Source organism: Haliotis rubra, unplaced genomic scaffold (genome assembly GCF_003918875.1).
Source record: "Haliotis rubra isolate DU_JTF1 unplaced genomic scaffold, ASM391887v1 Scf608, whole genome shotgun sequence".
In the NCBI taxonomy this organism is placed as follows: domain Eukaryota; kingdom Metazoa; phylum Mollusca; class Gastropoda; order Lepetellida; family Haliotidae; genus Haliotis; species Haliotis rubra.
Window position 1 is genome coordinate 370,789 of NW_025767311.1, and position 72,089 is coordinate 442,877.

Below are 72,089 nucleotides of genomic sequence, written 5' to 3' on the forward strand. Positions count from 1 at the left end.
TGTTTGTAGTGTGAGATGTGTGATAGTGTCCAGTGAACACTGGTGTTGTTTGTAGTGTGAGATGTGTGATAGTGTCCAGTGAACACTGGTGTTGTTTTTATAGTGTGAGATGTGTGATGAGTGTCCAGTGAACACTGGTGTTGTTGTAGTGTGAGATGTGTGATAGTGTCCAGTGAACACTGGTGTTGTTTGTAGTGTGAGATGTGTGATAGTGTCCAGTGAACACTGGTGTTGTTTATGTAGTGTGAGATGTGTGATAGTGTCCAGTGAACACTGGTGTTGTTTGTAGTGTGAGATGTGTGATAGTGTCCAGTGAACACTGGTGTTGTTTGTAGTGTGAGATGTGTGATAGTGTCCAGTGAACACTGGTGTTGTTTGTAGTGTGAGATGTGTGATAGTGTCCAGTGAACACTGGTGTTGTTTGTAGTGTGAGATGTGTGATAGTGTCCAGTGAACACTGGTGTTGTTTTGTAGTGTGAGATGTGTGATAGTGTCCAGTGAACACTGGTGTTGTTTGTAGTGTGAGATGTGTGATAGTGTCCAGTGAACACTGGTGTTGTTTGTAGTGTGAGATGTGTGATAGTGTCCAGTGAACACTGGTGTTGTTTGTAGTGTGAGATGTGTGATAGTGTCCAGTGAACACTGGTGTTGTTTACTGTAGTGTGAGATGTGTGATAGTGTCCAGTGAACACTGGTGTTGTTTTATAGTGTGAGATGTGTGATAGTGTCCAGTGAACACTGGTGTTGTTGTAGTGTGAGATGTGTGATAGTGTCCAGTGAACACTGGTGTTGTTTGTAGTGTGAGATGTGTGATAGTGTCCAGTGAACACTGGTGTTGTTTTGTAGTGTGAGATGTGTGATAGTGTCCAGTGAACACTGGTGTTGTTTTGTAGTGTGAGATGTGTGATAGTGTCCAGTGAACACTGGTGTTGTTTGTAGTGTGAGATGTGTGATAGTGTCCAGTGAACACTGGTGTTGTTTTGTAGTGTGAGATGTGTGATAGTGTCCAGTGAACACTGGTGTTGTTTGTAGTGTGTGATGTGTGTGATAGTGTCCAGTGAACACTGGTGTTGTTTGTAGTGTGAGATGTGTGATAGTGTCCAGTGAACACTGGTGTTGTTTGTAGTGTGAGATGTGTGATAGTGTCCAGTGAACACTGGTGTTGTTTGTAGTGTGATGTGTGATAGTGTCCAGTGAACACTGGTGTTGTTTGTAGTGTGATGTGTGTGATAGTGTCCAGTGAACACTGGTGTTGTTTTGTAGTGTGAGATGTGTGATAGTGTCCAGTGAACACTGGTGTTGTTTTGTAGTGTGAGATGTGTGATAGTGTCCAGTGAACACTGGTGTTGTTTGTAGTGTGAGATGTGTGATAGTGTCCAGTGAACACTGGTGTTGTTGTTTGTAGTGTGAGATGTGTGATAGTGTCCAGTGAACACTGGTGTTGTTTGTGAGTGTGAGATGTGTGATAGTGTCCAGTGAACACTGGTGTTGTTTGTAGTGTGAGATGTGTGATAGTGTCCAGTGAACACTGGTGTTGTTTGTAGTGTGAGATGTGTGATAGTGTCCAGTGAACACTGGTGTTGTTTTGTAGTGTGAGATGTGTGATAGTGTCCAGTGAACACTGGTGTTGTTTTGTTTGTAGTGTGAGATGTGTGATAGTGTCCAGTGAACACTGGTGTTGTTTGTAGTGTGAGATGTGTGATAGTGTCCAGTGAACACTGGTGTTGTTTGTAGTGTGAGATGTGTGATAGTGTCCAGTGAACACTGGTGGTGTTGTTTTGTAGTGTGAGATGTGTGATAGTGTCCAGTGAACACTGGTGTTGTTTGTAGTGTGAGATGTGTGATAGTGTCCAGTGAACACTGGTGTTGTTTGTAGTGTGAGATGTGTGATAGTGTCCAGTGAACACTGGTGTTGTTTTGTAGTGTGAGATGTGTGATAGTGTCCAGTGAACACTGGTGTTGTTTGTAGTGTGAGAGATGTGTGATAGTGTCCAGTGAACACTGGTGTTGTTTGTAGTGTGAGATGTGTGATAGTGTCCAGTGAACACTGGTGTTGTTTCTGTAGTGTGAGATGTGTGATAGTGTCCAGTGAACACTGGTGTTGTTTGTAGTGTGAGATGTGTGATAGTGTCCAGTGAACACTGGTGTTGTTTGTGTGTGTGAGATGTGTGATAGTGTCCAGTGAACACTGGTGTTGTTTGTTGTAGTGTGAGATGTGTGATAGTGTCCAGTGAACACTGGTGTTGTTGTAGTGTGAGATGTGTGATAGTGTCCAGTGAACACTGGTGTTGTTGTTGTAGTGAGATGTGTGATAGTGTCCAGTGAACACTGGTGTTGTTTTGTAGTGTGAGATGTGATATTAGTGTCCAGTGAACACTGGTGTTGTTTGTAGTGTGAGATGTGTGATAGTGTCCAGTGAACACTGGTGGTGTTGTTTGTGAGATGTGATAGTGTCCATGTGTGATAGTGTCCAGTGAACTGTGGTGATAGTGTGTTGTTTGTTTGTAGTGTGAGATGTGTGATAGTGTCCAGTGAACACTGGTGTTGTTTGTAGTGTGAGATGTGTGATAGTGTCCAGTGAACACTGGTGTTGTTCTGTAGTGTGAGATGTGTGATAAGGTGTCCAGTGAACACTGGTGTTGTTTGTAGTGTGATGTGTGTGATAGTGTCCAGTGAACACTGGTGTTGTTTGTAGTGTGAGATGTGTGATAGTGTCCAGTGAACACCTGGTGTTGTTTTGGTAGTGTGAGATGTGTGATAGTGTCCAGTGAACACTGGTGTTGTTTATGTAGTGTGAGATGTGTGATGGATAGTGTCCAGTGAACACTGGTGTTGTTGTAGTGTGAGTGTCCATGTGTGTTGATGAGATGTGTGGATAGCGTCCAGTGAACACTGGGTGTTGTTTGTAGTGTGAGATGTGTGATGAGTGTCCAGTGAACACTGGTGTTGTTTGTAGTGTGAGATGTGTGATAGTGTCCAGTGAACACTGGTGTTGTTTGTAGTGTGATGTGTGTGATAGTGTCCAGTGAACACTGGTGTTGTTTGTAGTGTGATGTGTGTGATAGTGTCCAGTGAACACTGGTGTTGTTTGTAGTGTGAGATGTGTGATGAGTGTCCAGTGAACACTGGTGTTGTTTAGTAGTGTGAGATGTGTGATAGTGTCCAGTGAACACTGGTGTTGTTTGTAGTGTGAGATGTGTGATAGTGTCCAGTGAACACTGGTGTTGTTTGTAGTGTGAGATGTGTGATAGTGTCCAGTGAACACTGGTGTTGTTTGTAGTGTGAGATGTGATAGTGTCCAGTGAACACTGGTGTTGTTTGTAGTGTGAGATGTGTGATAGTGTCCAGTGAACACTGGTGTTGTTTGTAGTGTGAGATGTGTGATAGTGTCCAGTGAACACCGGTGTTGTTTCTGTAGTGTGAGATGTGTGATAGTGTCCAGTGAACACTGGTGTTGTTTGTAGTGTGAGATGTGTGATAGTGTCCAGTGAACACTGGTGTTGTTTGTAGTGTGATGTGTGTGATAGTGTCCAGTGAACACTGGTGTTGTTTGTAGTGTGAGATGTGTGATAGTGTCCAGTGAACACTGGTGTTGTTTGTAGTGTGAGATGTGTGATAGTGTCCAGTGAACACTGGTGTTGTTGTAGTGTGATGTGTGTGATAGTGTCCAGTGAACACTGGTGTTGTTTGTAGTGTGAGATGTGTGATAGTGTCCAGTGAACACTGGTGTTGTTTGTAGTGTGATGTGTGTGTGATAGTGTCCAGTGAACACTGGTGTTGTTTGTGGTGTGAGATGTGTGATAGTGTCCAGTGAACACTGGTGTTGTTTGTAGTGTGATGTGTGTGATAGTGTCCAGTAACACTGGTGTTGTTTTGTAGTGTGAGATGTGTGATAGTGTCCAGTGAACACTGGTGTTGTTTGTAGTGTGAGATGTGTGATAGTGTCCAGTGAACACTGGTGTTGTTTGTAGTGTGAGATGTGTGATAGTGTCCAGTGAACACTGGTGTTGTTTGTAGTGTGAGATTGTGTGATAGTGTCCAGTGAACACTGGTGTTGTTTGTAGTGTGAGATGTGTGATAGTGTCCAGTGAACACTGGTGTTGTTTGTAGTGTGAGATGTGTGATAGTGTCCAGTGAACACTGGTGTTGTTTGTAGTGTGAGATGTGTGATAGTGTCCAGTGAACACTGGTGTTGTTTAATAGTGTGAGATGTGTGATAGTGTCCAGTGAACACTGGTGTTGTTTTGTAGTGTGAGATGTGTGATAGTGTCCAGTGAACACTGGTGTTGTTTGTAGTGTGAGATGTGTGATAGTGTCCAGTGAACACTGGTGTTGTTGTGTAGTGTGAGATGTGTGTGATAAAGTGTCCAGTGAACACCGGTGTTGTTTGTAGTGTGCAGGATAGTGTCCAGTGAACACTGTGTGATAGTGTCAGAGTGAACCACTGGTGTTGTTTGTAGTGTGAGATGTGTGATAGTGTCCAGTGAACACTGGTGTTGTTTGTAGTGTGAGATGTGTGATAGTGTCCAGTGAACACTGGTGTTGTTCTGTAGTGTGATGTGTGCGGATAGTGTCCCAGTTTGTTGTGTGAGATGTGTGATAGTGTCCAGTGAACACTGGTGTTGTTTATAGTGTGAGATGTGTGATAGTGTCCAGTGAACACACTGGTGTTGTTTGTAGTGTGAGATGTGTGATAGTGTCCAGTGAACACTGGTGTTGTTGTAGTGTGAGATGTGTGATAGTGTCCAGTGAACACTGGTGTTGTTGTAGTGTGAGATGTGTGATAGTGTCCAGTGAACACTGGTGTTGTTTGTAGTGTGAGATGTGTGATAGTGTCCAGTGAACACTGGTGTTGTTTGTGTAGTGTGAGATGTGTGATAGTGTCCAGTGAACACTGGTGTTGTTTGTAGTGTGAGATGTGTGATAGTGTCCAGTGAACACTGGTGTTGTTTGTAGTGTGAGATGTGTGATAGTGTCCAGTGAACACTGGTGTTGTTGTAGTGTGAGATGTGTGATAGTGTCCAGTGAACACTGGTGTTGTTTGGTAGTGTGATGATGTGTGATAGTGTCCAGTGAACACTGGTGTTGTTTTGTAGTGTGAGATGTGTGATAGTGTCCAGTGAACACTGGTGTTGTTTGTAGTGTGAGATGTGTGATAGTGTCCAGTGAACACCTGGTGTTGTTTTGTGAGTGTGAGATGTGTGATAGTGTCCAGTGAACACTGGTGTTGTTGAAGTGTGATGTGTGTGATAGTGTCCAGTGAACACTGGTGTTGTTTGTAGTGTGAGATGTGTGATGATAGTGTCCAGTGAACACTGGTGTTGTTTGTAGTGTGAGATGTGTGATAGTGTCCAGTGAACACTGGTGTTGTTTACATAGTGTGAGAGATGTGTGATAGTGTCCAGTGAACACTGGTGTTGTTTGTAGTGTGAGATGTGTGATAGTGTCCAGTGAACACTGGTGTTGTTTGTAGTGTGATGTGTGTGATAGTGTCCAGTGAACACTGGTGTTGTTTTGTAGTGTGAGATGTGTGATAGTGTCCAGTGAACACTGGTGTTGTTTATGTAGTGTGAGATGTGTGATAGTGTCCAGTGAACACTGGTGTTGTTTGTAGTGTGAGATGTGTGATAGTGTCCAGTGAACACTGGTGTTGTTTGTAGTGTGATGTGTGTGATAGTGTCCAGTGAACACTGGTGTTGTTTGTAGTGTGAGATGTGTGATAGTGTCCAGTGAACACTGGTGTTGTTTGTAGTGTGAGATGTGTGATAGTGTCCAGTGAACACTGGTGTTGTTTGTAGTGTGAGATGTGTGATAGTGTCCAGTGAACACTGGTGTTGTTTGTAGTGAGATGTGTGATAGTGTCCAGTGAACACTGGTGTTGTTTGTAGTGTGAGATGTGTGATAGTGTCCAGTGAACACTGGTGTTGTTTGTAGTGTGAGATGTGTGATAGTGTCCAGTGAACACTGGTGTTGTTTGTAGTGTGAGATGTGTGTGATAGTGTCCAGTGAACACTGGTGTTGTTTGTAGTGTGAGATGTGTGATAGTGTCCAGTGAACACTGGTGTTGTTTTGTAGTGTGAGATGTGTGATAGTGTCCAGTGAACACTGGGTGTTGTTTGTAGTGTGAGATGTGTGATAGTGTCCAGTGAACACTGGTGTTGTTTGTAGTGTGAGATGTGTGATAGTGTCCAGTGAACACTGGTGTTGTTTTTGTAGTGTGAGATGTGTGATAGTGTCCAGTGAACACTGGTGTTGTTTGTAGTGTGAGATGTGTGATAGTGTCCAGTGAACACTGGTGTTGTTTGTAGTGTGAGATGTGTGATAGTGTCCAGTGAACACTGGTGTTGTTTGTAGTGTGAGATGTGTGATAGTGTCCAGTGAACACTGGTGTTGTTTCTGTAGTGTGAGATGTGTGATAGTGTCCAGTGAACACTGGTGGTGTTGTTTGTAGTGTGAGATGTGTGATAGTGTCCAGTGAACACTGGTGTTGTTTGTAGTGTGAGATGTGTGATAGTGTCCAGTGAACACTGGTGTTGTTTTGTGGTGTGAGATGTGGCTGATAGTGTCCAGTGAACACCGGTGCTGTTCTGTAGTTGTCCGATAGTGTCCAGAAAGTGATAGACTTTATGACGAAGTGTTAGTAGGAGATGTGTGATAGATGTCCAGTGAACACTGTGTTGGTTTGTAGTGTGAGATGTGTGATAGTGTCCAGTGAACACTGGTGTTGTTTGTAGTGTGAGATGTGTGATAGTGTCCAGTGAACACTGGTGTTGTTTGTAGTGTGATGTGTGTTGTTGGACATGTTCGAGCGTTTCTGATTTGTTGTCCCCCGAACTCTTTCGAAAAAGGCGTAAGAACGTCTCTATTACGCGCTTGTCGTTCTCTTCCACAGAAGTTTTGAAATATGATCGAAACGAACACAAAACAGCAGCATTATTGCACTGATTGCTCAAATTATAGAGGAAAGCAGATAGAGGGACGGGTACTGACAGTGCACATAGGTTGCCAGGTACAATCTACATTAACTTTTACACACACATCATCATCATCATCATCATGTTATGTGTTTTCTGTCACTTGATAAGCATTTTACTTATAATGACATGAACGACCATAAACGATCTCACAAAAGTTTTAAAAGATAACCTCATCCATAACACAAGCTATCTTTCAGGAATTTACGATGTCCGCGTGACTCGATATAGCCCCTTCGGAAACGAAGGAGTCCCAGAAAACCTATAATCCTAAGATATATAATTAATAATTTAGTAATTTTAGGAAGTAGCATATTATTTTTGAATAATTCTTACTGTCGATATTCAGAGAATATAAATGATTGCAATGATCACGTCTGATCGTAAAATTAGATCCGTCACAATTTCCTTGTCAATCTTCATAATGGACACCATTCTCACAAGTCAAAACATTGATGACACAACAGTCTCGTTTCATGTTGACTGGGTCCCGTCCTGTTGCGCAACTTAGTACAATAACCAGTCCAGAATTTTGAGACCAATTCATGTAAGTGGATACATAATTATTAATCAATATTATTTATTGGGTTATCTCCCATTTGACAGACACCCATTTGACAGACACCCAATTGACAGACACTGAACTAGAAGGTTAATTAGGGTTACACCTATGGGTATAATGGAACAGTCCACTGTCGTAATTAAGTGCACTCGTCATATATCTTAATATTGTGTGCAAAACATACAACTTATTTATTCCATATGAATAATATTTAGGTCCACATTTGTCTTTATTTGATTTATATGATACAACAGTGTCGCGATTTCTAATAGCTAAGCTAATGTTTTCAATATGATGATGCCGACTCCCGTTAGACTAGAAGGTTAACCCGAAATGTTTATGAAAATAACCTGTTTTTATATTACAGCAATAAAAATTCAAGTTACTTTCTCTTTCTTTTCGTCCATCTTTCAAAATAAATAATATAGCTTCAGGTTGTTCCTGTGTTTTTATTTGGACTATTCCATTATAATGTGTAGGTAACAGGTAGTAGATAATCTGTTCACTGAACCGTAAATATTGTTTGTTTAAGGTGTCTGCGAACTGGCTGTCTGCGTAATGGGAGGACACCATTTATTGCATTTAAGCATTTGTATATTGGACCACTACGCACCTTCTAATCCTTGCAAACACGTCGCGCAGCGTGCTCTGTCGTACAGCGAGCTCTGACAAACGGAAACCTTGAAATCGTGGAAACCTCAAAACGAGGCTCTCTCGCTAGAAAAGTTTGGCGGTCTGGTACGGACTTGATATTATATCAATCACACTGTGCGTTACAGAACTACACTGAATAAGCGCACAAAACACAAAACAGGTGTAACCAGTCAGCCTGATGCATTGTGAATCATTTTACGACGTCATTAAACAGGGGCAGTCTGTGACGTCTCAGTTAAGGTCATGCTGCCTACACCTCGCCATAAAACGATGTTCAAATTCATTTGTAAATAGCATTTTCCTATGACACAAGGAATTGGAATTCAGTGTAACCATAGTTGTTTGTTATGTCTATTTTCACTTTCACTCGAGAAAATTCGGATCGGCTGAAAAGTAGGTCATTGTCTGAATAGGTTAATGAGAATCATGTTTCGGTTTGAGATGTAAGCGACTCATTCTGTTTTATTTTTTAAAATTCAGTTTGAACACAACACTGATGAGAGTACCATACAAAAGAAGCCATAAGAACAATAACTGAGTAATCAAAAGACAGTGGAAAGTGAAATACCATTCTGTTTCAGACCATCAGCAGATTCGTATGAAGTCCTCAGGAACAAGTGTGGAAGCTTCAGTTATCATGTAGGACTTTTGGATCTACATGCACTTGAAACAAAACCTAAAGTATTATTTAACTATTTCTATTTAATTCCAGTTGTAATGCATATTACACTTGCACATTGCTGGGTTTTTTAAGAATTAAATCTCTTTGACACAATACAGTTTGCAGAGAAAAGGCATCTGATGATAAGAGCAAAACACCCAAGAAAACTCGATTTAATGAAACTAGAAGAATCTTTCCTGGATTGAGCAGCGCCTTCAAATAAAATCGTCAGGGGACCCAATGTCTGAAAGGCAAAAGTCAGTTTGGAGGTTCCTCATGAATGGATTCTGTCTACTTCCCGATTTGTGAGAACTCCCAATTGTGTAGACTCCTGCTCCCAGTTGTGAGACAGTGGAGTAGGTAATTAACAAAGAAAACACCCCATACTCCCCTATCTGATAGAATGGATTAACCCTAGCTAATTAGGGATAGCTATGTAACTGAACCTTGTGAACAGAACAAAACAGACATTTTATTCTCACATATCATTTTATAATCACATTTTATGATCACATATAGTGATACAGACAACATTCAGCATATTCATACATATTAAAACATTGAACAAAGTCCAGTTTTGATCAATTTTGCATCTTTAGATTCTATTACATCTTTTGATGCCGTACCAACGTCATGTTTCAATGGGCAACCTGTGGTTTGAAGTTCTAAATTGTGGTTTGAATTAGGTATCTACCTAATTCACCGTAAATCATAAAATCTGATTGCTTCACATTCTTCAAACTGGCTACAGATCATTCATGCGCTCCTCTGGAGTTAACTTAATGAAACTTTAAATAATAAATTAATTAACCTACTCAAGTAAATGTCTCTAAAAGATAAACGTCGGAAACGTGATCATTTGAAAGAGAAACAAATATACCTACTCAGATTTACGTGTTTAAATAATGTAACAATAACTGTTTTTAACTTAATAACTTAATTATAATTAATATAAATGTATTTATTAACCTTTGTCTGCTCTTTTCGATCAGCAAGTACCGATGTCGACCTACCTGCTTCCTATCTTTTATAATCTATTTCATTGTTTCTGTATCTATCGATGTTTTTTATTGAAAACAATAAATGCTCTTTAACCTTTAACAAACAATGTCTTCTGTGTTAATTAACTCATTAATGAACCATGTCTCCTGTGGGTACTATTCAACAACAGGGTTGTTCCCACTTTCATTGTAGGGATGTGGAAACACTACCCAGGTGCACTCAACCATTAATTAATGTGTCTCACAACTGGGAGTTCTCACAAATGGGAGGACACCCAAGCCTGCAATCCTTCCTCTCTCTCTCTCTCTCTCTCTGTGTGTGTGTGTGTGTGTGTGTGTGTGTGTGTGTGTGTGTCCATCGGTGTAGTAAACCAGACATACCTCCCAAAGACAGCCGTCTAACCAACTCATCCACCGTGGCTTCCACTAAAATGCAAGTCGGACAACTGGTTGTCTAGACCGGTGCTGGCGATTAGGTGCCTGACTCTGAGGGCGTGGGTTCGAATCTCGGATGGGACTCAACCCCAAAAAAGAACTAGAACCTGAGAAAGTGTAATCCCAAATACATTGTATAACAAATGTTACATTTGACCACTTTCTAAATGACATTGTGTATTAATGGAAAGTGACAATTTTAAACTTCTTTGGAATAACTCCATATACAGTCTAAGACAGATTCCTTCCAACAAACCTGATCTTGTCCTTTTTGATAAAGCCAATGAAGTTATTTATATCATTGAATATTCTGACCCTTTTGACAGCAACGTGATTAACAAGATTCAGGAAAAACGTGGAAAATAATTATGCGGACCTCGCCTTTGAAATGTCTCGCTTGCATCCCAAGTACACTTTCGTCAAGCTCCCCGTTGTTCTCGGTGCCCTTTGTTTGGTACCTCTTGATCTCTTGGCACAGATCAGGAGAGTGCCCGGTGTTCTCCACCGGGCGCACAGCCCTTCTGACGCTCTGGTTAATGCAGATGGCTGCAGTGTTGGGGAGTCTACTTATTCTCCGAAAAGATTCTAAGTGGGTTCGACTAAGCAGCGCTTCCTGGGAAAAGTCCCATTAAGCTGTCAAGGCTGCGTGTTGAGGGGCAAGGGCCCTGAGCTGATAATGAGCCTTACCAGCCTGACTGTGCCAGGATCACCCGAACCCTCTCTGCTGCAATATCATCTTTAATCTGTAAAACATAAATGATAAGAATTAGAAGTGTGATAAGGATATATATTGTTTTCAAACTCGTAGCTATTTCAGTTTCTTCAAAATATTTATCACGATTTAGTACAAAGCAAAATGGACATTACAGTGGAATAAATTTGAAAGGCCAAAACAATTGTCGGAGAAAACATTCATTGGGAAACATTGGAGCCGTTATGTAAACAAACTCAAGTGAGAAGATTGGAATCTCTCGCATGGCCCTGTCTCTACCAATTACTACAATTCATGTAACATGTTCTATAGCGCGGTACTTGGTAATTAAATATAGACTGTATGTATTTTTCATGATTTCTTTAACGATCACATACTGCCATAACCAACTACATGGAATTACTATTACCAAAGTACCCCAACCTGTACAGGCATTCTGATTGGTGTGTCGTATTTTGTAACATTCATCGCTGGGGCGAGTCTTCTGAATACGGAGGGAACGAGAGTGGTGATGATCGAGAAGGGAATGATCCTCCGCGTAGATCAGGGAGAGATGTGAGTAATGGCGAATGGATTAACAGCCATCGTGTAGATACTGTATTTGTTGTTCAAAGGCTGTTCTCAGAATACCGCCTGTATGAGGGCGGTATGCAAAATCATCCACTCTGGACCAAACAATCCAGTGTTTAACATCTGGAACATCGATCAATCAAATCAATAATCTTGACCACTGAATCCCGTCAGGTGCCTTTTACGACCAGCATGGGTTCCTAAAGATCACATTCTTGACCAACGCAGTCGTGTTAGGACATAGAGACAGTTTGAATGACCACCGCTTTCATTTTATATCCTTGCACGATAACCATTGTTGATCAACCAGCCCATTTCTGGTGTCTCCCGTCGTGATATTGCTGGAATATTGCTAAAGCGGCGTAAAACCTAACTCACTTATTCACTCTGATCAACTGAGTGATGATCAGTGTCCCTTGTTTCCATCTGACGAGCACTGAATTCGCCCGGTAGAACCATTACAAAATACAAACCCACGTGGACTACTTGCGACGATTTGGTGAGAAAATAACTTTCTCATCTGGCGGAACCTTGACCAGAAACACATCTAAGGGCGACATCTGGAAATAGATACGCAACCCAGAATCGGCAGTCCATGATGGGTAAATGAAACTTTTTGCACCCGGTGCAACCTATATAGGTCATAACCTTGTTGCACCAGACAAAAACAGTTGCACCTCCTCATTACAAAATATTATACAACTTTGGGTTTTGGTATAGATGAGTTATATTTTCATTACAACAAAATTATTCATGACATAAACTGTCACGGTCACTCATTCAATCACTGTCCTTGTGACTGGTCATCAGTGCCATTGCTGCCTACCCACTTCCTCATCATGTTGGAGCGGTGTGGTAGCCTAGTGGTTAAAGCGTTCGCTCGTCACGCCGAAGACCTGGGTTCGATTCCCCACATGGGTACAATGTGAAGCCGACTTCTGGTGTCCCCCGCCCTGATATTGCTGGAATATTGCCAAAAGGGGCGTAAAACTATCCTCACACACTAAACATGCACCAGGTGCAGATTGGTATAAATATGAGGTTGCAATTCGCAGTTTCAGTTCGTTGCATCAGTGCAAGTTCACAATATCCATACATTTTGTCAATTGAGGGTTTTTTCTATTTAAAAATGGACGTTGTCACGTCAAACGATGTGAAATACCTTTGAGTATAATTAAAACTTTGAAAGCAATAATCTCCGAGGCATCCAAATTGTTTCAATTTTGCTCTTACTTGTAGAAGAAAAGATGTGCTGTTAACCTATTGTAATGTCTAAAATAGATACAGATTTGACTGCAATGAATTCATATAGAGTATTTCTTGATCCCATAATTCCAATAACCATAAATCTATTTACACTAGATCTGGTTCCGATTTCTCGAAACATCCATATCTGTGCACAAGTCCTCCACTAAAAAACGTTTCAATCATGCACTGACATCTTCGATTATCAGAATTGCCATATTATATATACTTGTAACGATAGACACAGTACAATAATGTGTTATTGTTATGACATATTGACATGTTATGTATCTCCCTGTTGTGGAAAATAATATTCGAAATGCACAGACCGCTAACTCCATTACGACTTCGGATTCGTTAAAATTATATTATTTAACACACAGGCGGCAATATTGCGAACAAACGTAAACCAAAGAAAACAAGACAATTACAATTGATACTAAGATTCATTAACCGTAAACAGTTGAAGGGGCTTAAAAGTTAATCATACAATCAAATTTTGCATTTCGCGGGAATTTCAATATATTCAGAAAATTTATCGATGGTAGTTGCATATTTTGTCTAGATGTGTGCGATGCCGTACCCGCTTCCGGTTTCAGCCGAGTCGTTTTGTTAGGGTGTATGTAAGTTCAGATTTTGCTTGTGAGCGTGTATTTTTAAATTTTAATCTTGTCCAGTTGCCCTCACATGTCATCTACAGCTGCTGTTAACAGTGTCAATGTCGAAGGTTTACTGACCGAAAGCATAAAAAAATCGACAAATAGGAGATATTTAAAGGAAGACTTTCCAAGTTATGTACATGTAATCGGTTCATGTAATCAGTTCCGGCAATTTTGGTAAGATATATCAAACGGATTTCAATACTTTTGTCAGCATCACGATGTGGAGTCGTTTGTTCCGATTCATCCGCTCGGTGAGGTAACATTCAGATATTGTTCATAACAATTTCAGCAAAAGTTGCTAATTTTTAGACAATGATGAACTTCTTAGGAAAGACCAAAAATATTGATCAAATGAAAACAATGATTTCATTATGAAGAGGCCAACAGACTGGCCACCACTCGACGTGAAATCCTGAAGTCAACAATGATCGTTGCTGTGGCTAGATGTGTGCCCAGAAATGTGGCAAATATGTTTTTAATTCTCGGGACTTTCCTTTTGAGGTACATAACTACTGATAGTTTGTATAATTTGGAAAGCTGATCATTTATGCATACCACGGATAATTCAATAATACTGTAATCCCACTTGGGAAATAGTTATTGCAAGTTGTATTAGGTGGTGTAATTATGCTACCATCCTTTCGAATGGGTTCGACAACAGCAATGAGAGGAATAACCAACATGGACAGATAGTCATCGTTTTATGTCTTTATTCACATCAATATCGCATCATGAAATATGTCGAGTGGCTAGGTATATGTCAGAATTAGATAAATCTCTGTATGAGGACAAACATATGGGTATAGTACTAAGATCCCGTCAGTCACAGTATAAGGGTGAGTGAGTGAGTTTAGTTTTACGCCGCACTCAGCAATATTCCATGATATGGCGGCGGTCTGTAAATAATCGAGTCTGGACCAAACAAGCCAGTGATCAACACCATTAGCATTGATCTACGCAATTGGGATACGATGACATGTATCAACCATGTCAGCGAGCCTGACCACCCGATCCCGTTAGTCGCCTCTTACGACAAGCATGGGTTACTGAAGATCAGTATTCTAACCCGGACCTTCACGGGTCCCGAGAGGGAGGACACGGATATTGAGATGCATATCTTAGTGCCTCTCATGCACTCGACCCCATACACATACCAAGTATATCTACGTAAGTCCCGAAACTTTCAAAGTAAGATGTAAATTTACCACATTTTAATCGTGTACAACACAACATGTACAAATGCATAATGCGCTGACAGGTGTCTGGTCTATGTTGCGGTTGGTGATAAAATACTGATGAAAAGGAATATATCAACGGATAAAACAAGGTAAAAAAATAATCTCGAGGGTGATGGTTTGTCCCTCTACAAATGTTTTTATACGTTTAACCGAAGCCAACGGAAAGAGTTTTATGGGTTATAAACCAAAATAGAAATCTGAAACAAATTTCAACAAGTTTATCAAGCCAGTTTACCGACATAATGGTAAATGGCTCGTCACGCCGAAACGGACGAATCCCACATGGGTAAAGCCCTCCCACGTCATATTGCTGGAATATTGCTAAAAGCGGCGTAAAACCAAACTCAGTGATCAATCAGTGCATCTGTAGCATGGTGACCCACTCACTGGGCTATCCAAATACACATTTCGAACCTGCTCAGGTAACACTTCGTTATTTTCCAGTCTCTTCTGCTCAGGTAACACGTCCATTATTTTCCCGTCTCATCTGCCGGCTGAGCAGATTAGGAAACTACATTATTGCCACAGCCGCATGTGGTATCTGGTCCGATATATGTTCATCGTTCTGTGTCGGAATATCTTAGCGGGAACCATGATCATTTGGACACTGTGCGTCTACTTCAGAGAAGCGGTTTGGTCTCAGCCACATATAGTATCCGGGCCGATATATGTTCAATGTTCTGTCTCGTAATATCTTAGCGGGAACTACCTGGTCACACACTGCACGCACACGCGAGAAGCGCACGAAGGAACGGGAACGAACGAACACAGAGAAGCGCTTTGGTTCCCAAATTCCATCACTTTACCACCTTCCAGGGGCGTAGCTATAATTATAAAAAAGCCCGGGCTTTCACATTATTGCTGCTAAAAAAGTTCGGCAAGTCCTCAATACTATGTAACTTTGCAACCTATGGGGCTTAAACGAAAAATTGGCTGTTTCAACTTTCGGATATTTTACTTAAAAGATCGGCAACTTTACTATTTAAAAACAAGTCATCAGAATAAAAACAGTGAAGCGAAAGGGACAAAATGAAATTTATAACAAATGTAGCAACAGATCAAATACTACTGGGGAGTCTAACTACTTTCATAATATGACCTCAATGATACTATGGAAATGTGCAACAAGGGAGGTAACTCAAAAAGAAACGTGATATTTAATTCAGTTTCAATGAGCCAATGGTGTTTGAAAAGCAGGTTACTAATTAGTACTGTATATAGGCAAGTCTAAACAGTACCCCTCACTCATTAGCTCTATACCCACAAATGACTAACCATTACACTCATCACCAAACACACAGTTCATCATAACTGCAGACGCTACTTTCAGTGAATCCAAATAATACAGAAAGACTTGTAACTGAGCATAATAGGCTGCCATGTGTCTACCAAGCTTCCAGCAAACCTGGTCATGCTGGTACAGATAAAACCCAAGGTAATGTTGTGAAGTGTATATGTGTGTTGCAAGCTATCACATCTGTGACCCACTCCTCTACAATGCACTCCAATCACCTATCTGGAAAGATAAAACAAGTATTTATTGAAATTCAGTTGAAACTAAAAAGTAAAGACGTTTTGATTTGATCCTTTTCACAAATTATGAGCAGAACAATGATAATACAACACTATGACATGGAGTGTTACTGATAAAAAACGTCTTGTTTTTCTACACACGGTAGCTTTCATATTAAATATATATTCACATGCCAACTCATTTAGTGTGTTGCATAAATATACCATAATACTCCTCGCTATGATCATATCCAACAACAAATACCTTGGACTCCAAATTTTGAAATAATGCACATAAATTAATAAAAGGCTGCAGAAACTATATCACTTCAAAGGAGAATGTTACACAAGTTTAACTTCACTGAATGTTTGAAAAGCATGCTCAGAGGTTTTGTGAAAATTCTTAAAAATGCTCAAGATTCGAAGCTTACACTCAACATCCTCCTTAGGATTTTTCCACATAACAAACGGGAAAAGCCACAACAAAAAAAACAAAAACACAAAAAAAGCTTTACCTGATGTTAAGGTGTCCAGTAGTCCCTTGGTGAAATTACTTCTGTTAATGCCTCTTTGATGTTTAAGGGTTAAATATCTCCCCAGCAACTGGTTGTAAGACGGTAAATACCAGAGTGTCAAGGTGTGCCCCAGACAATATGAATGACCTTCTGGTTGATTATCAAAAGCCGCCGTTATATAGCTGGAACATTGCGGAATACGACGTTATATAATTGGTGAAATTCTTACATGTTTGTCAGATTCAAGTAGTGCATGAAGAGTTCATGGTAAGCAGACAGAAGACAGGTCTGAAATAAGCAGGGTCAGGTTGGGGACAACATTGAGAGGATACCAGAGTGAACCTAGATCAAGCCAGCATAATATCTCATAAACCCTAGGAAAATGCAATAAACAATTGAACTTAAACAATGCTTGCACAGGTCTTCCCTGATTCGGAACATGCCAGAGAAGTGGAAAAATATATTACATTTTATATATTTTTGAATCATGTAATAAAGGGTATTGTTGAGATCTTGAACAAGTTAAAAATTCTACCTGCATTATTACCTCATTAACTGTGAAGGTTGCATACAAAATGGGAAACAGGTTCATCTGAGCCTTTCACTTGGATGTTACGGAGCTATACACATTGGCTTGCTTCAAAAAGAGTTGACGTCAGACCACAAGCAGGAAGCAATGTCATAATAAAGCCTTTGAATGTTACGGAGCTATACACAGTGGCTTACTTCAAAAAGAGTTGATGTCAGACCAAAAGCAGGAAGCAGTTTCAATGAAGCCTTTTAATGCTACAGAGCTATACACAGTGGCTTGCTTCAAAAGAGTTGACCTCAGACCACAAGCAGGAGGCAGTTTCAATGAAGCCTTTTAATGCTACAGGTATATACACAGCAAAGCTATTAAGAACAGGAATAGAATTTGACAGACAGAGAATATCACCAATTATTACCATATTCTGTGTAACAGTGAGGTATGTCAACTTCCTTTATGATAAACAAGACAACAACAGGTTACTGATGTATACAACATATTACAAATGCTCTATTTAAAGTGTTTGTGTATTCACGTGAGCAGCAGCAATGTCAAACAGCTTGTGTACTGTGTAATGCACAAGGGCTGATATTGCCAAATTTAGCAAGAACAACATGTATGCTCACAACCGTTGTCAGTTCTGTCCTTTTACTCATAACTGACACTGGTTCTGACCATAATCATCTAGCAGCAATTGTATTGTGTTACAAGCCCTTGTTGAGTAATGTATATACAGAGTTGACCAAGCTTCACTATCACACAGAATATGGTCATTGTAGGCCTTCATCACGACATGAAGGTACGGACGGTGCCCCGGATGTTTGCCCTGCAAATGGGGCACTTCCTCAAGGCAGGGGCACATGTGGCACAGCAGACTAAGTGCCCGCACGGGAGGAACACTACGTTCACTTCTTCATCCATGCATATTTTGCATTGACGTTGTTCTTTCAATTGACGATTTTCCTCCATGAGCGATTGTGAATCTGCAACAAAGATGGTTCTTAGAAAATACATTGCATTTTCACATCTTAAGACAATGACTATACACACGAACAGGAGTCATCACAACATGACTAATTCCCTGGGTGCTACAAAATGCAAAAGAAAAATCATCTGATATTTCAGCAAGTCAAACAAAAGTGATATGTTCAGAAGTTTGACAGCATTCCTATCTTATCTGTCTTTCTGCAAACAAAAAAAGTTTCTGAGATATCAAAACAATGTTATGGAAACTGGTTATTCTGTGCGTACTGGAGAAATCCAGCAGTCCTAGATTTATGCCCTTGAAAATCATATCCTGATAATTAAGTCAAACTTGTTGCCATGAAAATGTTAAAAAAGGAAATTCTAAAATCCCTATCAAGCAAAAGCACAAGTTGCCAACCTGGTCTTTTGCATGTGCAAAATTTCATGAAAGAATACCTATAAGTACATATGTTATGCAGACAAAATATTACAGATGAACAGACAGACATGAATGGACAGGTGGACAGAAAAATGAAATAATGAGTAATGAAATCCACAAAAGTTCAGTGTCTCAATATAACTCACTGATCAAGTTATCCACCTAAATAGGAATTACATTGAATATTGATTTCTTTTAGTGTTTGATTGCAATTAAACATCTCTTTATGACCTGACTGCCACATTGAAGACAGTATTCAGTCTAGGCCTATTTAAGATCATATTAACACCAAATATTACCCTACAGTAAATACCCTTCTGCCACCTTCTCTCCATTCATAATGCAGAGTTTTATCTCATAATTTTGGATATATATTTCTAGCCTCTATGAGGGGCTGTGGGGTAGCCTAGTGGTTAAAGCATTCGCTTGTCGTGCCAAATAACCGTGTTCGATTCCCCACATGGGTATATGATATTGCTAGAATATTGCTTAAAACAGCATAAAACTAAACTCACTCAATCACTCACGGCTTTAAAAACTGTCAACACTTCCTGATGTTAGCCATGTGAATTGTAAGCAGATATAACCTGGTGCTTAAATCAACAGCATATTTTGAGGAAGTACACAGAGGGAGTGTTACATATCTGATTTCTACAGTTAACCAGCCATGATTAGATCAAGTTAATACAAGTATCAGTGTACATTGGGACTGCCTGTTGGACCACAACTTCCTTGTCACACAACTCATAGGAAACTGAATCCTGTCGGTTTATGGTGGGATTTTCTATATGTTCTTCCTGGTTGCCTTTGCACATATATGTTCTTCCTGGTTGCCTTTGCACATAATATGAGCCGTGGGGTAGCCTAGTGGCCTAGCTCGTCACTCCTACGGCCTGGGTTAGATTCCCCACATGGGTACAATGTGTGAAGCTCATTTCTGGTGTCCCCACCATGATATTGCTGGAATATCGCTAAAAGTGGCGTAAAACCATACTCACTCAACTCACTCACTTTGCACAGATATGGGAAGAAGATTGTAAGCACCATGAGCAAACCACCAACTACACTCGTATGTAGTTAAGTATAATATAAAACCATTATCGACTGCTAAGTTTTCTGGAGTCTTCAGAGATGATGGTTTTAAGCTCAACATGCTTATTTGAATAATGGTGGCATCACTAACCCATGCCAACATCATCTCACATTCAAACAGAACCATACATAAATACTACAAATGCACACACAGTGGTGACTCTGTAACCAAGTTTAGTCAAATTGGGTTGATATCTATACAAATCCATTGTACAAGTGTTCCACTGACCTCAATATCGTCAAGTCAAACACAAAGGAAATGAAAATGTAGAGACAATGACCGCACAGCATATTTAAAGATGATATGAATTATACTTCCTGGAAGTAACTTGTTACATGTGTCCTCCTATAATTTAACTTCAAATCAAAATGTTTTGAACAAAATCATATACTTCAACATTTACTTTGAGCGGCACAGATCTTTTGGAAATTCAAGAATCTTAGACAATAAAACATCCAACTGTAGTTGCCATATTTAATATTAATTGGTGATACCATTTATAACCGACTCAATCAGTCATTCACATCTGAAGATGTTACAAAAACATATGCCACCAAGGCCGCCAAACCTCTCTTCCATCTCCAGTGGCCCTTTCGGGCTTCTGAGGTGGCCGTGCTAAATTGAAAATAATACCTACAACTGTTAACTCTAATCATTTGCAATGGCCTTGGAACAACGGTGAAACTGCTCAGAATTTCCTGCCAGCATATTTGTTTCATATTATAGCTTCTACAGAATATATCTGTAAATTATAAAACATCTGTCTAGAGTGGTGCCTACCTTCATCACTGGAGTCGTCCATAGCTCTCTCCTCAGAGTCTTCTCCCTTCTCACCTGCAACATACACATCCGGTCAGGTACTGACAACATGGAGGACCTCACAGCAACTGAACTCTAGCAATGACAGACTATCTATAGTAACATGAAAGAATCATGTGTTCTTTTAACTTCTTTTGAGTAGTCACCTATGACGAAAATAGGTTTCACAGTGTTGCATAGCTATTGATAAGGACCTGTGTTAGCCGTTGACCGATGGTATGTACTTGCCTTGCGTTAGTTCATAACTGTAGTAATACACCCCAGGTAGAGGTGCATTCTCAAATGTAGTCATACACCCCAGGTAGTGGTGCATTCCCAACTGTAGCAATACACCCAAGGTACTGGTGCATTCTCAACTGTAGTCATACACTCCAGGTAGTGGTGCATTCCCAACTGTAGCAATACACCCAAGGTACTGGTGCATTCTCAACTGTAGTCATACACCCCAGGTAGTGGTGCATTCCCAACTGTATCAATACACCCCAGGTAGAGGTGCATTCTCAAATGTAGTCATACACCCCAGGTAGTGGTGCATTCACAACTGTAGTTACACACCCCAGGTAGAGGTGCATTCTCAACTGTAGTCATACACCCAAGGCAGAGGTGCATTCTCAACTGTAGTCATACACCCAAGGTAGAGGTGTATTCTCAACTGTAGTCATACACCCCAGGTAATGGCAGATTCCCAACTGTATCAATACACCCCAGGTAGTGGTGCATTCCCGAATGTAGCAATACACCCCAGGTACTGGTGCATTCACAACTGTAGCCATACACCCCAGGTTGAGGTGCATTCACAACTGTAGCAATACACCCCAGGTACTGGTGCATTCCCAACTGTAGGAATACACCCCAGGTACTGGTGCATTCCCAACTGTAGGAATACACCCCAGGTACTGGTGCATTCTCAACTGTAGTCATACACCCCAGGTAGAGGTGCATTCTCAACTGTAGTCATACACCCCAGGTAGTGGCAGATTCCCAACTGTATCAATACACCCCAGGTAGTGGTGCATTCACAACTGTAGCCATACACCCCAGGTAGAGGTGCATTCACAACTGTAGGAATACACCCCAGGTAGAGGTGCATTCACAACTGTAGCATCTGTTTTTGTCTTCTTAAGAGTGGGCAACACTCCCTGGGGACTTGGACCCTAGTTCATTCACAACTGTTGCAATACAACATGGTACTTAATATAATGTTTACCAATATCAAGATCTTTGTCTGCCATCTGTTTGTCTCCTTGAGAGCGGGCAACACTCCCTGCAGACTTGGAAGCTGTTTGTGCTGCCATATCCGTCGGAGCTGGGTCTGTGTCCGGCAGAGCAAATATGGCCTCCATCAGGTTCTCCACACTGGTGAAGTCATCACCTGTCACCAGAGAGAGAATTTAGAAAGATCTGCTTCTCACTCACATGACACCCTGATAAAGGCATTAGATAGCAAATGGGTATTATTATCAGGGCAACATTCACAAGTAGTGAGTGAGTTTAGGTTTACATCGCTTTTAGCAATATTCCTGCAATATCACAGCGGGGGACACCAGAAATGGGCTTTACAGATGAACCTGGCACAAGTTAGGGAGACAATTATACACACTGTGCCATTTATGACCCGCTCTTCCAAAACTTGTGACACTAGATATCTCCTACTGTCTGAGAACAAATAACCCTTTATGCCATCTTTCCCACAACATGTATGGTACAGCCACCAAAGTCTACTTAATATGTTTACAGCAGTTTGACACTTATATCATCAGTGTAAAGTCAAATAGACTCACACTTTACCACATGTCTGGCCTTTCCTGGCTCTTGCCAATGCACGTCACTCGGTCAAGTCCGAAGTCCGTCCTGTCACTTGTCAACTGCCCTCAGCACGTTTTTCTCACGCATGCGTCACCAAATATCACACAGTCACTTCCGTAAGTACGAGACTCAATACTGTAATCATAGTTATTTTCGCGTGGGATTAATTTTCAGCTTTTAGCGCAAAATGATTGTGCGCCAATAATCATACCAAGCGAAATATTCATGGAGAAGTCATGACAAATACTCAAGTAGGAACAACATGTAATTTTGTCTTTCAGTGGCATTTAGAAGTTGTACATTGATGTCCAAGATATTTTTATGGATTAAACTTCTTTTTAATTTCTCTCATGACGTTTCGAGACCATTCCAGGTCCCTTCATCAGGTAATTTGTCTATTCTCTCAGATAACAACATCAAAGTAATTATTCCCGGTCCATGTTTACAAATTACGTGATCAAACAATGTCAAGAACTCCAGATGTTCGCCTACCGGTTATTCCTTAACACAATGTAGCTTTGATCATTGCATGACTATCGGTTGTGAAAACGTTGTCATGAATACCATCACTCAGGCGTTTGAAATGCGCGAAAAAACAACTGCGCTAACAGGCCTTTTGTGAACTTTCCGCCAAAATTACACCCCGTGAAAATATATAACGATTACAGTAGTTAACAATCAGTTCACATCTTATCAGCAATCTGCTTCTTTTTGTACCAAGATATCCTTCTGATGACACAACAGATGATCAGCCTTATGATAAACAACACTAACATTTGAAAACCTTTGTGCTCCATGCATTTATAGTTGGTTATCGAATATCAAAATCCTATTGTCGCTGGAAAGCTATGTACCTGTCTCTTGTAGTCTGTCCTGCATGAACATGCATCAGCTTTTGCTGGACATTCAGGATCACCTTCCATCATCAGTAACTAACCACAAGTGTGGACATTGATGTTGACTGTCACCATGGAGACAAAACTGGAGTATATTACAATATGTGGCTTTACCTGTCTCCTGCAGTCTGTTCTGTATGGCTTTGGCCACTCTGTCTCGGGGAATGTCCATCTTCAGCACTGCCTGCACCATGGGACTGTCCATCCGGGCAGACAACTCTCGCGGGTCTAAGGTCCGCACAGCTGTGCTGCTGTCCATTTTATTGTCTCTGCCTGAGATAGCAAATGAGTACAGAGATATTAATAAGGGACAAAAGAGGGACATATGGAAAAGTGAACCAATATGTCTTCCACAGAGCCAAACATGATTGTTTGATCAGCATTCTCAAAGTTGCAGAGTCCACAGCCTCTTTTAGCTTGAAAACTATAACTATAAGAATCTACACCGAAACATCACTCTATGCAGTAAACAAGACGTTGTTTTCCATACAATATTATTCGTTAGAACCAAACCTATTCAGGAGGCTGCAAGTTATACCTATTCACAAACTGATGTTCCTACCTGTATTCGAGGCAGTGTTGTCCCCTGCAGAACCAGCTGATGGCTGAAACAGCGAATTCAGAAATATAAACCAGTGCATCTTAATCATATATCTCATGAAAGCACATACACCACAATCATCAACAAAAAGGACACATACATCACAACAAGAGGATAGGAATTAAAGATGAGACATACCTCTCGTCCACCTAGAGCTGTCTGGATGAAGCTCTCGCCCTTGACCTGTCGCACGTATGGACAGCGAGGAAACCATCTGGCATGCTCAGCCCAGGGGTCATCGCCTCGTTCCCAGGTGCGCAAACCACCATCACAGAAGAAGCATTTCACGCTGTCACCAAAACCTGTGAACATAAACATAAAATGTATTTCCAATAGCCTTTTCCCTGAAACTAAAGATGAAACAGCTAGCAATGTCTTGGCATCATGAGCATGGCTTACAAATTGGATTATCTCCACCTATGTCGACCCAAATATATCCATCCTAAAGAAGGTATCATATTATTGCAAGTTTGGTGGTAACTAAGTTTTACATTTTGGATAATGGAAAACCACAAATTGTTTTCGTTAATAACTTGTGACCTTGATCTTTGACCTTTTCATCACATTTATCTTTGAGGACCATACAAAAATCAAATCTACTGAAATTTATATCAGAAGTTTAAGCGCAAATAGACCTACCTGCATAAAAGAAGCCAGCCTTTGCCAACATCTCGGGAGTCTGTTCCTTTCCACTGGGCCAGTTTCGGAAGGAGCTGACTCGGGAAGCTTCCACTGCATATTGTGGATGTCTGGGACGATCAGTGACAATCCCCAAGCTGGCATCACTGACAACAGCAGCTGGCTGGGTCACGTTCATGAACTCAGATGATCTATTGGCAGATATGATAGACGCAGGGTCTGGGACATTTCCAACATTCAAACCCATGACAAATGGGCACATAGGAAAGTGTCTCCGATGTTCCTCCATTGGGACATCGTCCTCATCCCAGTTGCGAAGGATTCCTCTACAGAACACACATTGTACGCGATCAACGGTCCCTGTAAAGTAGAATCCAGCTCGGGCCAGATCTCTGGGGTCTGGGGTGTTCTGTCTTGGCCAGTTGGCATCAAAGCTGGAGAAACGGTTGGTTTCCTCCTTCATGGGTGCAAATTCCTCTCTGGTCGGAGTAGCTTCGGAATCATGTCCAAGCCCAAGTCCTCCAGCCGTCCCAATAGCCTGGCGACTCGTTTCTGCTGCACCAGAGTCTGTAGCAACAACAGGGAAGTTCGTCTGAGTTGATGTTGGCTGATTCTGCCTGAAGGTGGCGCTGGAAAAATCTGGATTGTCTTGGAGTTGATGAGAGATGTTGCTGCTGGTGATCGCTGTCGAGTTGGTGCCACAGAATTGTCTGTGGAGGGTGCTCAGGATCTCCTGATAGACAGCTGGTTCTGGGACATAGACTGGAACATTAACTCCAGCCAGGCCTTGACAAAAGCTACATGCTGGGCTCAGCTCTCTGTGTATTATCAACGGATCCATGTTCTTGTTCCAGTCTCCTTTAACCAGATCACAAGAAAAACATTTCACAACATCTTCATTCCCAGTGAAAATGAACCCAGCTCTGGCCAACCTGATTGGACTAGCACGGTCATTTGCCAACCAGTGTTCATATGTTTTAAGACGCGAGTGCCTCAAACCTCATGTCTTCACCTGGCGTGAAAGCAGGACCCCTGATGAGACGAGGGAAATAGTCTTGCTCTAACGACATTGCAATTGCCATCGCCAGTGTAGGTTATACTAAAATAGCTTTTTAGTTAACAATCATCAGTTGCAGTATATACTTCAACGCAGAACAGTCTTGACAATTTCAGCTTGTGTTGACTGACCAAAATATGATCCCTTCAGTCGAACCTTTCTATGTTTGCCACAAGTTCGGAGCAAATCTGTATTGGTAGCTGTTAAATTATGCTTATAACTCACAGCTTTCAATCGAACCTTACTATAATTGCCACAAGTACGATGCAAATCCGTACTGGTAGCTGTTAAATTAGGCTTATAAGTCAAAGGTATAAGTCGAACCTTACTATGTTTAGTACAACTATGCAAATCCGTACTGGTAGTTGTTGAATTAGGTTGATAATTCCAAGACAGCTGTGGCACAATGACCAAAGGGCCTATGCAAGTAATCCACTTGTGTCCATGGGTGTGCATACAGTTGCCATCTCAAGCAAATATATAAATGTAAAAAGTTTAGTAATTTATCCTTCGTGAAGTTCTAGGAAACTCTGACTTTTAGTGAAGTACCAAGGTAGTGCTTCTTCAGCAGTCAATAAAGTGTACCCTCTTCTAAGTCAGTGACTGAAAGGCTACATACAGCCGATGTTGATCATCTGTTAAAAATTAAAAACATGTTAAGCAAATTCATTTTGACCAACATGACATGGTCGTCTATCCAGTCATGATGTACCAGTGTATAAAATATAAGTAGTTTTAAAATGTGGCCTGTCCAAGGAATGACTGTCCAAACAAGTCATCAGAAGACGACAAATCCCCCCGGCCCAGTCCAACTTGATTTTTTGGACTAAGTCCAAATCGTTTCCATGGAAATCAGGAAAAGTATAAATGCCAAAACTCTGCAAATAGCAAAAGGCACCACTTCAAGATCTGTTTGATATATCTGCCAAGTCTTGAAGAAAGACATTGAAAATGGAAACTGAGGAAAATAAAAATGACAAAAATGATTACAGACGGACGGACGGACAGACAGACGAGGCATCGACTATATGCCCCCGCATTACATGCCAGGGGGATATAAAGTGACCAGTCCTGAACAAACACAGCCAGTCCCAAAAACTAAACCAATAAAAAATCAACAATTGTTGTTTTGATCACAATATGTATTATACACTCTCCAAAATTTCCAATTTCATATACTGTAGTTCCTCTAAACGGTGCCGGGGTCTCTAATAAGCACCAGTGGTACCTTTTTTTAAAAATGTATTCTCCCTTGATCCAAAAATAGATTTATTAAGGAATGGTCTATATAGTCATAACTTCCTGTCCTCCACATGGCACAGGCTGATGGATATTATGTAATCGTTACATTTGGAAGGTGTCTTAAGTTGGGATTCCTACAGGTGCCACACATCTCAGTCCCCGAAGCACAATAAGCACTGAGTCTCCAATAAGCGCCGGGCCTCTAATAAGCGCTGGGTCTAAAAGTCCCTTGAAAAATAAGCTCCCGGGCGTTTATTAGAGGAAATACAGTTTACATACAGAAATATGGAAGTAGCTTGAAAAGAGTTGGTCTAATTTGATGGATATGTGTCATATGTGATATAAGTTGATTTCTGAGACGAAGTTCAAACCTTGTTCAGTTTATTTTTTAAGATGTTTCCCCCCGACCAAAGGACGCCCTTACTTATTTAATAGACCGTCCTTCACAGAAATAGACCATCACAGATGGTGAAAGGGGCAATATTTTATACACTGGAACCGAGTAGCATCTGATGACCAATATCATTTTCTGTGGTACTTTCCAAAAATTATTTATCATGAATAAATACAAATGGATGCAAACTTTCATCCCAATCATAGTTTATGAAAAAACATTATAATTGTTCATGCAGGGATGGACAATGCACAAGGAAGGACCAGAACACAAGCTCAAATTGACCAGGGTTTTACAGGACGTTTGATTCCTGCGTATTTGATACAACAATTTTGTAAACGACTCTCAAAGTATTATCAAGTTTGATGCAAGTTTTATTCGTGGCCCTCACAATTCAGCTCAATAAAAGCGATTTGATAACCAAAAAATGATATTGTTCGATGATAGCTTGACTTTTACAGAGCTGTCAGATTGTTCCAGAGAACTCAGAGGAGACAGTAATCCTGGCTGTTTGAATTGAACAATGCTGTAGTTTCATTTGGTGGTGTGACATACACAGTTACATACTGAGAATGATCAACACAAAGAAACATTAAAATTTTCATGACTCCCAAATATTGAAAATGACTCCCAAAAATAGATATTGAGAGTCACCATGACTTCCATTTTAAAAGTCTGTATAAAACCCTGATTGACGCCATTCATGCGACTCTAGCAATCAGTGAAAAGAGCTAAAAATTAACACTGACATTTTCACACTGACCTACTACTTATTAGCTCATGAGGTTTCCTTACAGAATATCACTTAAGTACATCTGAATGTGTACATTTGATCTTCTGTGTTTAGCAATTGTCGTTTTCCAACTTATGTTTTACATAAGGTAATGACACCAAGGTAGGGAAACAATATTCCAACTTTTTGTCCAACCTTTGGTTGTCTAGTGCCATTTTAAAGGGGCACTCATCTTGAGATATTCATGCTTGGTGCCAACCATCTAATTACACTGAGTAGCTGCCAGGTGGTCAGGCCTCGACTGTGACAGACAGGGCCTGACCAGGCAGTTTGAGTTTAAGCTGACTTACCACTGATGACAGAGATATCATGTCACACGTATAGTAAGGTCTGTGACAGTTTCATGCATACAATCATTTATACAATCATATTCAAAGCATGAAATATACATAGTTGCTTTAGTGGCACAATACCATACAACCCTGTCGTAGTTTGCATCCAGTTAGCCTTAGTCATCTGATGTTTAACGCAGTGGTAAGCAAGGTAAGTGCATATTCTTATCTTCACAAACATATATCATTAACACATGTAGTTTCAAAACTTAAGTACACTTCACTTTAAATCACAACTAAACATCCATGGCAAATGTGATATATCTTCATTTCTCAAGACATTTCTGATGCTGTCTTGATCTTGAGGTCCAGTGAAGTAATTCAACTGTTTCAGGATCATTTCATTAAAAGGAGAATACTAGACAAATGCAATAATTTGCTGGATGAAAGATAAAGTCATCAGAAACATGTATGATTCTTTTTCTTTATCTTTACTGGAAGTTTGTCTTGCAAGATGTAAAATCGGATCGTTATTGATACGGTCAAACATCCATTTCAGAAATGACACCAGGAACATCTTTTATTGCATCAGAATCCATAGACACTGTTAAGTTGTGAGGTAAAATCAAAGAGGAAGCTATCAGAAACAGGCACATATGATGTCATGTCACGTGATACTCCCTCTGCTCATTAACTGTCGGGTGTTTCCATTATAGGCTGAAATATGAGCACAGTGTTTTTATCCATTGCAATTTTACAAACTTTTTGTTCCATTTTAATCATGGATGGTGACTTTAGAATACCCTTACCCATATGAAAAGTTTTGTTTTTTGTTAGTTTTCTCCTGTGAACATATACTGGCTAACGAACAGTTTTTGCCAAGCGAACAGTTATCACCAATACAACGCCGTAACAGTTATCGCGCAGTTCCCGACAATTACATTTCCGGTATTTTCCCCCAGGGTATTTGACAACAATAAGGGACAGCAAAAGAAAATTCTTCATGGCAAGTAACATAAGAGAAAAATTAAAGTGAAAGTTATGAACCCTATAATTTTTTTAAACTTAGTCGGGGGATGTTCCACGACCTATATAATATCAAGTTCAAGTTCACAAGTCATTAATTGATTCATTCCCTATCAATCTACTGTAAAAGAAACACTCAAATAGTCACACAATCAATTATTCGAGGTTACTGTATGATATAAATATATATTATTTCACGAATGGCATGAGAAATTCTGAATGGCGATAACTGTTACTGTTAGTTGTGAGAAAACTATTTATACTGCCATGATTCCCTTCCGTCGCCTTATATAAAAACATGACCGGTGGCAGTGAATGGGCTGGACACATCGGTGAATAGCTAATTAAGTATCATAATTCATTCTGTTTCATTAATTTAATGAACGGCACAGTAATTTTGTAAATACCGCTAAAATATGGCGATAACTGTTCGCTAGCCAGTATGTCAATTTTATGAAATAATGTAATATGTTCAAAAATATACAATACAAAACATAATTATTTTTTTCTATTTTCTTACTAACAACTGTATGTATAAAGTAATTAAAGTATTTGTAACAGCAATATTGTTGACCACGTTCAAAGAGGAATTTCAGAAAATATATTAATAGAAACTTCAGTAAAAAAACACAAAGTGTACCATTTTGAAGTTAGAACAAGAATGGTCAAGGAAGCCTCAAAATGCAACAAACAATTTCCATTTCATGTAACATTAAAACCTCTTTCGATTTTAACTTGACAACTTGTCAATTACTCGGCCTCGATGCAAACTGTTTTGAAGTGGCATGTTGACATGAACGTATCTATCCCGAAAATGACATAACGGTACCTTCATAATGTATTATAATGCATCTGAACTGGTATGTTTTTGGATTACTAAATATTAATAAATGGTTGAAATCAATGCAATACATACATGCTATTGCTGATAGGATATGAGGCGCTCCACATCGTTTTTCAGCACATGTTGAACTTTATTTATACCCATGCAAAGTAATATCGGGCATATCATTTCCGGTTCGTCGTATTCTGCTAAATAACTAAAGCCGTCACTATATATAATACATCTAAAAATTTCAATGTTATGTGCGATCTTCATATCTTATTACAGCTGTTTTTATCAAATGCCTTTATCTTCAAAATTGTCTGACATCGAGAAAATAATCTAAAATTACACTAAAGTTAAACTACATGGTGATAAAGTGACTTTTTCGGAAGTTATAAAAAGTCTTCCTCTTTTTTCGTGTAATCAAAATTTATGTAACAATAAGAATAAGTCTGCCTGCAATAGTGAGTGAGTGAGTTTAGTTTTACGCCACACTCAGCAAAATTCCAGCTATATGGCAGTGATCTGTAAATAATCAAGTCTGGACCAGACATCCCAGTGATCAACAACCTGAGCATCGATCTGCACAATTGGGAACCGATGACATGTGTTAAGCAAGTCAGCAGGCCTGACCACCCGATCCCGTTAGTTGCCTCTTACCTGCCTGCAATAATAAATGGAGCCAACACGAATGACCGATCAGCACAAACGGTAGCCATCACCAGAGATAACTCTGGGCTGCGCGATCGCGGGATACACACAATAGAAAATGGGTTCCCACACTTCACAAATTTACAGGGGGGAGTGGTTACGCAAAACAAGCGATTGTCCCGCATGATGTGATGTCCTGTGCGCGATATTTTGTTAAAAAATTGGAGAAAATCTAGTCTGGGCACTGTATCATGGAAACAGTTTCACTGCTTGCTTGTAAACATCCGGTCGTGTCAGTGTGCATAAGGGGAGCCAATGAAATGCAAGCTATGTGCCTTTTAACATCGTTATCCAATCACGCTTGTTGTTTCAAAATCAAAATCTGGCGATGTCACACGGATTACTTCGTTTTTTATTTATAGGGTACGGGAAATAAATTATTCAAAACACTCGTGCATGCGTGATTAATACCATTAATACAATGGTGGAAAAGAGGAAATCAGCTCGAATTACAGACTTTTTCGTGTGTAGCGGTGCAAGTAATGCTGTCGTCAATGAGAATTCACTCTCAATAGAAAATGAAGAAACTGTCAACGAAGTATGCACCGGGATGCCTCTCTGTCAGAAAGAAAATGGCAATGCCGCTGATCATGATAGTGCTACGAAGAAACGAAAGTTTGAACCGAAGTTTCAATCATCTTGGTTGAAAACTTACACTTGGCTGAAACTGAATGATAATTCCGACATGTTATGTGAACTTTGTGTCAAGTCGTGCAAGAATAATCCTTTCACTTCTGGGTGTAAAAATTTGAGAACATCGACACTCACACATCACATGGAATCAAATGACCATGTTCAGTCAGTGAAAGATCATGTTCTACATGCTAGTTTTGAACAAACATCCAACAATGTTGTCAGTAAAATTGAAGAGAGAGAAGCTGCCCTTGTTTGTGCCATGAGAACTATGTTTTACATTGTGAAACGAAATATTGCATTATGCAATTACCCTAGCATGCTTGCAATGCAAGAAGAAAATGGTGTGGACCTTGATGACTTGAAAGTCGGAGGTAATGCCACATACTCATCGATGGCAACTGCAATGGATTTTGTGGATACATTTGTTGATGTAATTTCAACAAAAATTGATGAAACAATTGCTGCAAGTCATTTTGTAACCATACTTATAGACGAAAGTACAGACATTTGTGTACAGAAAAAAAATGGTCATTTATTGCAAAACTGTGGATAAAGAACTCAACATGAAAACATTCTTCCTAGGTAATCTGAAATTAAGTGACATCAGTGTTACAGCAGAAGTTTTGTTCCATGAACTGACCACCTTTCTGCAGACCAGAGGAATATCTTGGTCTAAAGTAATTGGCTTTGGATCTGGTGGAGCTTCAATTATGACAGGGAAAAAGTCAGGTGTACCAACACGAATAAAGGCAGTCAACCCTTTCTGCTTATCTGTACATTGCATTGCCCACAGGCTAAACCTCTGCACTTCCAAAGCTGCAGATGATGTGAAGTACATGGAGGAAACTTTCCAGAAAACCCTCACAGACTTGTATTATTTCTTTAGCAAATCTACAGCTAGGACTGAGGAGCTGAAAAGCATACAGACAATTTTGGATTCTCCTTTGGTGACAATCAAGGAGGTGCATGAAATTCGATGGATATCATGTTATAACTCCATCAGTGCAGTGTACAAATCACTTAGGGCACTCGTCACCTATTTCAAGAAACACAGAAAGGACAGTTCCAGGACAGAGTCTCTCTACTTGAAGTTGACAGACTTCACCTTCATAGTGACCTCTACATGATGATGGACATCATTCCACAACTAGCAGAACTCAGCATGGTGTTCCAAAAGGAAGACCTGGATATTGCAGCAATGCATCCAGCCATTGATGGTGTTTATGCAGCTATTGAAACAGCAAAGTCGGGCAAGAGTTACTACCAACAGCTTCTTAATATGTCTCACACTAAGGTGAAGGATGGAAAAATGACAGTGAATGGAATCAGTGTGTCAAACAGCACTGAGGGGAAAACTGTTAAGGCTGCCAAAGAAGAGTTTGTAAAAAGCAGAGACGATTTCTTCATCTTTTGACTTTAGAAGAGCTGTTACTGTGTGGAAATCAAAGAGATCGACGACTAGTATACAGGAAGTAATCATGTACTGTGTACACCAGTAAATAAATTGTTACTAGTATTACAGTTTGACTATGCCCTCCCTCCTTTGGTTGAATCCTAGATTTATCTCTGCATCACAGGCATGGAATGGGCGCACTTTCTTTTGCATTTGGATCCTACTAACATGTATTGTGACGCTTGGCAGAGCTGATTTCATAATAACTCTGTTAAGTATTGCTGTTATTGTTTATGAAGATTGTTTATTTGTGGGATAAGTGCACATTTAGGACGCACTGCAGCTTTTATTTTATGCCATTTTCCAACTTGTAAAGGTCACAAGGGCCTGCAAATATTTGAAACTGCCAGCCAGATATAATAACAACCAGCGCTGGGCCTTCGAGTCTGCGGTTATTTCAAACGCTGCATCAAGGTAAAACTTGATCCCCCCTAAATTCTAACGATGACGAAAAATGTCTTTGAGTGGCATCTTTAGAAGTAGGATATGTCTTTCAGTATGTTCAGAATCAATTAAAGAAACATTTTAAAACTCATCCTTATCAGATGAGGAATGTATATACGCATTTGGTATGATTTGACTAGAATGAAATTTAAGGGGGAATACGGGCGGAAGTCTTTCAACAATCAACACATGGACATTTCCACAGAAAATTCTATTTGACTTGTTGGGAGTTCTTGAACAATAGTGTAATGGTACTTTTTAACAGAAAAATAGTCATTGTACTTATTGCTAATGAGTGAAAAGTGTACATACTGATACATTGTGAATTTATAATATTTCAGCGATTCTTCGGGATATTGCCAAATATTATTTACTGAAATACTAAACACGAACTAAATTTGCAAAAGGATATATACTCAGACCTCGTTCACGTTGTACCGCTGCATTCATGGTATCATGGCAAACGTTTTTCCCGCGCGAGCCACGCATCCTAGTGGTGATTTGCATATGTAAATCGACAGCCAGACGTCGCTTGTTTACTTTTTGGAAATCAGCAGGATGTATGATATCGAATCTTTGTAAGTATTATCCAGCACAAGTAGCAGAAGTGACGTCATGAGCTTTAGTTATCTCCCAGTGAACACCAACGTTCAGATAAGGACACAAAACATAAAATGATCCCTGTTCACTGAAAACAATTTTGCACAAATTTAGAAAGGGTTGATTTATTCATATTATCACATTATTTTTAAATAATATTTTGCATTGAAACATGACTGAAGTCATGCCTCAAATAAAAAAATTGAACAATATGAAGAAAGAAATTTAGAAAATATTAAGAATATCATAATGATATATTTTGGAAGTTTGGTGATTTCCCTGAATACAATTTCACAATGGATACAGCTTTTTGCACCTTAGATTACAAACAATATCTCAACTGATTTCACATTAAGGCGAGTTAAGCAATTTCATTTTTTGTTCCCTACTTTGCCTTGCAATCCGAGTTTTAGTGTTTACCACTATACGGTGGAGTTCTATCCTTTGGTAAATATATTAACTGACTTCGTTCGTCTAAACACTATCAAAGTTAAAATAATATTTGTTTCACAAATGTGTTGATTAAATGTCATGTTAATCGGATTTCATAACAAAATATTCATATGTACGATTACGGGTATGTCAAGTACCACAATACAACGAGGTCGCATGCTAATGTATAGCTAAGATACATAGCGTTCACTGACATGAACGCTATGCAGCACCTCCATAGGCCGCAATGGTGGAAATCCTTTGTCGCACTTTCGCGCACTCGTTACAGGACAGTGTTTTTCATCATGAATTATTAACAAATACTAAAACAAGGCTATACATCTTGAAAGCAATTGTTAAAAGGGGAAGGATCATTCAAATTACGGCACACAGCCAAATGCAAATTATTAAAATGCGCTCTGCCCGTCCGCCCATGCACATTCGTCTTTTCGGAGCAGAACTTTAAAACCGTTCACTATTTCTTCACCAAACTTGGCACATAGATAGATCTGGTGGTGTACTGGTGCCTTTTGGTAGTTTGGAATTTCTGTATAAAATATTTTTTGTGTGTTTCCATGGCAACAATTTCGACTTTGACTGAAATTAGTGGTAGTGTTCATTTCAGGAGCAGAACGGTAAAACCGTTCAATATTTTTCACCACAAATTGGTATATATATCAATCAGAACCTTAAGTGGTGCCTTGGCTATTTGCAGATTTTTGACATTTTTATTTTTCTCGGTTCCAGGGAAACGATTTGGACTTAGTCTCAAAAAGTAGGGGTGGGCTTCTTTTCCGGAGCAAGAATCGAAAACCTTTCATTATCTTTCAACAAATGTAGCAGATATATGAGACAGATCTTGAAGTAGTGCCTTTTGTTATTTCAAAGTTTTAGTATTTATATTTTTCATGACTTCCATCGAAACAATTTGGACTAAGTAAAAAAAATCTAGTTGGACTATCAGTAACTGTCAGATGATTTGTTCTTTCAAATTTCTGGAGCCTGGGGGGATTTGTCATCTTTTGATGACTCTTGCTTTGATAAGTTATAGCAGTGAGTTTCACAAAAAATAGACATGACGTCAAACACAAAGCTGTAACTATATCTCTTCTATCCCTTTGTTTTTCTCTTGAACTTGCCCTTGCAATGGGCACAGACAGTGTCATCCATGATTTCTTCTCTCAACTTTCAACCTTGAATACCAGTAAATAAAGTGCATATCAATGTTAATTATTAATTATCACTTTAATTTAACATGAGTTTAAACTTATACCTTCAAAAGGATAAACTTCAAGCACAATTTCATATCCTTATCATTGCTAATATTCTCAATAAACATCTAATTGCACCTTGAAAAGTAGACTTTCTAAACTAACACTTCATTGATAATTTGGAAAGCCTGCTATATTTGCTGTCAAAAGATAAGAGATACTGTTATGTTTGCAAATGAATTTTCCTCAGTTGACCTAACAAATAAAAGCCTTCTGTTCAATGGTGTATGCACAAGAGTTTAAGTATGATATGTGGCATTGTGCTGTAATTTGAATGATGCCCTCATTCAACAATTGATTTATTGATGTATCTCCTTATTTTAGTATTTGTTTATAATTCATGATGACAAATAACACTTTTTGGCCACTTGGTTGCTAATATGGAAATGAAAAGATGATTTTGGCAAGGTTTGTAGCTGGTGCTTGAGACCTAATACAACATGGAAATATTAAAAATATTATACAAGGTAGGAGAGTTGTGAACTGAGAAATATTTAAGGTTTTTGGGTATACATGAAATTTATAGATAATTAATTCGTGAACTCATTACTTATTTAAGTCCTAAATTCAATTAGTAAACTGTGTTTTGTAGGCAAATATTCAGGAGTAGTACAGAAACACCCATGGAACTGTGAAGGTGACAGCAATAATCTTATATCATATGAAGCATTGAAAACTCACCAGCAATTCCTTTGAAAACAGCTGTTGAAAAAGCAGGGGTGGTCAGTCAGTCTAGATTGGAAACGAAAATATCCATACAATCGTTTTAATTGCCTAAAATGTATGAAAATGTGTTGTGAACAAGCAACGAGGTATGGAACACGTGTGTTACTATTTTTTGGAGGGATATCCCCTTCGCGTCACAGGTCACGTGATTCAAAATGGCCCCGCTCATATGTGATGTTTGATGGCTTGTAAAGATATATTTTTGGATATTTGGATAACGAAAATAGGGCGCACGTGTAGACATAAGTACAAAGAAGTAATTCACATAAGTTTTTCGTGCGCAAAAATCGTAACGAGTGCGCGAAAGTGCGACAATGGATTTCCGCCATTGCGGCCTATGGAGGTGCTGCATATTCATGTCAGTGAACGCTATGTATCTTAGCTAGGCTCTCGGCTATCTAGTTATATGCTGGACTAAGATACCGATAGTTTCGCTAGACCTGGATCGTGTCATGTACAAATCAAAAATTAAACATGACGTCGAAAGTGTCACTAGGAAGATTTCGATACGTGTACTTTCGCTTCATAGACTTTCATTTCAAACAATTGAACCAAATATTACTGAAACCATATGAACAATCAAGTAGTTGTCTACTATACCGTATCAGACCTGTTCTAATATTCGTCTATAGTTTATGAGTACGTGTCTTATTCGGGTGAAATAACGACAGGGGTACATAAAATATAATTGCTTTTGTGTTGAACTGATAATTTTAACATAATACTATTAGTATTATGCACATATTCAAACAGGACGTTAATTTAAGTTTAGTGGTTGACAGGCACAACGATGAAGGGTTTATGTCCAACTTCACTCTTATTTTCGCTATTCTATACCGGTTACAGTTGCCGATTAGATATATTCAGACTTACCTACGGGCATAAGTTTGGGGAAAATGGGAACACAAAGTGTCAGTTACATTCCGGATAAACAGACGCCAGCAGGGCATTCGTCATTCGTAACTACTCGTGTCATTCCGGCAAGCCGGATGGCGTTGGTCACGGAAAGAGGCGAGTAGTTACGAACTCACTCTACCGGCAAGAGTTCCATGCGGCAAGCCAGCATTGTATATCTGCCACAGGCCAGAAAAATGTGACGATTCGTCACATCTTGCAATGTCCATTCATTATAATGTACAGATTTCTTTTACTCTTTTATTTTTGACTAGTGTACACATGTAACTAAACATCTTTAATAGAATGGTTTTGTTTCACTGAGAAAATATCCAAAAACATGTAACTCTATTTCGATTTGCGTATCGATCCTTTGTTTACATAGGTTGTAGGGCTCCACGTGCTGTCATCGAAGCTGATGGAGAGCAAACGATGCAGCCAATTTGATATCTAAATATGTACTGTCATAGACCTTACTGTCGCAGTTGTGGAAGAATATATATGTAACAATGTAAAACAAAAATATTGTAGGCAGCGTGGGAAAAGATTTTGTTTGCCCTGTCGAATAATGGAACAGCCCAAGTATCAATGAAGAATGGGTGCTTCGTTTGGAGTAAGGGATAATTAGGGGGATTATATTAGTATATATCTGTGCATCTACTTCTGTGTATAGTATGTTTTGAGTCTGCTCATCCAATAAAGACTACAAGACAAGTAAAATGATATTGTTTTATTTTGTTTTGGGGAGCAGTTAGCATGCTTACATTGTAATCTCCAAAGCAGGATTAACTTAATCCTATTTGATCAAGTTGGGTAGGCTTCTTTGAAAAACCTTATTGCCAAAGTCCACTCAAACATCTACCTCTTCATCTGCAACATCAAGAAAATCGAAGCCGTAGACAAAGCTAAACGTGCTCAGCTCGACTGTGGTGCCCTCCCCAAGTCACGCAAGCGTGTTTACAGAGAGCTCGATGCGAGACTTCTGAGACTGAAGGAGCACCTCCAGAGCGGCAGAAAAACGCCTCTTCAGTACCTTGATGCTGCTGGACATCTCATCAAGTTTGCAAAGTGATTGTCAGTTGACATGACCCGATACCCGTCATGTATATTTTCTCCATGTGCAAATGATGTATTCCATTTGCTTGATAACGATGTTAGGATCTACACCGAAACGTCGCAACTACTACTGCTACATAGAAGTTGTCTATCCACAAAAAGTGTCCCACTTCATCATACCAGCACCTAAATGCCACTTAAGGAAGTTAAAGGTCACATGCAACCAAAAAATCAAACAGAATTAAAACACAATTATCACTTCTTCATGACATATAATATGCATTGCTGATTATGAAAAAACAAATAAACAAAATTATAAGCGTATAATCGCAAATCAAAAGTGCAATATTTTGTACTTCGGTTTACCTCCCTCGAAACGAAGCAGCCAGGATACCGAACCCAGTCAGAGCGGCCGGGTGTGCACTCAAGTGTAACGGCTGGTTCATTAGCAGATGCCTCCTTCACGGCTCATTGTGTGTGTATATATAGAGATGTTGGGTTTTGTAAATACATGGTCATTTTTTGTGTATAACATTTTGCAATCAACAGACATCATAACATGTCATGTGTTCAAGTATCACACCTGCCTGTCTGTGTAATTACATAATGTGACAGAGACCGAACTCGGGCCATAAATCAATGCGTTTTGTTTATGGTGTATAGCCTGATTGGTGTTAAGTTCGAATTGCATGTGGTCAGTGATTGCAGTTGTGTATTGAATATTGTCATTAGCAGACAGGCAGGCAGACACACAGGTGTCAATAAAACCAGACATTGAGTTTTGTCTGTGACAACGACATATCTATATCACAGTTAGAAATTGTGTCAATGCTAAATAATGACATTGCTTTTAAGTATCGAACTGAGAAAGTGTCTCGGTAAGAACGTGTGGTGAAATAGACAAATGAAATTATATAAACAGTTAATTTACTGTCATAACATATAAAAAGCTCGCGCCTGTGAGATATCAACAAAACATTAGAAAAATAGCTCACACCAAAGCCTTCACCGAGTATTCACCCGACAACCCGCTTCCAAGCTGCGCGAACCTATTTACTTGCGCACGTGCTATGAGCGCAGCCCAGCTGTTGAAACCCGTTTTCCCCAGAAACGTCTGGGGAAAATTAGTGAAACGTTTGAACTCCGATTTCGCGCGGTTTTTTCATCGCGTTATTTTTCAACTTTATAAGTTGAATTTGCATTTTTGACTATTTGTTTCGGTTTGTCCATACCGAAAGGTATCAGAATCTGCAAAGTTGTGTTTTACGTTGCATGTGACCTTTAAACGAATATTTCACGGCGGACAATACCAATTGTAATCAGTTGAACAGGAAAAACAACATACGGTTTCGGTTTTGGCGGAATATGGACTCGTCCGCCATTTAGGGTACAGGGTACGTTTATGTATTTTGACTTTGTTTAGGGTACATTTCTGTATAAAGAAACGTACCTGGGGTACATATTTGTATTCTGTGGTCCTTGTACGTGCCGACAACGACCCATTCAGGATCAAGTATAACCTTAGAGACTCGTGGAAGTCTACAAGAGACTCTTGACTGTACGTGTTTAGGCAGGGAGACTCTATCTTTTGTTCTTTTTCTTAATTTCTTTCATTCATTCACATATAATTCTTGCTCTTAATTCATTCATTCATTCATTGTAAAACTCCGACTGATACAATACACTGGCTGAAGTACTGTTAAACGCAGCCGAAGTTGCACTGGGACCGAACCAAGTCACTGTGTGCGTTGGAGCATGACGAGGCACACGTTAATTAGTACAAATGGTAAAGAATGCAAGCGAGTGACCTATCCCTGTTGTAGAGTATCCCTGGTTTAGGCTAGGATCTAGATCTGCATTCACCGATACTGGCGACATAGATCTAGTTGGACCCAATCTCGCATATCGCAATATGGCGACAATTGGAACACCACCTGTGGTGGAGAAAGACGACATTCCGTATTTTGCATTCACCCAACACTCTGACTCAGTTTGAATAGAAATGAAGGCAACCGCCCGTGTTTTACTGACCCAAATTATATTTAGTTTCACTACATTGCGTATTGGTTTTTGTTATTGTTAGATTGTATAGTCTATGTAAACATTGGCCTTAAAATGGATCAAGATACTCATAGTGATCCTCATCTGCATATTCTTCGTCGTGGTAGCTATGTACTGCTACTACCATATGTGTGGCATGACAACACTGTGACCTTCAACTGCTGTCAGACACGTACACAACACTACAGCCATGGCGACTACTATAAATGTCACACCGACAATGTTGCGAGATGTATGACCTGTGTCTGTGGAGGGGGCCAGGACAAATGGACTGGAACTTACCATTTCCCGAGATTCCTGGGCTTCCCAGACCTTCTTCGTTTATGTTGTAGGTGTGTAAATACTTATCATTGACGTCAGCGGTAAATACGTATAACCAACCAACAGTCTAAGCTGGGCCCCGTCTCGCATATCGCAATTGCTTTGTTGAACGTTAGCGCACGCAAAGGGAGCCGTGAACCAGCTTTCCAACAGTCGGACCAGATATACTATCAGCTTATGATATTACTAATCTTAATATCACAAATATTACCATCACTGTCTCTGTAACTTTAATCACTGCATGTATTATTTTGTCATGTATACACTGCTACTCTACTTTGCCCTGCCAGTGATTCATTTACAGTAATTTGTAATTATTTGTAAACTTAATTTTTAGAATACAATTGTTAATGGTTTCACATTGTTTTGTTGTTTGTTTGGTTTTACACCGATTTCGTTCACGCTTAGAGTTCATGTTAAATTACAGTTTCAACTTAATAAAAAGCGACATGTAACAATGTAACTATTAATCTTCAGTGAGTGGATGCATTATCTAAACATATTTGGAAATTAGCTACTACTCTTCGAGTTAGGCAAACAGGCTCAAATGCTTACCTCCATCTTTATGTGTGTGTGTGTGTGTTCGATACGAAAGCCAAATGATCGGTTTATATATACTGAGGGAAACGAATAGAGGATAGCCAAGAAAGTACAAGTGTTCCTATACTCTTTTCCAGGTTTCTTCGAATGCTTTGTATTGCACTTTATGTGAAATTCTGGGAATGAAGCAACCATTGTAATTCCATGTATTTCCTTATTCGTTTATATCAGTGTGCATGTTTCCTCATATAGGATCGAGACACGAGATATTCGAAAGATCCCAGAAAAATTACGTCATTTAACGCATATAAGCTTGACTATTGTAGATTAGACTCGCACGACGATGATCATGATTTGGAGATGGAGATATATGATTCGGTAGGTATATATAGGATCTACGTCACGTTCTGTTACATATGAATGTGTGTAGTCCGACGTTGATTGGTTATACACACATAAGCGCCACGCAATACTCGGTTCATGTCGCGAGTGAACACGTAGTGAACAAGGATGAACAAGGATCTATTTATACATCCAGCGCAGCGCAGGTTATTATAGAAATGACGTTCGTTGCGACATGCACAAACACAACAGACCTTTTCAGCACACATAGCCAAGCGGAGAAGATGAGTGATCAAATTGTGCACTTTGTGTCAAAAGCATAAAATTTGGCATGATTGTAGCTTATACCATTCTAACTGAATAAAGATCGAGAGGCCTCGCAGATGTTTTTAATATTTCCATAATTTGGGGGGAAAAAGTGAAAAAAAAATCATTTTTTTTATACTATTTTTGTTATAACTTTTTACAAAATTCTCCAATTCTCATAAGTCATATATATCAAATAGTAGGAAATCCATAGCTGGTCATTTTCCATCTATACATGTCTTTTTATCTTTAACAGTTAGGTCTACGGAAGTCAATTTATATCACGACTACCGAAAATGGGGAAATTGGCGGCCATATAGAGTACATCATTAAATAAGTATGAGATCATCCCATGATCTAAAATATTTTATCATTTCTTTGCAAATTCAATACGAGAAGCCTCTCACAGATTGTGGCAATCTTTCATATTTGGGGAAAAATTGAATTTTCCAAAATATGTTATTTTAACTCAATTTTAAATCCTCATGAATTATGTATCTAGAATATTGTGAGAACAGACGAAAGTTTATTTTTAAAGAATATATCATTATATTAACTTACATATATAATGTATGAGCTTGGTTGGCTATAGATCACCTATGAAAACTTATCAAAATCAACGCAAACATATTTCATCTCATTAATCTATGGTAGGTTACTCAATCATGTGTTATTGTATCTAGCTTGATTATCTATTAGATATATTGACAAAATTGTCACTCAATGTAGACAACATCATGCTCCATTGCTTCAAGGCATAGCGGAAGAAAATTGTAAGAAAGATTTTCCGCAATTTTGAAAAAACTGAATTTTTTGCCGATTTTACATGTTTTGACGGTGCCTGTCTTTAAAAATCTTCTTCTCCAGAACGGCATATAGTACAATCGCGTTCGATACACCGTTGGAAAGCCTATACTCTGTATACCTTAATTTGTTCAAGGCATGTTGATATCTTGAATTGTTTTGGAGTTATCGCCCTTGGAAGTTGGTGAATGTTTCTAAGACGCATTTTCATAGGGTTAAAAAAAGGGTCACAACTCTGCGAAAAATCAATGGATTCCATTGCCCTCAGTACCTACTTGTAGGTAATTGAATAGGAAACATTTTTGCCTCACATTATGGTTATGTACAAATCAATACTTACGTCTCCATTACGGCACAAGCACAAACTTGGCGAGTTTGCACATTTCCGCACGTTTTGACGGTGCCTGTGTTTAACAATCTTCTTCTCATGAATGGCAAATAGTACAATCGCGTTCGATACACTGTTGGAAAGCCTATACTCTGGACACCTTAATTTGTTCAAGGAATCTCGATATCTAGAATAGTGTCGGAGTTATTACCCTTGGAAGTTGGTCAATTTTGTCAAACGCATTTTTATAGAGTTTATAAAAATGTCACAGCTCTGACCTAACCTCTGGGACGATTTTCATGAAACTTTCAGGGACGATAGCCTGTATGCTGAAATTGATACATAGTCGAAAAACTTCCGGCTTCCGGTAAGGGCAGATAACCCAAAATGTCAAAATATTGCAAAATTTTCAATCTCAATATCACCAAAACTATAAGAGATAAGTTTCACTCAATGTAGACAACGTCATTCTCCATCCGTTCAACGCATAAAATAAGTTTAGCAGCAGAAGAAATTTTCCGCAATTTTGGAAAAACTTATTTTTTGTCGATTTTTCCGGTTTAACGGTGCCTGTGTTTAAAAATCTCCTCCTCCTGAACGGCATATAGTACAATCGTGTTTGATATATCGTTGTAAAGCCCACACTCCGGACTACTTAGCTCGTTCAAAGCATATCGATTACTTGAATAGTTGTGGAGTTATCACCCTTGGAAGTCGGTGAATTTTCTAAGACGCATTTTGATAGGGTTCATAAAAATGTCACAGCTCTGCGAAAACACAATGAATTACGTGTTTCAAGGTACCACACTGTAGATAATTGAATGTGGAACATCTTTGCTTCACATTATTATTATGTAAAACTCAATAGTTACGCCACAAACAGGGAGAGACATTTGCATTTTCGCATTTTGTCAGTTGTGAGATAACTAACTGAAGGAAGCGGCGAGTGTTGCTAGATTGTACTGTCGCTTCCTTCAGTTAGTTCTCATCTCACTGGAAGCGACAGTAAAATCTAGCCACAATTACCGCTTCCTGGCTTTCCAGTGCCCACAGAAATAGTTCCCTCTTTAACAGGTCGTAACTCCGTTGTTCTTAGGTCTACAGTCAAAACAATTAGTGTTCTGGAATTGCCAGGATGTGATCTCTCCAGCAGTTTGTTTGTTTACTGTGAGAAGAATACACTTGACTTTTTGACCACAACAAAGTCTGCAACATTTACCAGTAATATCTCTTATAGTATATGCGAGACTACCACTGCAAAGCGTGGTCCACGTGCAGATATGGGAGACGATGTGAATTTCACCGACAGATGTAACTGACAATGACAAGGAGCTGTCAAATCTGAGCTGAAACGTCATTCAATGCCCAAAGAAATACTTGCCCTTGAATTGACCTTTACATTACATCGGCATTATCCTAGCCATACAGCGTCGAGAAAAGGTTTGCATCAATAAACATTGTAAGTACAGTCAGATATGAGTTTTATTTCAAATTTTGTAATGGGTGTTTAACAAATGCACTACATACACACATAAATTATATGGTTGTTTCACAAGAGCAGTATATGCACATACGTCAGATAGCTAGGATCACGGCAATTCCAGAACACTAATCGTTTGGACCGTAGACCCAAGGACGGCGGAGCTACGGGCAGTTAAAGAGAGAACTATATCTTCTGTGGGAACTACTTAAAAGGTGCATGACCCCGGCTGCATTTCCCCGAACCGCTCTCGTGTCGAAAACGTGTTCTGCCTGGGTTTTGAACGCTTTCTAGCCCTTCAATACACTTCAACACCCGTAACTCCGAGAGTTAAAATTGACAGTCCAGCTGGCGTCCAAAGAAACGGTACAAGTAAAGGTAGCCACGGGGAGTGTATGGGGAGGTCTGAAGACCGTCAGTATTGCCCAGGAGGCAATCTTTCAAGTGCACAGGGACGTGTCACGCTTAGAAACAGCGTTAGAAAGACATATAGGTACATAGACCCTACCCTAGTACTATATAAAAGGAAAGGGATGTAACGACGGAACCATCCCCTCCTCAATCAAAGTTAGATTTCACCACGTAAACTATTTTAAATGCCCCGTCGAGGCATACGGATCAAAAGCGAGATGATTTCCCTACAAAATGAGCTATAAATGGTCACAATCGAATCATTATTTAAGTTTTTATAAGTGATCTATAGCCAACCAAGCTCATACATTATACATGTAAGTAAATCTAATGATATATTCTTTAAAATAAACTCTCATCTGTTCTCACAATATTCTAGATACATAATTCATGAGGATTTAAAATTGAGTTAAAATAACATTTTTGGGAAAATTCAATTTTCCCACAATCTGTGAGGCTTTTCGTATTGAATTTGCAAAGAAATGATAAAAATATTTTAGATCATGGGATGATCTCATACTTATTTTATTTATGTACTCTATATGGCCGCCAATTTTCCCATTTTCGGGTAGTCGTGATATAAATTGACTTCCGTAGACCTAACTGTTAAAGATAAAAAGACATGTATAGATGGAAAATGACCAGCTATGAATTTCCTACAATTTGATAAATGAGTTATGAGAATTGGAGAATTTTGTAAAAAGTTATAACAAAAATAGTATAAAAAAATGATTTTTTTTTCACTTTTTCCCCCCAAATTATGGAAAATATTAAAAAACATCTGCGAGGCCTCTCGATCTTTATTCAGTTAGAATGGTATAAGCTACAGTCATGCCAAGTTTCATGCTTGTAACACAAAGTGCTGGGCTAACAATCGATTTGTGAGTTATAGCAACATTCCAAGCTTTCATTCTATACGGTATACAATGCTTGAGCAATAACAAATATGAATATGGGAAATAACTCAATCAAGTATTCACTGATGCATCAAATTTCCCCGCTCAATAATCTTATGCACCATGGACCCATGACACGTGAAATATTCTGGGAATACTGGCCGATGGACCAATAATAATCTCGTGGAATATTCTGGGAATACTGGCCAATGGACCAATAATAATCTCGTGGAATATTCTGGGAATACTGGCCAATGGACCAATAATCATCTCGTGGAATATTCTGGGAATACTGGCCAATGGACCAATAATCATCTCGTGGAATATTCTGGGAATACTGGCCAATGGACCAATAATCATCTCGTGGAATATTCTGGGAATACTGGCCAATGGACCAATAATCATCTCGAAGGATGGCATCACCACATCAACAGAGCAGCAGCGAAAACCCATCCAAACAGCCATGAAGTTGTGAAATTGATCAAAGGTCAACAATCTATAACTGAAGGGAGCCACCCACGAGTACCCGCCCGCAAGAGGAAACTACTCATAGTATAGACTCCTGACTTCGTACCCTGAAGTCTGACCTCGTTGAGCAGCTTCTCACTTACCTTGAGTTAGACTAAGGCTTAGTCTCTGAATATATATTGGAAATCTGAGAGCACCACCCGGCGAGGAAATGGGTGTTTACCCTTGATGGTGGCGATCATATATTTTGACATGAAAAATATTTTTCGAACCGAAGCGAGGGAAGTACGTTGCCAACCTTTGCTTGCTTCGCTCGCATATAAGAAGACTGGTCATTTTCTCTCTGCTGCGCAACCCTATTTGCGCTACAGTTTGCCTGTGGTCTGACATACCATCGTCTCTAAAGAGACAGTTAGCAGGTTCATATTGAAAAAAATAGAGGCTCATACACTGAAAGGATAACTATCGATACGGCAATAACAGCGCATGTAGATGACATTTTACAAAATAAAACATGACCTGAGGTACTGTTGGTCGAACAAGGTCGGTACCTAATCGTATTGACATGGGAGACGTAGATATGTACTGTGAATCCTTCCACATACATTATCAGACAACATTTTGCGGTCGATGTAACCTCCAGTATTGATCGACATTTAGAGTAGCCGAGAGATGCGATGGGGTCCCGTCTCGACTGTAGGACTCAATCGCGGCTTTTGGCTACATTTAGAGAAGCTGATTTAAGGAGTCCTTTAGATGTATATAAATAGCGGGCAACTCACCTGTTCATGTACTGGACAGTTAACAAGTTCCGACACATACACGTTTTCTGATCACAGCCAGGATAAGTGTCAGGTGCAGGTATTCCAGGCACGCAGTGATGATATCAGCGCTGTCTGGTTGCGCAGATGCACAGAACACTGATGTATAAATCACCTCAACCACGCATATTGGCCTGACTGACTCACTGACTGACTGAGTTTGTATTTACGCCGCTTTTAGCAATATTCCAGCAACATCACGGCAGGGGACACCAGGAATGGGCTTCACAAATTGTACCCATGTGGGGATTCGAACCCGGGTCTTCAGCGTGACGTGCCAACGCTTTAACCACTGGGCTACCCCACCGCCCCCATATTGGACATATTCCAGGAAACACTGAAGCCAATCGATGCATTTAGAAAATACTGCGTTTGAGGTATACTGTTCTGCAACGTTGAGGCAACGCTGCATCACAACCGCTCGTATCATGCAGGTTATTTTCCACTAAAATTGAATATTTACGTAATTTGGTGTCTTTGTGTCATTAACAAAATATATACTGAGTTTTATATGTCACATTGTTTCTAAAATATGTATGATGAACCTACATATTAGAAGCACATCAAATCCACCTGTACTGATGCTGTGCTGAGAGTAACTCTATTTCTCAATATTTCTCGTGTCGCCGGTTATATGTACATATATCACAATATAAACACTCTGCTGGAATATCTTTATTGATTACCTGTTACTGCAACTCCTAGATTTGGCTAAACGTGGAAATAAAAAACAACAACTGTGATTAACTGAGCAGCAAGTCAAAGCATTGATTACACTACAGTCCCGTTTCCTGCTGACTGGGTTGCGCAACTTAGTACAATGAGACCAAATCATTCAACTTCACATGAGAAAAGTCGGATCGGCTGAATAGTAGTAGGTCATCGTTTGAACTGGTTAATGAGACTGGTCATTGCTATAATACTATTACGATATAGTTTCCAACTGGTTTTCTGATAATAGTTCAGGGGTTAACTTCAACCCCATGAAGTGTATGTTGTCGGGTAGGAAGATCTTGGTTAGTGATATCGTGTCTTCCACGATCACTGTGACTCCCTGCAGACTGGTTTTGGAGTCGACACCCACCCGCACGTAAACGGTGCAAACGTGATACTGGTGTCGTTTCGCCCACCCGAGTTTGATCCCCTTCACGATTTTCACGATGGTTCCCCTAGGTAGACTTTGATGATCAGAGTGGCGTTACCCGGTAGGCTCGTCAGGATGTTGACCACGCCAGCAAATTCAGACACCAACTGCAATGTCACGTCTTGCACTCCCGGTTTACTCGATAGCATGTGGGCTGCCATACTGGCAACTGGGCTGATGATTACGCTACGCCTCTGAGCCGGGACGTAAGCCACGAGCAGGGTTCCATTGTTCACGACTTTGTTTAGGTAGTTGTCTTTGTTATCCGTCAACACGTAGGGGGAGCAGAGCCTAATATTGAGAAACCAGTAGCTTTTATCGGGTAACAACACCCACTTGTCATCTTCGGTGAAGACGAGCGTATATGGCTTGTTTCGGGCGACGGTAGTGCTCTCAACATCGTCTAAGTCGAACAGTTTGCCTCCGAACGATGGGTATATTATCCATTTATCATCACCGGTGTTGACTAGGGTGTACCGAGTGTTGACGGCCGCTCTTGAGGTATCTATTATATCACCTAGGGCTCCACCGGAGTGGACTTCAACGCGTTTGTAAATGTTGTTTTTCAGTTGCAAGGCGTACAATTTTCCATCTACTCCGGGGTCGTCGAATCCACGTGTGTCCCCGAGGTCGGAGATCCCCACATTGATGCATTTTTTCAACTTCATTCCAGGGCCTTGTGCGCTGGTCATTTTATGTGCAGCGTTATGCTGAGGTATCCTATATTCACGGGATTATGATTTATATCTAACACCGATATTATCAGCTCAGGGATGTTGCCCTGAGTTAACCTCTTATACTGCCGCGGTGAAAACGACTCGGTTCTACCGTCGTTGTATTTCTCCGTTTTCACCGGTACTGCTCTCAGTATCGTGGAAGGGTGACCCCCTTGAATGTTGTCCGTTGTGCTCAGCTGGTCGAGATGAATGCACAGCTCTCGGTACGGTACTAGGTCGGGTAACTTCGTGCCTGTGACGGTAGTTGTTGGTTTTATCTCATCAGGCGGTATCCCGAGTGTCCTCGCCAATGGTCGACCCAGTCTCAAGGAGTTTCTTCCGTTGTCGATTAACACCACTGTGCCGTTTGAGTCGTTAATCTTGAGTTCGGCTCCCAGGGGTTTGAAGACCTCGTCGCTTAGAGAGCACACGCTGTAGTAGCCGTCAGTTATCTGGCTGTGAGCCCCACTGACGAACAGCTTATTGTTGCTGGCGTTGATTTTAGTCCATCGCGGTAGGTAGGTGATATCGCACAGTGCTTCTTCGAGTTGACCCGACGTGTTATCGATCGCGTGCGTCAGCTGAACGGCCTCGCCGCTCGTTATTCCTGGAAGTGTTATGTACATGTTAGAGTATATATGCTCATCATATAATAGTTTTAAAATGTACTCCCCTGGAGTGTTTTACCCTAAACTGGACATAGATTTCCCCCACATGAAGATCGTAGTCGCTGATGGGCTGTATTTCGACGCCCAGTTCATAGATGTGTTCGACCAGTATAAGTTTTCGGTGACTAACGCTAAGGTAGTTCATGCTTGGTTCAACAAACCGATGCAGTTCTGGCAGAATCAACTCAACTTCGCCGTGTGGTGCGCTACAACGGGGTGTGGTGTGACATTGACCGACACTCGGCGTGGACCGCTGAGTCAGTCTGTGTTCACATTTGACGTGTACTACCAGGTCAGACGTATCCTCAATGAGATCAGCGCCCCGCTCCCACAGGAAAAGGCGTGGAACCCAGTAAACAACCAGTACGATAGACGGGCCTACGAACGTATTTGCAACGAATTTGAACTAAACCCGAAGACGGATTGGCGTTTGCCGGGCCCGAACCACGGGTTGGGTATCCCCATCGTTCACAATATGCCCCTCGTGGAAGCCAGCGAGAAGTTGAAAGAATGGGGATACAAGTCGTATCATCACCTCACAACCAACGAGTGGGATGACCGTTACATGGCTTTCGACAACAGCAAGGATTACCGAGTCTGGAGGTTCGAGCAGGTGCCCGCGGATGACTGGAAAAAGTTCATGCTGGATACATCGAAAGGGTTTATTCGTGCTGGCATTGAACGCTTGAACGACTCGATTCGAACGTACATGTGGGCTGTGCTGGGTGCTCAGAATCAAATGCGTTCCAACATCCTCGGCAAGGGGACTGCTTACGACGCTCAGAAACAGTTCGTGTCCAACGTCGAGGATGCCATTTCCGGCCCGGTCGATCTGCCGAGTGCCATCCGATGATACCAAGACATGTTGGAATATGCCCGGTCGAAAGTCGACTACGTGTTCGACGTGGGACTGTACATGGATCCAAGCGACATGCGACTGAGAATCAACAAAGTGGTGGGCTACAACAACAAAATCGTCGTAGCCACGGCAGGCCAAAAGTTGGGTGTCAACCCCGATGTCAACGTCCCCCACGTAACACCACCCACGACCGATGAAACGGGTATAGTCGTACCACCGCCAGAGCCCAGGGTTCACCCCACACCCCCACAGCCCCAACAGCAGGCGTCCAATCAGCAGCACATCGATCATAAAACAGCCCTGGTGGTTGGCGGGATAGCGGTCGGTTTGGGACTTATTTGGTTAAAAATTCCTTAGCCGCTACGTACACCAAACCCACCACGGCGACGATGGCTGCCCACAGGTTTTGACCAAACCACATGGCAGTTTTAGCCAGAGCGCTCAGCAGCCACGAGACGATGCTACCCAGGATGCTGGGTAGGGCTTCGGCGGCCTTACCAGCCAGTTTAGCCAGGGCTTCCCCGAGGGATTTCAGGTGTTTTTTTATCCAGTCTTTGACGCCACCTGTGGGTGTTGGTGTACCACTGTCGCCGGTAGGCGTGGGGGTACCCCCTGTCAATGACACCACCAGGGTTGATATGATGAAGCCCAATGCAGTCAGAATGCTGGCGATGGTGATCCCTTGCTCCTGGAACAGGATCCGAATCCTGTCAGCTAACGTGGTGTCTTGGTAGAGGACTCGATCAACGGTTTCCCGCGCACGGCTGACCTGGGATCGAAGCTGGTCTCGGAAGGAGGATGCCGTTTCCAGCCGGGTCTTCCTTTCCTCTTCCAAATTACGTATTCGTTCCTCGATGGTGGCTTTCAGAGACTCGTCGTCCGTTTCACCGAGTTTGACCTTTTCATGGGCGATGTGGACGTCTATCGCGTCCAGTTTGGCAGTGTTGTTCACGAGATGTCCGCGAATGGTTTGCATGGCCTTGTCCAGCCCCCGCAGTTCCCGAACGGTAAATTCGAACCCGGGTAAGGGTTTGTTATGGTAGGTGGCCAACAGCTTTTCAATGTTATCAGTCATGTCTTGATCCGATGTGGCGCCCCTGACGTCTTGCAGATCTTGAACGGCCTCCTGAGGAAGCTTAGGCCGTGCGCCCCCGTAATCTATGAAGCCTAGTTCATCGCGGATAAAGTCACCCCCATGGCTACTGCCGAGTGTTGATAAGGCAAGCGGTTCTCTCGTGCGCTTATTCATGAGATCGATCTCCGGGCGATCCCTCAATTGCAGCGTGCCCTTGCCATCGACAAAAAACTTGTAATGGTCTCGCCCCCACGGCTCTACGTAATTTTTATCCCCTTTTAAAGCATCGTAAAACCCGTTGACGGCCTGCTTCACGAGTTCGTTGCCTTGCGTGAATGTGGTGTCATCCTCGAACGCCTGGGCACTATCATCCCACATATCATCCATAGGTATGTACTCAGCCATTATTTAGTATTAAAACTTATATATTTCATTTATATAACAATGTATGGTAGAAAACTAGATCCTTTCAGAAGATCAAGAGAGCCTCTAGGCGTCAGAGCGGTGCGCCAGTCGGTGACCATCACCAACAATCCCAGCAAGATAGACCAGAACCAAACGCTGCTGGTTAGATTCCCAAACCTTGGCGAGAATGACCTCATTGTACCAGGCATTCAACCTCACGCTGGCCTCTGACAACAACAAACGCGAGCTAGTGCGGAACGTAGGTCGAGCCATCATCAAGAAAACCACTATCAAAATCAGCTGAGCATCGATGACAGCGACGTGTTTCACTGCTCTGGAAAAGCGAGGGAGAACGTGTCAATGACGTGTATCAAGGTATCAGCAAATCGACCCGGTTGCGCATGGGGTATGGCTTCACGGCAGACCAGTTAGACAAGATCTCGGACGGTGACAAGGTCATCGCGCAAGCGTATGGGAACAGGTTCTGCGTGCCGCTCGACTTCGAGTTGCTCACGGGACACGCGCCGTTTTACCAGGCCGCGCTGGGTGATAGGCTTGAATACAAGCTAACGTTTAACGACTACAGCAAACTAGTGCGTACGCCGATTGGTGATGAGGCCAGTTACACCATAGACAACACCTCTCTGGAGTTCGACATGGTCACTAGCCCGGAGCTGGCCAGGCAGGTTCTAAGCCAGTACTCGGGGAAGGTGGCCATCCTGTACGATCGCATACTAAGGCATAGATCAGTCGTGCGGGATAAGAGCGACACTGTGTGGAATATCAACCTAAATGTGCCGGCGCGATCGATGAAAGGCATCCTGGTCGTCCCCGTGGAGGATTATGAGCCATTCCGGAGGGACAGCGAGAATTTTTTCAACCCCGAGATTGAAAAGGTGGACGTGACCATCGAGGGCGTGCCCAACCAGTTGTTCAGTCATGGTATGAGGGCATACCAGCAGTGGGATGAGATAAAAAAGCTACCGGCCATCAAACAACACCCATACATAACCAAAGACCTGGACCTATCCTCCGTGCATATCGGTGAATACTTGACCACCAAGTACGCGCTATGGTTGGACATGCGATCCACGGATGACGATAAACTGCATGGTAGCGGTCGCCGCATAGACAATGGAAGCCAGGGGATAACCATCCACATCACCAAGAAGGCTCAACCCGCGGGCAAGTTGAAATTATATCTGTACGTTATTATGGACGCGCAACTTAATATTGACAATGGGAGATTCGTGCAGGCCATCTACTGATGGCGGCAAGCCATCTAATGGGTGCAGGCCACTGCCTGCTGATTTGCCCCGCGACCCACACTGCGCCATAGTGTGCGGGCAGACTGGTTGTGGGAAGACCGTTTTCATGCTGGATATGTTGAGGGTTACTACAAGGATGTGTTCGACAACATCGTTATCATGTGCCCTACTCTGAGCATGAATAGAACGTACACAGAAAGACCTTGGGTGATGACGGACCCGGACGTACACAAAGTCGACCCGGGGACACGTCTGCAGGACTGGTTGAAAGCTTACCATAAGAAATTTAAAGGGGAATCGAAGCTGTTCATACTGGACGACTGCAGCGCTAATCGAGAGATAACAAAAAAGAGAGACATGCTATCGTACCTGGCCTTCTCCGGCCGACACGCAAATCACAGCGTCTGGGTGCTAACGCAGAAGTTCAGCTCGGTGTTGAAAGACCTCAGGGAGCAGACGCGATGGGTGGCCTTATTTCACTGCAAGGATAGGGATTCGTTCGAGGAGTGTTTGAGAGAGAACGATGTGATGAGTAAACATGATAGGGAACGTGTGAAGAAACAGCTCGCTGAAACTAAACACGCTAAGCTCGTGCTCAAGACCGATCAACCCGTGGCCTATAGGGTGTTTTAGCTTAGCAATGCTTAGCAAAAGCTTAGCAAAAGCTTAGCAAAGCTTAGCATTGCTTAGCAAATGCTTAGCGTTTAGCACTTATCAGTTATAGTTATAGTTATGGTTGTTTTTGAAGTGTTCGTCGTGTGCAACTTAAACTTCATTTCTCTGTGTTTCGCCTATACCGTATATTATATAGTTAAAACTAAAACTTGCTTGTTACATTATAAGATGGAGTGTGATGAACTGCTCGAACAACTGGTGCCAGTGGGTGATGATAAGAGTGATGACAAGTGAGAGAGACTGGTGGCGTTGGCTGTTGGTGGCAAAGCCAAACATTACTTTTGGGAGTACACTCCCGATAAAATTCACAAAATGTCAGCCGAAGAAATCGATAAGCTGTACATGAGATACGAGGCTAGACTCGGTGCCGAGATGACGAAGACTATAGGATCGGCTATGACCCAGATATACACTGGTATTGCGTCATACTTCCTTCCCATTCCCCAGAAACGCCGACTTTACCTGTGGGAAGACCTTGAGAAAGACCCTTTTATTTAACACGCCTTGAGCTCTATCAGCTGCATGCTGTACCACAAATACGGTATGTTTTTAGCCCCGGTGACGGCGGCGATTATCACGGCAAAGCATTGCCAATTTAAGGATGGGAAAAATACAAATAATAGTATAGATGGATACTGCACAGGAGGAGACCCCACAACTGGGGGAGACCCCACCTCAACTGGAGGAGACCCTGCAACTGGGGGAAACCCCCAAGGAGGAGACCCCACCTACAGTCACCAGGCAGAAGAATCCTAAGAGAGTAGCTGCCGGTAAAAAAAGGTGGTGTCACCAACATAAAAGTATCATGGTGAACCCGACTTGACTATTGTTGGTTGTAGGCGTAACTGCTGCCGTGGCTATCTCATGGTTATATACACGGCCCCAGCAGAAACCCCCGCAATTAGAGGTCAACCCACATATCATGCAATAAAATATATATTTTAATATCATATACATAATGTCTGAGGGGAAAACGTTCGTCAACGACGCATACCACGCCACCGTGGTCGCCAGTCTAGCTGTAGGGTACGCTCGGTTGACAAAAATGGTGCTTAAACAACCGACTATCAAGCTAGATTTCAACCTGCAGGATATGGGTATGCTCATAATGAACCTTGGTATGGCGATGGCCACAAAGGACATCCTAGTAAAACAAGGGATACTACCTGAAAATATTATGAAGTAAATATAGGATGGCTACGATTGCCATGATGGTCGGTGGGGCGTTAGTAAATGCCCTGGCATTTTCCGGGAGTAATTTCCTCTTCTCGAAACTATGAGAGTCACACGCGGCTGAGATTCAGGCAGAGCGTAAGAGGCACGACCTCGCTATTGAGAAATTACAGGCGGCACAATCCGAGTTCGCTAAAAAACGTCTCCAGAGGATCGATTACATTAACGAACAACTCAGGCGTGAGAACCATGCCGTTCAAACATTCCACGATGTCGACGACGCAGCGAGAGAATACTACCTACTAACAGGTAAACAGCTGGAACCACTCAATAAGCCCACACTCGCTCAGTACTACACACCATCCAAGGGGCAAATGGACCATGAACTGGTCTTCATCGCGCTGGGTATAGCAGCGACTGCGTTGGTTGCAAAACAATTAGACTAAGTACTCATATAAGTATGCTAAAGATGAGACCTGCTCCATACCGATGCGAATACATACTTATGGGGAAGAAAGAAGCCTGTGGTAGGAGATGCAGGACTGAGGGGTACTGTTGTTTCCACATGGGAAGCCCTAACTACACATGTTCTGTGTGTGGTATTGTGATGGCCATCACGAAGATTTAAATAATACTCCTGCATTTTAATTGCAAAATTCATAAGTTATAAAAGCTTGTAAATGATTAGGCATCATGACATATCTGTTAGGTATTTCCCATCTGTATTTTTTGATAGTTTATGGCAGTGCAGAAATTGTTATTATAATTACCGTGTAATTAGTTTTGAATTGACCGTAACTTTTTGACATTTCCTCGCTCTAAGCGTCTAGTTACGAAAACTAACTATCCGATATGGATTAATCTTACCTTGTCCTTCGACAAACTGATCATAATCCCTTGACACTCGTTAATTATCCATTCTTTGGTGAATTTGTGATCAGGGCCGAGCTACATGTTTTGGTGACGCCCGCCATTTTAACTTTGTGACAGCCAGTCTATTTAGAACGGGGTTACCGCTACTTTTGACTCCAGCTTAGTGTTTTGCATTGTAAAGTTTATGTAATCTTGTGAATTACGTAGAGGAACCCAGAATTGTACTTGATGATGTATCAGGTCATGTTTCAAAGCCGATGTTAATTCTGACAACGGGAACTATGTGATTCTCACTGTTGTATTCATACGCGATGTTCAGCATCATTATTTATGAACGTGTTTTTCATAAATATGACTTCCAGTGCCACTGTCTAATTGCATAAGGGGCTGAGTCATGTTTTTAAACATCTTATGTGTCAGATAAACTCCAATTGCCTCCTGACATCTGTAATCTTCCTCTTTGAATTGTCCATCATAATTCCCAGCCGATGCTACTTGTTGATATTACGTCCCCTCAGCAGGCAGCAAGGACGTAGCAAGACGTAGAGAGACGCAATTGTTGATCTTATGATATTGGAAGGCAATTAATGAATTAATTACACATAATTAATTGGTTGGTAAAAATAGTCATTTTCCTACCTGATTACCTCCTGAGATAATTCGCCTTCCTCTTTATTTCAGTGGTTTCATGTTGTGAAAGTAGATCCCTCAAAAGAATAAGGACGTAACGGGACGTAATATCTCGTAATTTGATTGGTCTAGAACTGACATGTGACCATTTTCTCACACCTATAAATACGGTGAGACCCATGTTGGGTCATTCTGACTTTGGCAGTCTACAGGTCAGTTACAAACCAAGGGCAGATAATTCAGCCCAAAAGTTCCCCTTGTCCTTAGTATAGGGGTTAAAGGGCACTACTGCCTATGCAAAGCTCACGGAGCAAACGTAGTCAGACATCATCTCATCTACGAGAATAAAAAGGCCTACATAAAAGAACGTAGGCGCCTCCTCAGGATAAGTCCCCAATTAGAGACTATGAACACCTAGGTATAACTATGTTTGTGGAAATTGAGCCCAGGGACATCGAATCTCTGGTCAAAAACATACTCAAAGATGAACTGAACTTATGGGGACGCTTCAGATTTCAGGTCATATTGGAAGTGGCATGGATTAAGGAGGGTGTTAAGTATACTCTCCCCTTCACATGTGGGCGGGGCATCATGACTCAATACCAGATAAATTGTTTTACAAGTATACAGGAATACCTGCATAACTTCAAGGAATACTATATCCACCAGTGTAAGTACTGGATCGAAACGGTCCATCTAAGTATAGCTGATTGGGGTGACGGAGAGGATATAACCCTCTGAGCGCCTCACAATATTTTTTATCAAGGTTGGCCCTTGCCGGCGGTCCAATTAGAGATTGATATACTTAGGTGTGTACGCAACTATGACCACTATTCGTGAGCTCAAGCAGATCGCGAGACAGAGGGGTGTAATTGGTTATTCAAAAATGCGGAAACCAGCTTTGTTGAGGCTACTAGGCCTGCAAGCCCCTCCCACGGTAAAACAATTAAAAGTCCAAGCAAAACAGCTTGGGTTCACAGGTTATTCCCACCTGGGGAGAGCCGGGTTAGTCGCATTGTTATCACATGACCCCGTAGCAAAACCTTGCCACTATTAAACAATTAAAAGCCGAGGTACGCAATTTGGGGTTAGGTGGATATTCCCGTATGAGGACACCACAGCTTGTAGAACTATTACGGCAGAATAGAGCTATTGACCTACAGTTCATACCCACTGAGCGCGCTGTAGGTAACTATTTAAGAGGCTGGCGCATGCATGTTGATAGGAACATAGACATCACAGATATCAAGCCTCTGATAGCTGATAAAGTCAACCAGGAACTAAACAATCTGGGAAGTATAAAGTTTCAGATCACAGTGAAAATGTCACTCGATAAGCAGGTAGGGGGAACCCCCGCTGGGGTCACTGAGTACGTTCAGCCTTACTTCCGAGGTAAACAAGAAATCGTCACTCACACAGAGACCATAGACGCATCAATCGATACCAGTTTTCAGCAGATACGAGAATACCTAGAACGCTACACACACTTGGGGTCCGGGTGGGTTGTTGATAAAATCGATAATGTCTATCTAGACATAGCTAACTATGTGCCGTTCAGAGGCGGATCATACCTAGACTTGCCCCCCTACTATAAGAAAAAACAGGCCATGGTAAACGTCAAGAATAGAGGAGACGATTGTCTGAGGGTAGCTATCAGGTCAGCCTTGTTTCCAGCTGACACTAATTCGAACAGGCTTTCTAGCTATCCCCAAGACGATGGGCTCAACTGGGGTGGTATAGATGAACCCACCCCCATATCTCAGATCACTAAAATAGAAAAACAGAACGATATAGCCATAAACGTATTAGGGCACGAAGGCAACACAACAATAGTACACAGGGTCAGTCCGTTGGGGGGATCCCACCGCGTTATCAATATATTCATGATCCAACGAGGTGAAAAGTATCACTACACGTGGATAAAACATCTCTGTCGGTTGTTGCACGACCAGTCGAAACACGTTGGGAAAAACACTTTTGTGTGCGATGCCTGCACGGTTTCAGCCGAGCTGATTTATTAGAATCCCACCAGGAGGATTGCCAAGGTGTGGGGCAGACGGCCATACGAGTCGACATGCCTAAGGAAGGTGACAATATCCTAAAATTCGGCAACCACAAGAACCAAATGTCTGTGCCTTATGTCGTATACGCCGACTTTGAAGCCTTGGTCAAACCCGTTGAGGTTGCCGGGGGTACTCCCACCACACAGAAAACACAAGAGCATGAGGCTTGTGGGTTTGGATACGTTGTCGTCCGGTGTGATGGGAAAACGAAAGCTCCCGTAGTGTACAGGGGTCCCGACGCGGCTGAAAAGTTTCTAAAGTGTTTGCAGGAGGAAGAAAAAATTATTAGGAATGCACTGTATACAGTCACTCCCATGCGTATGACCCAAGCCGACCGGCTAGCTCACGCCTGTAGCACTAATTGTCACGTGTGTGACTCACCACTTAACGGTGATTCGGTGAGATATCACTGCCACGTCACCGGTAAGTATAGAGGCGCCGCTCACAGCGCGTGCAACATCAAGCTCAGAATCAACCCCAAGACAATAAACATCCCCGTGGTCTTTCACAACTTGAGAGGGTATGACTCTCACTTGATCAAGCAGGCCATCGCGAGGGTTGACGGCAACCTAACGTGCATCCCCAACAACATGGAGAGATACATCTCCTTCAGCTTGAATGGCCTGAGGTTCATCGACTCGGTTCAGTTCCTCCTGTCGTCACTCGACAGTCTGGTCAAGGCCAACGATACCTTCCCAATCACCGATCGATACACCGACGCCGAGACTCGACTCCTGCTGATGAGGAAGGGTGTGTACCCCTATGCGTACATGGATGGCTGGGCCAAGTTCCCCGAGACCAGACTACCCCCCATCAGAGAATTTTACAGCAACCTGACCGACTCGGAAATATCCCAAGACGATTACTCGCACGCTATTAACGTATGGAATAAACTGGGCTGTAAGAATCTGAGTGACTACCACGACCTGTACTTGAGGACAGATGTACTGCTGTTAGCCCACGTATTTGAGACGTTTAGGCGGACATTTTTCAAGCAGTATAAACTCGACCCCGCATGGTATTACACCAGCCCAGGTCTGTCGTGGGATGCCTTGCTTAAAAAGACCGAAGTTAAGTTGGAATTGCTCACAGATTACGACATGCACCTATTCATTGAGAAAGACTTGCGAGGCGGGATTTCCATGGCAACCAAACGATACGCGATAGCAAATAATCAATACGTGAAGGGTTACGACCCGAGCAAGCCAACCAATCATATTCTCTACCCGACGCCAACAACCTGTATGGCTGGGCCATGAGCCAGTATCTACCCACAGGGGGATTCGAATGGGCGTCACCCATTGATGTTATGAGCATCGCGCCAGATTCGAACAAAGGTTATATCCTCGAGGTTGACTTGGAATACCCCAAGGCATTACACACATCACACAACAGCTACCCCCTGGCCCCCGAACGTATGAGGGTTAACCCAGACTGGATGTCTGAGTACCAACATAACTTGTTAGGTGGGCGGGTGGCAGACGTTGAAAAACTCGTGCCCAACTTAATAAATAAGACCAAGTACATCGTTCACTATCGCAACCTACAGCTGTACCTGTCGTTGGGTATGAGGCTGACAAAAATACATAGGGTGCTCGTGTTCAACCAGGGCCCCTGGATGGAGCCTTACATCAGAATGAACACGGACCTCCGAAAGCTGGCCACCAGTGACTTTGAGAAAAACCTCTACAAGCTCATGAACAACTCGGTGTTTGGTAAGACTATGGAGAACCTGAGGAAACGCGTGACCATGAAGCTGGTTCAGTTGAATGAGGAAGACAAGCTCAGGAGACTGATAGCCAGTCCGGGCATTCAACCGTAGCAAGATATTCACCGATGACCTGGTTGCCCTACACATGAAGAAAAGCCACATCAAATTGAACCGGCCTGTTTACGTGGGGATGAGCATCCTCGATTTATCCAAACACCTGATGTACGACTTTTACTACAACGAGCTGAAGAAACAGTATGACGACAGGTGTGAAGTGCTGTACACTGACACAGATTCCCTGCTGATGGAGATTCGAACCGAGGACGTGTACGAGGACATGAAGAAACGCCTCGATTTGTACGACACCAGTGACTACCCCAAGGACCATGCCATACACAGCACGGTCAATAAAAAGGTCCTAGGTAAGATGAAGGACGAGTGTGCTGGCACGCCCATAGCCGAGTACATAGGTTTGAGGCCTAAGATGTACTCCATCCTGAATTCCGACAATGGTGAGATCCGGAAGGCAAAAGGTGTTAAGAAGTACGTGGTGAAACAACACATCAAACACGCCAGATTCAAGGAAGCCCTGTTCAAGACCCGTACCTTTAGACATAAAACGAACACACTTAGAAGTGATGGGCATAGGATATACGGACTGACTATAAACAAGACGTCCCTGTCGCCGATGGACACTAAACGTTGGATAGCTATTGATGGGATAAACACGTACGCGTACGGACATGAGAAAATTGAACCAAGAACATAGGTGTACATATCGGGATGTCACGGAACCAGAGAAAATTTGAGGCTATTTACTACAGCCCGCGTGGGTACTGGAAAGGAGCTAGCGCTGTACATAAGCTGGCTAAAATGGCGCGAGTACCCCCGGAGGAGGCCAAAGCGTGGCTTGAAAAACAAGCAATTTGGCAGATCTATTTGCCACCACCACGCTACGTGCCTAGAAGGAAGTTTGGTATTAACATACCCAATAGCGTTCACCAGGCAGACCTCCTGTTCCTACCCCACGACAGGGTGAGGCGCAAAACCTACAAGTATGCCCTGACTATCGTGGATGTGGCCAGCCGGTATAAGGAAGCGGAGCCCTTAACCGCGAAAGATTCGAATCAGGTGGCTCAAGCCATGGAGCTCATATACAAGCGCAGTCCACTGACGTGGCCAACAGAGCTCCAAGTTGACCCTGGCCGGGAGTTCATGTGTGTCGTGTCACACCTGCTGGATAAACACGATACCAAGGTCAGGCGTGGCACGGCTGGAGCCCATCGCAGCCAAGCCATAGTTGAGAGATTCAATAGGACTTTGGCTGAGCGCTTATTCGGGCATCAGTACGCTCAGGAAATAAGTCTAAATAAACCCAACACCGAATGGGTCGCGCGGCTACCTCAGGTGGTGTCTGCCATACACCATGAAATCACCCGTCTCACTGGTAAGAAGCCGGCAGACGCTATCAAACTAAAATCAATAGTGGCAGAGTCGGCTGCACCATTGCGTGGGAAAGAGAAACAGATACCAGATAGGGCCCTAGTGAGGTACCTATACCAGCCGGGGGAACACGAGGGTGATAGACGTAAGCGAGCCACTGACCCAATATGGTCAGTTAAAACTTACAACATAGATAAAATGGACATGAAATCCGACGAGCCGAACTTGTACTACTTGAGAGATGGGCCAGGCAGAGAGGGTTTGTTAGAGAAGAATTATTGATCATACCGTACGGCACAATGTTACCTCCTACCAACGTGACATAGCGGCACAGTGCGGCACAATAGTGCCACGTGGGGGTGGAAATTAACGGGGGCTCAAAAGTAGTAGATGCAATGGTAGCAAGATCTAAGGGCCTGACAAAAGCCTTATTTGTGAAATAAGGCTTTGCAGAGGCTTTTGTTGGACTTGATCTCGGACTATCATTGTATATACTACTTAAGTTCTTAACCTCAATGACATTTTTCATTTGAACTGAAAGGAAGGTACACTTTACTACTTTTATAATTGTTTGAGTCCAACACTATTTTGAAGTAGTATGCGTCTATTAGATTTCAATTGAGAGGGAGTTATACAGTATCTGATTTCGATGGTAACGTATTTGGTTTCATCGCTGGGTATTTGGTTAAAGGGAATGAGTTAAGATCTTAAAAGGAAGAAAAGTCATACACTCGACTATGAAGAAATTAGAAGTTGAAATTCATGTTAACTAAACTGAAGTTGAGAAAGAAAGAGAAAAATGGAAACAAGGTCATCTCTCTCACTACCTTAACAAGTAATAGATCGTTAGCCTTCTTCCACATTTCTCTGAACGCGAAGTTGAAATGTTTTTCTTGCATTTCATTTTGAAAAGGTAGCCAGCAATTTGAAATGGCCTCAAACTTTGTCTGAAAGATGGTGTACTTCAAAAGATACTCCAATGGTAATTTTGACACACAGGACCAAAAGTCGGATAGTAAACCATTTCTAAGTTTACTCGGGTTGGAAACATGTGGATTTATTTAGGTGGGGAAACGCACGTAAATTTTCAAATTTTCAAATATTTACACACCTTAGATATTTATGTATCATACCGGATTCCATGGGTATGTATATGAACGGTTCATACACCTTCATGTTACCTGTGCTCAAGCAAGATGATCATATGTTTCCATCATGTGAATTACTTGGTTCATGTAATTTCATTTTCACACATTTTAGTACGTTTGAAATCAACGTTCACATGACCTCAATATTCTTATCACCAAAAGAGCCTGACAAAGAAAGCAGTATTACGCAAGCTAACACGCCTTATTAACTTGCACTCGCTCTTGCTACCAGTATCAGTTACGCCTTGTCTGTGGTGTTGGCAAATCTTGTGAGGTGCATGTTTCGAGGGATTAAAAGGTTCAGTGGTGAACAAAGGGCGATGCGTTGCCCCTTTGTCCTCGCAAGTGTCCCTAGCTGTCCCAATAGAATAGCACTTTGTCTCTCTTGGATCACAGCCAAATACACCACACGTACCAACTCGTAATTTCTTAAGTCTGTTCAGCTCGCGCATCACTACTGTAAAGTTGTTTTGACAGTACATAATTGGAATATTATTGCACTGCATGTGACCTTCCTTAATAGTCTCGCAGTGCCAGAACAATGTTATTTCTCCATTCGCTCAGCCTTTGCTGTATGACGCCATACATAAACTTTAAAGTTGCCCACATTTGTTTCACTAACGCAAAAGTATACGATAACAAACAATGCCATATCAAATTATATATTCTGGGAGACAGGAAATGAAAAATTGTTTTTATCGTGTAGCGATTATGACCGGATAGCACAGGCGGGTGCGTTCTCTGAGTATATAATAGGTATGTTGGATCTCCGTGCCTTTTGTGAAATTCGTCTATATCGTCCTGTTTAAATTGACGATCCATAGCTCAGATTGCAAGTAAATATCACGTAAGTAATTGAGACGTCGCATTGCTGTAAATTTCCCTGTCGGAGAAGTCATTCTCACAAGATATATATTCCCTTGTTTGGAGAATGTCTATGGCTATTACGCCCCAGTGTTGCTAAACATCTTGTAGGCCTTTAGTCTGACACAGACGCAGACCTAGCATGTTCAAATTCAGATCTGACAGGGGCTGAAAATATCATTCCGCCATGAATACAATATCTCAGTGTTTTCCTAAGTAAGTGGAGTGCTTTCTTCTTTAAGACGTTTCTACTTTGACCAGGATTCTTCGAACTTGTAACAGTCGTTTGAGAATATCAAAAGAGAAAAGGGTAGTGCGCGATGTATCTGACCGACGTATATGGAGAACGTTCGAAGAACTTTATAAATACAATAATAGAAATACTGGTTATGTTTAAAACGTACCTCAATCTGAAAGCCAGAGGGATTATTGTGAAAGATCGCAGTATGTATCATCATAAACGGGACAAGATAAAAGTACATGTCATTCCTCCCCACATTATATCCCTTTTATAGACACGGGGCATCGTTGTTACAGGTAGGGCAAACACTTTCTTCTAAAGGTATCTGCCGGTTTCACGCTACATACATGTGTTCAGATTATCGAGAAAACTAGCGACGCAAGATCTCCTCCATCACACCAGAGACCATATAATCTATCATATGGCCTTTGATCACACATATAATTGTACAGATACTATACCCAGTGTTTATTGATAGCGATGGAGCAACTTATCCAAATTCATGGCCGACAGTATCATCTGCATTACTGTCTCACATAAGGTGAAATATCACAGGGTTGTCATGGTAACGATAATTTGGCATACTATTTATTGTGTTATTCTTTAATCTGCGATTAGAATTTAAATCAGTTTTGACGTGAGCATGTTAAGAAAAGAGAAGCTGTAAAACGAAATGTATTGTGATCGAACCTATAGGCCTTTGTAAAAGCGAGGATCAAGCCACCTACATAAAAAAACCTGTTTTCATGATAAATATCTGCTAATCCTTGGCACGATTCCGACCATATCATGGGCATGTGTTTGTGAATCATAATCTAACAGTGATGTTACAAGGCGTCCATGCCGCGTCAACAACACATGCAAACAGGGGCGTAGCTTCCATTATAAAAAACAGATTACACATGATCTTTGCTAAAAAAATATTTTTCTTCTAATTCTTGCCAAAAATACCTACAAACACGTTCCATTTAAAAAGTGGAAATCCCTCTATGAATCATTTTGACTGCAGTATTCTTTGATCAAAGCATTACCATGTACAGTAAACAGGTTATTCTTCATGTCATAACTTTCAGTGATGATTGTTTTCCATCGATATGTATCAGGATGTTTTGTTACAGTCATGGTTATATGTGAATCATCACTGAAATGCAGTTGTTTATTTTTCATTTGTATATCATTTATTTTAGAAAAAACCCACACCAAATACTCGATGTATGGTATTGTATCAATGCAGCAGACATGTGTAAACTATGTCCAAACATATTTGTATAAGAGGAAATCACATTTCAGTTTCCATGGTGGTAAGACTTCCGTCCGTATCCCCCTTACATTTCAACGATGAGGAAAACTTTCTTTGAGTGGCATTTTTAGAAGTAGAATATGTCTTTCAGCATGTTCAGATACAATTAACAAAACACGTTAAAACTCATCCTTATCAGATGAGGAATATATATTCAGGTGATATGATTTGACTAGAATGAAATTTAAGGGGGGATACAGGTGAAAGTCTTTCCACAATATTTTGAAGCTATTGAAATCATCAAACGTCAAACGATAACTCTTCAGGTTTCATAAAAAAAATGAAAGTTGGGCAAGCCACCAATACCACCTAAATATAAGGCTTTGCAGCCCATATGGCTTACACGAAAAAATTTGCTTGCTATGCGCCTGGCAAACGCACGAGAATTGCAATATGGGCCTCTAACCACTGATTCTCCGTGACCTGGAGACACATGTGACCGAGCGTATGTTGGGACGTCGTCTGTCATACAGACCCTGAAGCAAATATATCCAAGCCCACGCAAGTCTACAAAATGTGGCAAGTCTAGATTTCCACAGCTTCAGAAGAAGTCTCAGGGCATCTTTTCATTATATTATATTTTTTTTTACTATGAACTTTTTTTGTGTAAAATATGTTCATATCAGAGACTAGTTGTTAATCTAGTTCTGACGGGTGGAAGACAAAAGACAAAATGGATACTAGTGCTGTTACATTTCTTAAATTAGATATAAACATTTTCCCTTGTCTCGGGATAAATGTATATTTTCCACCAAATGTACATTTGGAGGATATCACTATCTAGGTTAAGCTATTTCAATCATATTTACAATTAAAAGACCCAAACAATGGTTTGTTGTCCAAATGTTTGGTTTTCCATATCTTGTCCCAGTCTGTATCACAGTCACAGAACGATATTTAATCCCCTTCCGTCTCTAGGATAACTCACTGCAGGGTTTCCGGTTATAGAGTGCCATACCAAACACCAACAGCTGGCGGGACCAACATCTCCAATAACATTTACATCTGCCAACGCTGAATTCGCAAGTGGTGAGGCAATAAGCTAATGAGGCTAAGAGTCCTGTACCATGTTTGTGAAATATCTAATGCCTTATATGAAGTCTATCATCTAAGGAAGTCTAGCTATGTATGGCGTTAAGTCACTGCTTGAAGAAAGGCTCCTTTGGAATTTTATTTGGTAAATATTAGTATTTCCATCATATTGGAAAATACATAGACTAACGCTTAGTCTCTGAATATATATAATTTTGATAGTAACAAACAAACCCATTTAAAATGAAAAGGCGCCCCAGGGAGACCCGAGATTCAGTCCGGCCAGCCATGGTAGTTGTTTACTTTGTATCCCGATCCCCAAAGTGAGTTAGGTTTCTTGCAGATGTTAACAGACCCTGGACCTGAGGAGATCCAGACTTGCTTCATTTAAAACTTTAGCATTGCAGAGAGGGCTTGCCAGTAGGGAAAATAATGTGGTTCAGGGACTGTGAGACAGACTAAGCAGTAAGGAAAATAATGTGGTTCAGGGACTGTGAGACAGACTAGAAAATGCATGGCAACCTACACTTCATTGTGACTATGATTAAGGCATCATTTTAAAACACAAGGGTTATTTCCTTTGCGTTAACTGACAGGCTTTCGGTGTCAAATTATTTGGAACTCCGGCCAAAGGTGATGTTAAGCTGTCTGGAAATAATGCTTTGTTTCCACATAATGATAAGTGATTGTTGTACATATGATGTTTTTTGAAGGATAATCTCAGCTGACTAATACTTTGCACGTGTTTCCCCCCCCACTCTTTCCATACCCGTAAAAGTTAATTTTCCATATATATGTCTGTAAGAAAATACTGTAAAGTAATGGGATGGCTGAATTTGGCCACCTGAGGTAGTGACCACAGCACTCTGGTTATACTGCATTGAGAGAGGACAGAGCTTGGCAAGATACCAATAAATATGCTTGTCATTTAAACCTTTATCTGATGTTTGTGGAATGTGATTTTATAATTGAAGATGCTTCCTGCACCTGTAGCCCCAATATAGATGTTGTTAGTCTGTGAATCTTCCAAATTACTTCGTCTCTTTTTTTTCAATTGAAATTAAGATCTTTGCCTTTTATCAAAATAATATATTTTCAGTCATAATGTGCCTATGTCGGGAATCAAACACCGGTTTTTGACCTGACAGGCGAACGCTTTAACCACGAGCGTACCCCATCATTCCTTGATACTGTTAAAGAATATACATTGGTACATTTATTATACATTCAAGATTGAACCCTGTTTTGTCACCATATATCCTTCAGTTTTTATGTTAGTACTTGATCTGCACACTGATAATTTGAAAGAGGAATATAAATAATGATTGTTTGCGGTCTTTTTCCAATTTAGTTTTCCATTTATCTAGTAAGTTTTAGTTTCAATTTCCTGGAAATTCTGTACGAAGGTACTTTTAACAGTTTCACCCAATAACAGTAAAGCATACAGATAATACGTTTCGGTACTTTGATAGATTAATAAGTACACATTATATTCCATGATAATGAGATACCAAAATGATTAACATAATTATATAATGTATAACAAATTAGACACCAAAAAGCAAAAGCAAAAAAGAAAACGCATGAGCAACATGAATGCTGTCAGGTAGTAAGCTTTCAATAATTATCGAAACTGCTTAATTATGAGCTAATTGCAATCACTACAATTTTCTATAGTCTACCCAAGAGATGGAAACAAAATAGGTCTACAGTATATTGCGTCGGGTAACTGAAATTTGAGAAAACGTCCGTATGGGATAATATCTGTATTCCCAATCAAAAAGAGGTCATACCAAGTATGTGCATGTTCACACATTTACAACAGTAATTTACACCGGTAATCATCAATACATTGTAATCATATTTTATGAAAGTATAGATAATGAAATTTGTTCAGTTATGATCAGTCGGATAACTCATACAAGTGAGCACTAAAATTAGGGACCTACCGGTTCATGTCTGTGTGAACACATCTGTCTGTGTTTTATTGTAATTAGCAGTGTCTCCTTGTATAGCATATATAAGAAGTGCACCTAAGTTCAGTTATTTAAACTGTTATGTAATTTCCATTACAAAAAGTATAAACGATATTACCTACTGGTCAGAAAGTACCCCAACACCGACCCACCGCCACCACCCAACCCTAGGCCTACCCCATGCCACACCCTCTCCCTCGCACACACACACACACCCTAACATACATATCGCTCTGGCCCATAGACCCGATATTTGAACCTTTTAAACAGACACCATGTGTATGTCAAGAAAGACACGCACGTTATTAGTGGTGCTCAGTCATGGGTATCACTTCACCATGTGTTTCTAATTATCTCAGTACATTATGGCATGGTCGGATGCGCTAACGAACCCTATGTGACAGTTACATTACAGAACCATTGAAATACATGTTAAAGTAGTGCTAATCTTGTAACACTATATTTACCCATTTCCAACCATTTACGCATGTACTAAATATATGACAAACCTAACCCTGGTCAGACGAGATTTCAAGGGTATTGAAATGCATGTCCTACAATCACAGCATTTACATATGTTACACATGTTAGGAAACGCATGGAAACAATGGCCAGATTTACACACCTGTGAAATACATGTAAATGCAGAGTTGAATGTTCGTTTATTTAACACCCTTTTAAACGTGTGTAAATCTGACGGCCAGATGATACGTAGATTTCAAACGTTGTTCATATGGCCGCCAGATGGAACGAGTATTTCCTGACGTTAGTAAATTTGGGTAATGCAGTCATTTTGTGTGGTGACAGTTTGAGGCAGTTGGTTTACTTGAAGATTTTAAACAGTCTGCCTCAGAAGACGTTCGGACTTATCTTGACTAGCTGAATGTTCCTCACTTAACCAGGCTGCTTATAGCACTTTGGCGGACGATTACAGCAAACTCATTGGGTTAGTTTAGGCAGCCAGGGCTTTCAGGCAGGACTTCACAGGGTTATACACCAGTACAGGACTGTATAACCTCTGCTAGTTCTCGTTCAAACATTTCAGTGTCTGGTTCTAAGTTTGTTGAGTCAAGTTTCACTCCAGTTGGGTCTAAATATACTACTGGATTTTCGTCAGAGCCTATTATCTATTTGTAGATGTTGCCGTGAGCCAATATCATTTCTGATTGTACAAACCTCGCTTTCTAAAATCAGTCATACAATGGTTTTGTGTATGTCAAGTAACAGAATGGTTGTGATTCGGCTAATGGGGAGTTAGGTTTTGTCGAACAGTCATCCAAGTCTGTTTTGAGAGAGGAGTACTTACCTTTCATTAGTAAAGGTTGTCTGTCAGTTAAAGGTGACAGTTCCAACGTTAGATCCGTCACCATTTTGAGGGCGAAGTCATCAGTCCACTCTGAGGTTTTGTTAGAGGTTGGTTATTGGTTGTTGTTTCACGCCACACTCAACAATATTCCAGCTGTATGGCGGTTTCTTGGAGGGTTTATGTGGTTTACAGTTTTGTGAATTTAAAGACTGACTTTGTGTCTGGGTTGGTGAAGATGGGTTGTTTTCTTTGCTAGAAACTCCCCATATCAAATGTGAGGACTTGCTAAAGGGGGATGATGTTTGGCTGTGGAAAAAATGTGTGGCTGATCTTGTTGTTTGTCATAACCACAGTTTGAAAATACTGAAAAAACATCATGAAAACTAAAAGAATGTGTTACTCATGCTAAGCCTAGGCAAATTTCTCCTGATAACGATTCCAGTTATGATTTGGCTGGCGTTTCATGGATCATTCTCTTGGCCTGTCTAAATTGTCGAAAGGAGTACTCCAAATTATGACAATTCGGCTGTTGAGGAATCAGTTCTTGGTAGGGAGCAGTTGGTTAAATGTCAGGGAGAAGACCAAGAGTTAGACGTTCCTGGCAACAGGACCCTCCCTTAAGATGAAACTGACATGGTTCCAGTTTGCTATTACTTCAAGAATAAGGTTTTGATGAGGAAATGAAGGCCGCCAGATGTACCTGCTAGTAATGAGTGAAGGGGATGTTTTCCCATAGGACTGTTCTTCCAAATTCCTATCAAAATCATGTTTTGAGTTGGGCACATGGAACTCCATTGGCAGTTTTTTGGGGCATGGACAATATTTGTCACAAAACCTTGTCCTTTTTGTGCCTAATTTGCAGCATGATGTGGCTGATTTTTTCAGAAAAACTACCACTTGTGTCAAATGGTTTTCAAACCAAATCAGAAACTTACAACCGCACTGCAGGGTCATAATTTATTGGGTTGGTCCTTTGCGTAAAACATCGATACGTCGCTACACGCTTACTATTACGTGCGCTTCCACAAAGTTTCTTGAGGCTATTCATTTACGGAAAATTACGGCCTATATATCTTTGGTGACATTGTTTTCTATGTGTTTGCCTAAAACTGCAGGGAGATCAAGGCTCCAATGTCATTTCAATGTCACGTGTTCCAACAGGCTATGTATCAGTTTAGCTCAGGTTATGTATGATGCATATCATCCTGAATCTCAGAGACTGTCAAAAAGGATTCCATTATACTCTTAAGAACATGACAAGGACTTACTGTTTGAGCCTGAGAAGGACTATGTTGAACACATTCATTTGTTGTTGTTTGTTGAGAGGGAGTCAGTTCAGGAGACCTTAGGTTTTAATTCTTTTGGCCTTGTGTCCATACTATTTCTAGACTTTCAAAGCACTTGAACAAACTATGGCTTAATAATAGGTGTGAAATACGTTTGTTGGATTGTGTTTCAGATCAGGCTTTCCAAAACTTGTAAATTTGCTTAGGATAATTTGAAACATTCCCAGGACAGAATAAACAAGTCTCAAGGGAGAAATTTCAATCCTGGAGCTTTTTTTATAGTATTTTGGCCAATCCCAGGTCAACAATTACGTGTACCATGGACCATATGTTATTGATAAGAAAACCAGTGATACAAACTATGTGAAAAAAACCTGTATCATGTCAATATGATAAGAAAGTATGATTACATAAATAACAACACTCACTGTGTTGCCACTGTTGCTCATGTAGATAACGTATCAGATTGTGATACTGATGAGAGGTGCGAGTTCCTGAAGTGTGATGGTATTGCTGACTGCTAACCCGAAGCTACGCATTTAGGTAACTTAGATGATAGGTCATTTGCCACCTACAAGGCCACTCCTGACGTTGTGTCTATATATGTGACTTTGCATGATGTGTGTGTGTGTGTGTATATATATACATACATATGTGAGTCATGATTTGTCAGATAACTGGAGCTGGGCAATTCCGTGATGTGATATACTTCGTATGTGTATGGGATCGAGTGCATGAGAGGCACTAAGATATGCATGTCAAAATCCGTCTCCTCCCTCTCGGGACCCGTGAAGGTCCGGGTTAGAATACTGATCTTCCGGGACCCGTGAAGGTCCGGGTTAGAATACTGATCTTCAGTAATCCATGCTTAAAACTCAACTCACTCCCTTTCGCATGCATGTTGGATTTCGAGTCCCACTCGGTTAGGCAATCGTTTACTGAAATGTTACGACTTAATCAAGGTCATGTAACTCGTCAACTGATTTTATTTCAAAAACAGTAAACCCACGTTTACTGTACATGCAACAACTGGGATAAATTACTATTTTACACTGTTGGTATTCATGCTTGTTTTAACGGGTGTATATCGTAT

The 72,089-nt window shown here is 41.1% G+C and overlaps 1 protein-coding gene and 1 long non-coding RNA gene across 3 annotated transcripts; one reads left to right on the forward strand and one right to left on the reverse strand.

Annotated features, from left to right (window-relative positions):
* Positions 1–15,049: 15,049 nt before the first annotated feature.
* On the forward strand, positions 15,050–15,362 carry LOC124255750. The gene is made up of 2 exons (XR_006892750.1): positions 15,050–15,136; positions 15,173–15,362. It is a non-coding gene; the product is annotated as an uncharacterized LOC124255750 (long non-coding RNA).
* A 2,229-nt stretch (positions 15,363–17,591) lies between these two features.
* LOC124255749 (baculoviral IAP repeat-containing protein 7-A-like) lies at positions 17,592–47,194 on the reverse strand. 2 transcript variants are annotated; one of them, XM_046689654.1, is made up of 8 exons: positions 47,102–47,194; positions 24,530–26,221; positions 24,029–24,192; positions 23,852–23,894; positions 23,404–23,562; positions 21,795–21,959; positions 20,549–20,602; positions 17,592–18,253 (listed from the first exon to the last, which is right to left on the reverse strand). In XM_046689654.1, exons 2-8 carry the CDS (start codon positions 25,368–25,370, stop codon positions 18,057–18,059), a joined length of 1,623 nt encoding a protein of 540 aa, XP_046545610.1. In that variant the 5' UTR covers positions 25,371–26,221; positions 47,102–47,194; the 3' UTR covers positions 17,592–18,056. The 2 variants fall into 2 exon arrangements, with proteins under 2 accessions (XP_046545610.1, XP_046545609.1); XM_046689653.1 differs by lacking the exon at positions 47,102–47,194 and adding an exon at positions 40,706–40,816.
* Between the last annotated feature and the right edge of the window lie 24,895 nt (positions 47,195–72,089).

Excerpts from the sequence above, each read along its gene's own strand:
- LOC124255749 (XM_046689654.1), bottom strand. The coding sequence starts at position 25,370 with ATGGATCCGTTGATAATACACAGAGAGCTGAGCCCAGCATGTAGCTTT. Across the intron at positions 21,960-23,403 it reads GAACAGACTGCAGGAGACAG|GTGATGACTTCACCAGTGTG; the intron begins GTAAAGCCACAT and ends CTCTGGTGACAG. Across the intron at positions 18,254-20,548 it reads GGACGACTCCAGTGATGAAG|ATTCACAATCGCTCATGGAG; the intron begins GTAGGCACCACT and ends TCTTTGTTGCAG.